The 72,089-nt window shown below is 38.7% G+C and overlaps 1 protein-coding gene and 3 pseudogenes across 1 annotated transcript; 3 read left to right on the forward strand and 1 right to left on the reverse strand.

Moving 5' to 3' along the window:
• Positions 1-19,007: 19,007 nt before the first annotated feature.
• On the forward strand, positions 19,008-26,236 carry LOC110543470 (olfactory receptor 5D13-like; annotated as a pseudogene).
• A 7,597-nt stretch (positions 26,237-33,833) lies between these two features.
• On the forward strand, positions 33,834-34,781 carry LOC110543770 (olfactory receptor 1165-like; annotated as a pseudogene).
• Positions 34,782-44,062: 9,281 nt separating this feature from the next.
• Positions 44,063-44,716, forward strand: LOC110542502 (olfactory receptor 1165-like). The gene has a single exon (XM_021629074.1). The coding sequence runs from the start codon at positions 44,063-44,065 to the stop codon at positions 44,714-44,716; it is 654 nt and encodes a 217-aa protein (XP_021484749.1).
• Positions 44,717-52,113: 7,397 nt separating this feature from the next.
• LOC110542505 (olfactory receptor-like protein OLF2) lies at positions 52,114-53,048 on the reverse strand (annotated as a pseudogene).
• Between the last annotated feature and the right edge of the window lie 19,041 nt (positions 53,049-72,089).

A 72,089-nucleotide genomic window follows, 5' to 3' on the forward strand; every position in this document is an offset into this window, starting at 1 on the left:
TTCCATTCACTCTGCCCAACAGTTGCCCATCAGGCTCAGCATCTGCTTTGATAGTCTTAGGGCAAAGGATTTCAGAGGCCCTCTGTTGTAGGTTTCTAGGTTTTTTCCTGTTTTCTTCTTCTTCTTCTGATGTCCATCCTCTTTGCCTTTCCGGATGGGGATTGGACATTTTAGTTAGGGTCCTCTCTCTTGCTTAGTTTCTTTAGATGCACAGGTTTTAGTGGGTTTGTCCTATGTTATATGTCTATATGAGTGAGTATATACCATGTGTGTCTTTTTGCTTCTGGGACAACTCACTCAGGATTATCCTTTCCAGGTCCCACCATTTACCTGCAAATTTCATGATTTCCTTATTTTTCATTGCTGAGTAATATTCCATTGTGTAGATGTACCACATTTTCTGCATCCATTCTTCAGTTGAGGGGCATCTGGGTTGTTTCCAGCTTCTGGCTATTACAAATAAAGCTGCTAGAAACATGGTTGAGCAAATGTCCTTTTTGTGTACTTGAGCCTCTTTTGGATATATGCCTAGGAGTGGTATGGCTGGATCTTGAGGAAGCACTATTCCTAGTTGTCTGAGAAAGCGCCAGATTGCATTCCAGAGTGGTTGTACAAGTTTCCATTCCCACCAGTAGTGGAGAAGAGTTCCCCTTTTTCCACAACCTCTCCAGCATGTGTTGTCACTTGAGTTTTTGATCTTGGCCATTCTGATGGGTGTAAGGTGAAATCTCAGGGTTGTTTTGATTTGCATTTCCCTAATGGCTAGTGAGGTTAAGCATTTCTTTAAGTGCTTCTCTGCCATTCGGTATTCCTCTACAGAGAGTTCTCTGTTTAGCTCTGTTCCCCATTTTTTAAGTGGATTACTTGGTTTGCTGCTTTCCAGCTTCTTTAGTTCTTTATATATACTGGATATGAGTCCTCTGTCAGACAAAGGGTTGGTGAAGATTCTTTCCCAATCTGTAGGCAGTCGCTTTGTTTTGGTGATGGTCTCCTTTGCTTTGCAGAAGCTTTTCAGTTTCATGAGGTCCCATTTATTGATTGTTGCTCTTAGAGCCTGTGCTGTTGGTGTTCTTTTCAGGAAGTTTTCTCCTGTACCAATGAGTTCTAGGGTATTCCCCACTTTTTTTTCTAGCTGATTTAATGTGTCAGGTTTTATGTTGAGGTCGTTGATCCACTTGGACTTCAGTTTTGTGCAGGGTGATAAGTATGGATCTATTTTTATTTTTCTACATGTAGACATCCAGTTGGACCAGCACCATTCGTTGAAGATGCTATCTTTTTTCCATTGTATGGTTTTGGCATCTTTGTCAAAGATCAGGTGTCCGTAAGTGTGTGGGTTTATTTCTGGGTCCTCTGTTCGGTTCCATTGATCCACTATTCTGTTTCTATGCCAGTACCATGCAGTTTTTAAAACTGTTGCTCTATAGTACAACTTAAGGTCAGGGATGGAGATACCTCCAGAAGATCTTTTGTTGTAGAGGATTGTTTTAGAAATTCTGGGTTTCTTGTTATTCCATAGGAAGTTGAGAATTTTTCTTTCCAGGTCTGTAAAGAATTGTGTTGGTCAAAAAGGAAATTTGCTCAACCATGTTTCTAGCAGCTTTATTTTCTAATAGCCAGAAGCTGGAAACAACCCAGATGCCCCGCAACTGAAGAATGGATGCAGAAAATGTGGTACATCTACACAATGGAATATTACTCAGCAATGAAAAATAAGGAAATCATGAAATTTACAGGTAAATGGTGGAATCTGGAAAGGATCATCCTGAGTGATTTGTCTCAGAAGCAAAAAGACACACATGGTGTATACTCACTCATATAGACATATAACATAGGACAAACCCACTAAAACCTGTGCATCTAAAGAAACTAAGCAAGAGAGAGGACCCTAACTAAAATGTCCAATCCCCATCCGGAAAGGCAAAGAGGATGGACATCAGAAGAAGAAGAAAACAGGAAACAACCTAGGAACCTACCACAGAGGGCCTCTGAAAGCCTCTGCCCTACAGACTATCAAAGCAGATGCTTAGCCTAATGGGCAACTGTTGGGCAGAGTGAATGGAATTTTATGTAAGAACTGGGAAATAGTAAGAACTGGAGAGGACAGAGTCTTCACAAGGAGAGCAACAGAACAAGAAAAACACAGGGAACTTCCCAGAGACTCATACTCCAGCCAAGGACTATTCATGGAGATAACCCAGAACCCCTGCACAGATGTAGCCCAGGGCAGTTCAGAGTCCAATTAGGTTCCATAGGAATGTGAAGAGGGACTGCCTCTGACATGAACTGACTGGCCTGATCTTTAGTTACCGCCTCCTGAGGGGGTGCAGCCTTACCAGGCCTTAGTAGACGACAATGCAGGCACTTTTGATGTGAACTGATGGACTAAGATCAGAAAGGAGAGGAGAACCTCCCCTATCAGTGGACTTGGGGAGTGGCATGCATGCAGAGGGAGGCGGGAGGGTGGGATTGGGAGGGGAGGAGGGAGGGGCTTATGGGGGGATGCAGAATGAATAAAGTGTAATTGATGAAAAATTTTTAAAAAAAAGGGAAAAAATAATTTAAGAACTTAAATGACTTTCAAAAGTGGAGGAAAACATGGAGTTAGTCAATTTACATGGAGCACGTCTCGCCCCTGGGGGCAATGGTCTCCTGAACCTACGCAGACCTCGGACACCACCACTGCTAGTTCTAGAACTGATGCAGGATGTTCCAACGAGGGGGTTAAGGCTTCTTCTAATATGTCCTATAAGCCCACACCTGTTTGTTTATATCCCCCATTTCTATTCATTATTAGCCAGATAGAGTCAAGTAATTCTGGTAATGATACTTGCTTTTTTGCCCAATGCTGGAATGCTAGTGAATTTACTAGCTGGTTACTCTCATGCCTCGAAGGGTGCCTGTGCCCGTTGATGCCCCTCACACTATGACTCTCTTCAGACAGAAAAATGATCTTGGAATTACAATCGCCATTGTTACTGCCATCTCATTGGTGGCTGTTGGAGCTACCACCAGGGCATTAGCCAGGAGTCATACTGTGCAGACTGCTCAGACCTTGAATAACCTTTTAGCCAATGTAGCTCATGCCTTAGATGTACAAAAAGGAATTAATGCTCAACTAAAAGGAAGCTTGATGGTGTTCAATCAGAGGATTGACCCCGTGCAGGAGCAAATTGATACCCTATGGCAAATCGTTCAACTTGGCTGTCAATGAAAGTATGCTGGACTTTGTGTCACTAGCATACAAAATGAGAATTTTTTCTGTGCTGCAAATCTGTCTAAACAATTCTCTAGCTATATTTTAGGTAATTGGACTGGAGAATTCGATACTACGATGGAGCAGCTGAGAGTGGCCATTGTCACGGTAAATTCTACCAGAGTGGACGCAAGACTAGCCACAGGATTATCATCATAGATTGCTGCAGTCATGAATCATCTGAAGGAATGGGCGGGCATGGGAGCGTTAGCAGGCCTTCTGGTGTTGGTCTCCTTGGTTTACCTGTGGTATATATGCAAGATTAGAGTCTCACAACAGCGTAATGCAGCCATGACCATTCAGGCCTTTACAGCCATTGAAGCAGGACAGTCTCCCCAAGCATGGCTGGCTACCATAAAAAGCTAAAATGTTACACTCAGGATGCGAGGCTAAGCACTGCACTCAGGGTCAGCCTTTCGACCCAGAGAAGAGCAAGTCTGATTGCATGCGGGTGGATGCCCCAGGTCCCGCCTCTGAGAAAAAGGTATCGGACTGGTCTGATGCTCTTTGGGTGGATGACACCTAAATGAACATCGGTACAAAGTCCCAATTTATTTCTAATATCAGAGATCAGACCTCTACTCTTGCCTGATGCGACTAAAACAAAAAGGGGGAACTGTAGAGAGCTGCGAAATGCCTTACCTTAAAGATGGAGCTGGTTTCTGCCTTCCACCTTCCCGATGGTGAGTGCTCTCTTTCACAAACAACTCCACATTTGCCTAAGGCTAAGGATCTGGCTTGCTTCCATGTATGTGGACCTATCTGCATTGCCCACGTGGCATGCTGGGGCTGGCTACCCAGAGGCTATTTAAGCTGTGGGCTGGCTTTCTCCAGGCTCAGATGATTGTTCAAGGTTCCTGAATAAACTGCATTGAAAAATGAAATAAAATAAAATAAAACCAGCTTTCCCCACAAAAAAAAAAAAAAAAAAAAAGAATTGTGTTGGTAATTTGATGGGAATTGCATTGAATCTGTAGATTGCTTTTGGTAAAATGGCCATTTTTATTATATTAATCCTGCCAAGCCATGAGCATGGGAGATCTTTCCATCTTCTCATATCTTCTTCCAATTCTTTCTTCAGAGACTTGAAATTTTTTTCATACAATGCTTTGACTTCCTTGGTTAGGGTTACTCTGAGGTACCTTATGTCATTTGTGGCTATTGTGAAGGGTGTTGTTTCCCTAATTTCTTTCTCAGCCCTTTTGTCTTTTGTATACAGGAGTGCTACTGATTTTTTTGAGTTAATTTTGTATCTGGCCACTTTGCTGAAAGTATTTATCATCTGTAGGAGTTCCCTGGTAGAGTTTTTGGGGTCACTCATGTATACTATCATATCATCTGCAAATAGTGATAATTTGACTTCTTCCTTTCCAATCTCTATCTCCTTGATCTCCTTCAACTGTCTTATTGCTCTAGCAAGGACTTCCAGCACTATTTTGAAGAGATATGGGGAGAGTGGGCAGCTTTGTCTTGTCCCTGAATTCAGTGGGATTGCTTTAAGTTTCTCTCCGTTCAGTTTGATGTTGGCTATAGGCTTGCTGTATATCGCCTTTACTATGTTTAGATATGTGCCTTGTATCCCTGATCTCTCCAATACTTTAAACATGAATGGATGTTGGATTTTGTCAAATGCTTTTTCAGCATCTAGGGAGATTATCATGTGGTTTTTTTCTTTCAGTTTGGTAATATATGTTGGCTCACATTGATGGATTTCCGTATATTGAACCACCCGTGCATACCTGTGATGAAGCCTACTTGGTCATAGTGGATAATATTTTTGATGTGTTCTTGTATTCGGTTTGCAAGTATTTTGTTGAGTATTTTTGCATCAATGTTCATAAGGGAGATTGGCCTGAAGTTCTCTTTTTTTGTTGAGTCTTTGTGAGGTTTAGGTACCAAGGTGATTGTGGCTTCTTAAAATGAGTTTGGTAATGTTCCTTCTGTTTCTATTTTGTGGAATAGTTTGACTAGAATTGGAGTTAGCTCTTCTTTGAAGGTCTGGTAGAATTATGTGCTGAAGCCATCTGGTCCTTGGCTTTTTTTGGATGGGAGACTTTTGATGACTGCTTCGATTTCCGTGGGGGATATAGGACTATTTAATTGATTTACCTGGTCCTGATTCAGCTTTGGTAAGTCAAATCGATCAAGAAAATTGTCCATTTCATTTAGATATTCAAATTTTGTGGCATATAGACTTTTGAAGTAAGTCCTAATGATTGTTTGGATTTCCTCAGTGTCTGTAGTTATGTCCCCCTTTTCATTTCTGATTTTCTTGATTTGAGTCGCATCTCTCTGCTTTTTAGTTAGCTTGGCTAAGGGTTTGTCGATCTTGTTGATTTTCCCAAAGAACCAGCTCTTGGTTTCATTGATTCTTTGAATTGTTTTATTTGTTAATTGTTTTATTTGTTTCTAATTGATTGATTTCAGCCCTCAGTTTGATTATTTCCAGCCATCTGCTCCTTCTTGGTGTGTCTGCTTCTTCTCTTTCTAGGGTTTTTTGTCTTTTTTTTTTTTCCAGAGCTGAGGACCGAACCCAGGGCCTTGTGCTTGCTAGGCAAGCACTCTACCACTGAGCTAAATCCCCAACCCCTCTTTCTAGGGTTTTTAAGTGAGCCATTAAGTTGCTTGAATGTGCTGTCACAAATGTCTTCTTGAAGGCACTTAGTGCTATGAACTTTCCTCTTAGCACTGCTTTCATTGTGTCCCACAAGTTTGGGTATGTTGTGTCTTCATTTTCATTGATTTAATTTCTTTCTTTATTTCTTCCCTGACCCAGCTGTCTTTTAGTAGCAAGTTTTTCAGTTTCCATGTATGTGTAGGCTTTTTGCTATTTCTGTTGTTACTGAGGTCCAGCTTTATTCCATGGTGATCAGACAGGATACAAGGGAGTATTTCAATCTTCTTGTATCTGTTGAGGCTTGCTTTGTGACCAACTATGTGGTCTATTTTGGAGAAGGTTCCATGAGGTGCTGAGAAGAAGGTAAATTCTTTTGTGTTTGGGTGTAAGGTTCTGTAAATGTCTGTTAGGTCCATTTGATTCATGACCTCTGTTAGAGATATTGTTTCTTTGTTTAATTTCTGTTTTGTTGACCTGTCCTTTGTTGAGAGTGGGGTGTTGACGTCTCCCATTAGTGTGTGGGGATCTATGTGTGGTTTAAGTTTTATCAATGTTTCTTTCAGAAATGTGGGTGCTCTTGTATTTGGGGCATAGATGTTCAGGATTGTGATGTCTTCTTGGTGGAATTTTCCCTTGATGAGTATGAAGTGTCCTTCCCCATCTCTTTTGATTAATTTTGGTTGAAAGACTATTTTATCAGATATTAGAATGGCTACTCCTGTTTGCTTCTTGTGTCCATTTGTTTTAAAAGCCGTCTTCCATCCCTTTACTCTCAGGTAATGTCTATCTTTGTGACTTAGGTGTGTTTCTTGTGTACAACAGATTGCTGGGTTTTGTTTGTGCATCCATTCTGTTAGTCTGTGTCTTTTTATTGGAGAATTAAGTCCATTGATATTGAGAGAGATTAATGACCAGTGGCTGTTCGATCCTTTGAATTTGATGTTGGCTGTGGTCATACGGTTGTGTGCTTGGTTGCTTTTTGTTTTACTGTAGTAAGGTTATTTATTTCCTGTGTTTTCTTGAATGTAGCTAGCTTTCTTGGGTTGTATTTTCCCTTCCAGTGTCTTCTGTAATGCTGGATTTGTTTGTAGGTATTGTTGAAATTTGTTTTTGTCATTGAATATCTTGTTTTCTCCTTCTATGAGGACTAAGAGTTTTGCTGGGTATAGTAGCCTGGGCTGACATCTGTGTTCTCTTAGGATCTGCATGATATCCGTCCAGGCCCTTCTGGCTTTCATAGTATCTGTTGAAAAGTCAGGTGTGATTCTAATGGGTTTGCCATTATATGTTACTTGGCCTTTTTCTCTTGCAGCTTTTAGTATTTTTTCTTTCTTCTGTATACTTACAGTTTTGATTATTATGTGGCAGAAGGATTTTCTTTTCTGGTCTAATTTATTGGGTGTTCTATAGGCCTCTTGTATTCTTATTGTCTACTCCTTTAAGTTGGGGAAATTTTCTTCAATGATTTTGTTGAAAATATTTTCTGGGCCTTGATGCAGGGAATCTTCTTTTTCCTCTATACCTATTATTCTTAGGTTTTGTCTTTTTATTTTGTCTTGAATTTCTTGGATGGTCTGTGCCAGGATTTTTTAGATTTAACATTTTCTTTGACAGATACATCTATTTCTTCCATTGTATCTTCCACACCTGAGATTCTTTCTTCCATTTCTTGTAGCCTATTGGTTATGCTAACCTCTGTAGTTCCTGCTTTCTTCCCTAAGATCTTTCTCTCCACCATTTCTTCCATTTGTGTTTTTTTTTTAATTTTTCCAATTCTATATTCAGGTCTTGAGCTATTTTGTTGGTTTCCTTCCCCTGTCTGACTGTATTTTCATGTTTTTCCGTCAATTCCTTCAGCTGTTTGTTTGAGCAATCCACTGTTTCTTTTATTTCATTCAGTGATTTAAGCATTTCCTCTCTAAAGGCCACAGACTGTTTGGCTGCAGCTTCCCGTATTTCTTCATAGATGGCCATAATCTCCTTGTCTTTAATTTCCTCCATTTCTTTACGGATAGCCATGATCTGTTTGTTTTTATCTTCCTCTAATTATTTTCGTATTTTATTTGTTTCCTCTGTTATCTTCTTCATGAGCATAGATGTTAGGTCATCTCCTTGAATTTCATTTATGCTGAGGTGTCTAGGGCTATTTGCCCCTGGATAACTGGGTTCTGGAGATGCCATATTGCTCTGGCTTTTGTTGGTTGAACTTTTACGCTGTCCTCTACCCATTGGGCTATCTTAGTTGTTTGAATTTAGTTTCTGGTTGTTCCTGGACTCTTGTAGTGGAGAGAATCCCTATAATTTACTTGAAAATATTTTCTGTACCTTGGAGCCTGGAAAATTCTTTTTTATCTATTCTTAATTTTCTTAGCTTTTGTCTTTTCATAATGTCCTTGATTTCTTGGATGTTTTGTGTTTGAAACTTTACCAATTTTACTTTTTCTTTGAGAGATGTATTGATTTTTTCAATTGTATCTTCAGTACCTGATATTCTCTCTACCATCTCTTGTACTCTGTTGGTGATGCTTACTTTTGTGTTTTCTGATCTTTTCTTTAAGTTCTTCAGTTCCACTGTTTTCTTCATTGATTTTAATTCTATTTGCATGTCTTGAACCATTTCCTTCATCTGATTCAATGTAGATTCAGTGTCTTTCCATGATGGCCTATTTATTTATTTATTTATTTTTATTGTCATTTCTTCTCTATATGCCACTGCTTGTGCCTCTACTTGTGCCTCTGTTTGGTTGCATTTACCTGCATTTCTTTGAGAGCTTTGTCCATTTTCTCTTTATGTGCCTCTAGTAACTGGATAAGCATAGCTTTAGAATCATTTTACTGTGTTTCTGATGAATTAAATTATCCAATGATTTGGGGGTTTGCTGGTAAAGCCGTGATGTCCTGATTTTTGTTGGATGTGTTTTTATACCAGCCTCTAGCCATTTTCTATTTGTTATTGTATCTGTACTTCAGACTGGTCCATCTATCTCTGGTGTCTGGAGTATTCTTCAGGAAGATGAGAGTGATCCACTGGTTTGAAAGTTGACGTCGGTGTTTCAGCTGTAGCTAAGAGAGATAGGCTACAGCCGCATAATTGAAAGTGAGAGCCTATGTTTGGCAGGGAGCCTCAAGGGAAAGGGTGCTAGAGCATGTAGATGCCTGGATGGGTGGAGCTTAAGCACAGGTGCGTATAGCTGCTGGTGCTGTTTGCTGGAGCAATGTGCATGTGAAGGTGCCCTGAATACATCAGTGGCCCACTGGCCTGATGTACTCTCCTCCTGGTATTCAGATCTGTCTGCCTGCAGGAATTGTTTGCCTGGACTCCATTGGGTGACCCACAGAACAGGGACTTCTTCAGTATTCTGTATTTTTAAAGGCCATTCATAACTCGAATTTTTTAAAAGATATGTAGGAATCGTTCTCTCATTCATCTTAGTGATTAACCTGAAAGAACTTTAAAAATTATGAATGTTTTCTCTAGTAGCAGTAAAATACGTTTAGAAACCACTGCTATTTGAGGTGTTTTTGTTTGTTTGTTTGCCTTCAGGGAATCTTTTTTGAGGGATCGCTCCTGTGTATAGTACATTGATGTGTTTTATACTGACATGAAATTTAGCAAGTATAGGCAACTATATCTTTTCTTCTTAAAAGTAGTCATAGTTTTAAGTTACAAGGACTCAAAATATATCTAGTCAAAATATATAAAGGTAGGAAAAAATGATGGATATGAATATTTGAATCCAGTCATGTCTTTTATTACCCTGAAGATTTGTTTATCATCCATTAATTGAGATAGCAGTGGAATGGATAGTCAAGCTATAATGAAAATATAAATGATGCTGTGATCTATATGTCTGTTCTTAAAACAGTACAGCGTGGCTTGCTGATTGAAGGTATGGTGTCATTTCGCCACCTAGTGGACTTTGTTTGTAAGCAATACCAAAGTCCTTGCAGCTATTCTGAAGAGGTTTGTATTAAGATTAGAATACATAAAATGAAATCTATCCATTAGAGAGTAATACCACTCACTGCAAAAATATTAATGTTTTCATTGATTTATAAGTATCTTATAAGTATATATATATTATATATATGATGTAAAGTGTAAAACAAAAGGCATTAGACTTAAAAATTCATGTAAATATTTATGTGTATGTCATGTATACAAAAGTCTCTTAGTTCTAGACTATACTTATCCATTATAGATCCCTTTAACACCCTCTGTCAATCGCAAATTAGTGCAAATTTTAATTCAATTCCTTGAAACATCAGACAAAATGAGTACTATCATCAGCTGTGACTTAGACACTATAGTCCAAAGTCATTTATCTAAGGAACATGAGTTGGGAGGATCCTCTGTCCAGTCAGCTCTCCTTCCTGTAAATGATATCAGTTTTTCAATCAACACATATAACACCAGAGTCATTATGAGTTCAAACAAATGATTAAAATATGTACTAGTTTAGGGCACAATTCTAAGAGTTTGCTCATAAGATTAGCCTCATCCTTGTCAGAAATAGATACTTTAATTATAGCTCCAGATACTTCCAAGTCTTTCTAACTTTCTTTCATAAGATTCCCTGCACTCTGCCCAAAGTTTGACTATGAATTTCAGCATCTGCTTTAATACCATGCTAGGTAGAGTCTTTCAGAGGCCCTCTGTGGTAGGCTCCTGTCTTGTTCCATATTTTCAATTTCCTCTGATATCTATCCCATTTTCCTTTCTGAATACAGATTGAGCATCTTACCCAGGGTCCTCTCCTTCTCCTTGCTTAGCTTCTTTAGGTGTACAGATCTTAGTATGATTATCCTTATTCTAAGGAAAGAGCTGCAGAACAATTGAAAATATAAAATACAAACAATCAAATGGAAATTTTGGACTTTTGTTTTCATGTCTGTGTTTAACATCAAAGTGTTCAACCTGAACAAATGTGCCTTGGCACAATATTAAATAAATAATTTGGTACTGGTGTATTTAGCTAAAGTTATTCAGATTTTTAATTTAAATTTAGAAGAAAATGTTTTTCTATTATTCCATCAAGAGAACAAACATAAAGATCTCTGAAATTAGAACGAAAAAAAAATTGCAATAGAAATGTGTTTTACCAAGGGAAAAGCTATGAGCTCCTGTTCTACCATCTTTCTGTTTCCTCATCAAGATTCTCTTACACACATTGAGATAAAATCTACCACAGTCATTATTTAATATGAATAGATAAGTTTCCAAAAATATATAAAGAGAAAAGAATTTACGGTGAATACTGAGAAGGAGATCATGCTGTCTTCAAAATGACACTTCAAAGAGTTTTTAAGGTTGTGGCAGAACATATCCATGGACAGTAACTCTGAATCAGGTTTATAGCGTCACTAACATATGAACCAGAAATGAGCAATAGAAACACATAGCAGTATAGATGGACAGACTATAGTATGTTCTTTCCGTAAAACACTTTAAGCAGTGATATAGAGATGAACCAATGAATTTAAAATGCAGACTAAATTAAACTTTATATTTCCAAATATGTTGTAGTATAATCCAAAAAATAGAAAGGAGCAGGGAGAAGCTGAGGGAGGGAGGGTGGGATTGGGAAGGAATAAGGGAGCGAGATACAGCTGGGATACAGAGTTAATGTAACTAATAATAATAAACAATAAAAAAATAATAAGACATCATAGTTTTCACCACGTAGTTGTTATGTGCGGACATATTCACTAGAAAAATGCTGATGTTCTATGCACAGGTGAAGAGTTAAGAGATGTATTAATATATAATCTTTTCATTGTTAGACAGAAAAATGGAGAAGAAGAAGACAGAAAGGAGGAAGATCTTAGAGGAGAGCAGAGAGACAAGGGGAAGTACAAAAATCCAGAGGAAAAAAGTGTAAAATATGTGGAAGTACTTTTTAAATTGTTAAATGCATTCATTCCTTAGTCAGGTAATGTAATTTAACACTGTGAATGAGATCCTAAGGGTCAGACCTTGGTCATGACAGCTTGAATGAACCAGTTTAAACCATTCTCCTTTATTGTCAATTAAGCTGGTAATAAGTGAAAAAATGTGATAGTGAGAAATATTGACATGTAATTTATTCAATAAGGTTGCACGAGAAGAGTGAGAAGAGATCCAGTGACTCACCCAAGTGTGTCTTCAGGATTCCAGCATGAGGTGTAGATGGCATGCCAAATTAGGTACTGTACTCACCATGAGTGACTCATTGTTCTCTTGTCTACATCTCCTGGGAACCATTCTGACAAACGCTAAATCCCTTTTTAGAAGATTATGCTTTCCCCAACCCCTGCTGGCCAAAGTGTCAGCTTTTTGCTCTTGTCTGCCTGAGATTCCAATTTCTTGGGGGTGTTTTCATTGAGTAGTTGGAGAAGTGAAAGAAAGAGCATGAGTGTCTCTGTAGAGTATCTCTGTGCTTGTAAGGACCATTAAAACACCACTAAAGAGCAATTGATTCACTTGCTGTACCCACCTTCTATTTGTATGAAGCCTTTCTCTTTTGAACAAAGGTAATTTAACTAAATTATAATTTGTATATTTAATAGCTAATATTAAATATGTTCTCTTCATCAAACTCTGTTCAGTAAAGTAGAAAACACACTTCATACTTTCTATGTCATAAATACACCATGCCATAATTAAAGGCAAATTCAAACATGAACAACACTAATTAAAATCCAAGAGAGAAAAGGGCAAATTTGTTAAAGCAATGCTAATCAAAATAAAATAACCAAATGTTAAATAATTTATTAGTTTCTCAATGCCTTACCTTTAAAAAGGACAAATTCAGCCAGGCACAGTGGCACATGCTTGTAATCCCATCAGTCGGGGAGGCAGAGGCAGGCAGATCTCTTTGAGTTCTAGGCCAGCCTGTTCAACAAAGCAAGTCCAGCCTTCTTCCTTTTCTTCAGCCCCAACCTCTGTCTAGTATATCTTCCCTTCTGAGTGAGATTGTTGCATCCTCCCTTGGAACCTGTATGTTCTTTATCTTCTTTGGGAATGTGCCTCATAGTATGCTTAATGTGTCCTGTAGAGCTAAAATCCACTTTAAAATTTATTTATTTTTTAATAAATTACAGTTTATTCATTTTGTATCCCAACTGTAGTCCCCTCACTCATCCCTTTCCTCATCTCCTACCATACCCACCCCAAGTCCACTGAAAAGGGAGGTCCTCCTCCACTTCCAGCTGACCCTAGCCTATTAGGTCTCATTAGGGTTGTCTGCACTGTCTTCTTGTGTGGCCTGGTAAGGCTGCTCCTCCTTCAGGGGGATGTGATCACAAAGCTAGCCACTGAGTTCATGTCAAAGATAGTCCTTGTTTCCATTACTAGGAAACCCATTTGGAGACTGAGCTGACAAGGGCTACATCTGTGCAGGAGTTCTAGGTTATCTCCATGCATGGTCCTTGGTTAGAGTATCAGTCTCAGAAAAGACACCCGTCCCCATATTTTTTGGATCTATTGCTCTCCTTGTTGAGGTTCTGTCCTCTCCAGGTCATCCTATCTTTCTCTTCTTTCATAAAATTCTCTGCACTCTGCCCAAAGATTGGCTATGAGTCTCAACATCTGCTTTGATACCCTGCTGAGTGGAGTCTTTCAATGGCTCTCTGTGGCAGGCTTCTGTCCTGTTGCCTTTTTTCTCTCACTTCTGATGTGCCCTGACCCATGGGGCTTCAATGTGGGTTCCTAAGGGAGGAGAGTGGAAGGAATGGGAGGGGACGAGAAGCACAAGGAAGGAAGCCAAGTCTGTTTGTCTGATCAAGGCTTCATTTATTAGAAATTTTTACCCAACTTATATAGGGAGAAGGCAGGAAAAGGGGGAAGGTAATTAGCTGCTGCAGGAGACAGGAAGAGTGCTTTCATGTGTTAAATAGGGTACCTGCAATATACCATAGGGATGTTTTCTCATGGATGCTCTAACAAACAGATGTCCACACAGTCTATCACCCATGAGATAGGGTCCTAGATAACTTTCACTAAATAGCTTTAGGTCTCCACTAAATGACCTTTGCTCACTATTTGGCTTTGGCCTAGTAAAGACCTTTTGTCTAGATAGCTTTGACTCACTAATTGACTTACGCTTCAGTAGATAGCTTTGGCTCCACTACATAGCTTTGACTTTGGCTTCAGTAGATAGCTTTGGCTCCCAGCACTGATGTCCCTCCCTTTTGCCTTTCTGAGTGAGGGTTGATCATTTTACCCAGGGTCCTTCTCCTTGTTTAGCTTATTTGGTGTACAAATTTTAGTAGGTTTATCCTATATTATATGTCTAATATCCACTTATAAGTGACTATATATCATGTGTGTGTTTTTGCTTCTGGGATTCCTCACTCAGGATGATCTTTTCTAGTTCCCACCATTTGCTTGCAAATTTCATGATTTCAATGTTTTAATTGCTAAGTAATGTTACATTGTGAAAATGTACCACAATATCTGTATCCATTCCTCCATTGAGGGGCATATGGATTGTTTCCAGATTCTGGCTATTACAAATAAAGATGTTCTCTCCAGATCATACTGTTTCCCACTTCTTACATAAGATTCCCTGTACTCTGCCCAAAGGTTGCCCATAAGTCTCAGCATCTGCATTGATAGTCTGGGGATATCTTTACCTTTTGATAAAGACAAAAGGTCTTTACTAGGCCAAAGCCAAATAGTGAGCAAAGGTCATTTAGTGGAGACCTAAAGCTATTTATTTATTTTTTTATCTTGATTGTTGGTAAAGTAGTTAGATTTAAGTCTTTCATCTGTCTGTCTGTTGTCTAACTACTTTCCTTCCTATCCATAAATGTGTCTCATAAAGGAAAATAAACTTAAAATATTGAGTAATTATGAACTATAAAATATACAAATATTAAGAAAAAAGTTTTGTAGTGACAGACTACCATTTATCATAGTATTGGCATAGTGCTGAAGGATATTACATTAATATATGAAAACACATAAGACATGCTGAGCCTCAGAAATTAATGTAGACTCACAAAAAGTAATAATTCTACCAGATTTAATTTTAACTTTCAGGCTTCATTGAAATCCAAGACAATATTGAATATCAACTGAATACTTAACTCTGTAAATTCTTTAGAGCTAAAGCAATTGTGTAAGAGGGGATATTCCCGAGAACCTTCCTAGACCAGGGCTCTAGGCCCGTAGAAGGCTGGGCCTCATGTGCAAACACCTGCTGCTGTACACCAGAGATGAACAGTTCTCTGTAAATGTCAGAATTTAAATGATTTCAACTGGGAAATGTTACAGATTATGATATATAAAACATGGTTACTACACAGTCTGTAAAAGAACAGTTGAGGTTCATCTTGGGTTTCATTAAAACAGAGGACAGAGTAGAACTTAGCATACCTTCAGCAGGTAACCAGAAGAGAACAGGTGTACCCCAATCTTGATTTCATTTTTATTTTGTTTTGCCTTTTTATGTGCCTTATTTGTTGTTGTTCATGTTGACATTATGGCTATTATTTCATTACTGGTTGTCCAATTCTGGCTTCAAAATACATAGTTTAGGGTCAAATAATAGATTTGCAAAATACACCGCTTCCTGTTTTTGTACTTTACAACAATTCTCTGCTGTGTTCCAATTCATACCAATATGTGGTTGGCCTGCACATTCCCATAAGATACATTAAATGCCTTTGAAGTTATCTTTTACAGTACCAACATGCACACATCTGTAGCATGACTTAACTGAAGAATGGATGCAGAAATTGTGGTACATCTACACAATGGAGTATTACTGTGCAATGAAAAATAAAGAAATCATGAAATTTGCAGGTAAATGGTAGGACCTGGAAAGGATAGTCCTGAGTGAGCTGTCCCAGAAGCAGAGGGCACACACGGTGTATACTCACTCATGTAGACATATAACATAGGATAAATCTACTAAAATCTGTAATCTAAAGAAACTAATCAAGAGAAAGGACCCTGACTGAAACGCTCAATCCCCATCCCAAAAGGCAAAGAGGATGGACATCAGAAGAAGAAGAAAACAGGAAACAACCTAGGAACTTGCCACAGAGGGCCTCTGAAAGGCTCTGCCCTGCAGACTATCAAAGCAGAGTGCATGGAATCTTATGTAAGAAGTGGGAAATAGTAAGATCTGGAGAGGACAGGAACCCCACAAGGAGAGCAACAGAACCAGAAAATTTGAACACAAGGGTCTTCCCAGAGACTCATACTCCAACCAAGTACCAGGCATGGAAATAACCTTGAACCCCTGCACAGATGTAGCCCATGGCAGTTTAGTATACAAGTGGGTTCCATAGTAATGGGAAGAGGGACTGCCTCTGACATGAACTGATTGGCCTGCTCTTTGATCACCTCCCCCTGAGGGGGGAGCAGCCTTACCAGGCCACAGAAGATGACGATGCAGCCACTCCTGATGAGATCTGGTAGACTAAGATCAAAAGGAAGGAGAAGAGGACCTCCCCTATCAGTGGACTTGGGGAGGGGCATGCATGAAGAAGGGGGAGGGAGGGTGGGACAGGGAGGGAAGGTGGGAGGGGCTTATGGGGCTTTATTCACTATAAAGGAAGTGAATAAAGTGTAATTAATTTAAAAAACTAAGAGTATATTATAATGACAAAATGTATCCCTTTCTTCTTCCAAATCCTCCCATGACTTTTAAAACAAAACTCCTGTAATTTAAGGTTTTGTGATTGCTGACTTCAGTTACTGTGTCTGCACATACACACTCTCCTGTTTGTCTTCACAGTGACATAGAATATCAGTCTCCCAGGCAAAACATATTTCTTGCATTCTGTCTTTCTCACACCTATGTTTATATCTTAGTTTTTCTTTCAGATCTCAATACAGTAACTTTTCTGTCCAATCCCAGACCAACCATATAGGAAACATCAGAGACTAATGCAGATCTCAATAGTAAACTGCAATTGGTTGCTTCTAACATATGTCAGACAAAACCAGTTACATAAAGTGAATTAAATTTCCTTATTGTTGTAGACATTAACAAAATGTTTTCCAAACATATTTAAAAATTCAGAATTGAAAAAATATATTCCTAATGTAATATAAAAAATTTAACTAATAATTCACCAGAAGCAGGCAAACTTACTTTACAGGTTTACTTATTGATGGCTGTTTATTCAATTCAATAAATAAATTATTCCTGATATATGACTTTTTCAGTTTGATCCTTTTTTAATTTGTCAGTGAAAGTTTCTTGTAAACTTCTGACCTCTAGGAAGCTAAGAAACATGATTTATTCTCATTATAAAAGCTTTGGGCTGCACAGAGTGTCTCTCAAGGGGAGCTAGACTCAGAGGACAAATTTAACTGCCATGTTCTAAATTTTACAATAACTGTAAATGGTCAGGAGGGAATGAAATTGTGTTTGGGGGTTACATGTGAGCTTGAAAACAAGAAAATTAAAGAAAGCCTCATTATCTTAATTTAATCACTAATTACTTTTAACACATTAAGTCATAGGGGGGAATTGAAACCACAGATAATCTGACCCTATGGAAATAAAAATTGTCTACAAAAGGCCATCCAGGCACAATTAGCATCTTGTTTTCATTAGCAGGAGCATAAAACTTTTTAAAAATAAATTTAAGCAGATGAGGGAGAGAGGGTGGGCTTGAGAGGGAATGAGGGAGAGGAATACAGCTGGGATACAGAGTTAATAAAATGAAACTAATAATAAAAATTTTAAAAATAAAAAAACAAAAAAAATCAATAAATCATAAGCTGTTTTTGTACATAGGGATTTGGGGTTTATCTTTGTTTTATAAATAACATTCTCTTGCTTGTCTTGAATTTGTGTAGTGATTTAATTCTTTAATTATTTTTATTAATTACCGTTTATTCACATTGATTTTCTCTTAAAATATCCTCTTGGAGGGCCCCTGTCTTGGATGATCACTGCTATTTCTCATGAGCTACAAACTGACTCAGGTGCATGAAGGGAGGGAGGAGACACCGCTGCTGTGAAGAGAGGCCACTGTTGTATTTCTTCAACGAGCTTGTTTGTAAAGCTCAGGTTTCTCACTTGAATGCTTTTGAAGCAAATGAGATATATTCAAAACCTTTATATTTTACTAGGTTTTAGAAAACTGGTTTGAAATTTACAGTTTGAGTTTTTATATTCTAATGGGCTTTCTTTCACTCAATGAGATAAGAATTATATGGATTCTTGCAATCTCTTTATACATGACCTTCTTTGATTTCAGTAAATGTTCACATACAGGTGGTTAATCTCACAATTGAGTGCACAGTTCCAGATAAATCTCACATTTTACTTTTGTTTTAAAATGGGAGTGAGGCTTGAAAGATGCTTCAAAAGTTAAGATCATGCACTACTCTTGCAGAGGATTCAAGTTCAGTTTGTTACCCACCCTGGCAGGCACATAGCCTCCTGCAACAGAAACCTCAGGGGCTAAGGCCTGTGCTTACTTACTGGGACAAGGTCACCTGATATTGCTTTGACAAATTAAATCAGGTGGTGCTGGAGGGTCCACAACAAGACTGAAGTTGTGACAATTTTACTGAGGGCAGGCAGAATTTTTTAGGCCTTTATTAGAAACATAATATGATGGCAATTGTTAGGATCAACACAGCTTTTGGTGTCAGGATAAATAACAGTTGCAAGTTAGCAGTATCATGAGGCTAAAGCTAGAGATGGCAATCAAAACCTTCATGTAAAAGCAGATACATGAGAAGGAAATCTAAAGAATGAAACACAGACTGTATCTGGGTTGACCATGTATTAGACACCACCAAATCTCAGAACCTCATCATGGTAAACATCCAGGCCTAGTTTGAGGAGTTGGTCCCTGCTAACTGAATCAGCCAAGGTCAGAGAATCTGAGACTACACTCACAAAGTAGAAATGCACCTTCTGGGTCATGGAAAGTGATCCAGACTGCCTAAGAAAGTCAAGCTTTCAGAACAGCTTAGAGAACAGCCTTAGAGATGTGCTCACTATGCCACACAGATGAAGCGGTTCAATACGTCCTACTGCACCCAGAGTCAGAGCTCGCACATACCCAGGCAGAGTGCCTGTGCCAGACCCAAGATATGATGCCCTGTTGTGTTGAGAACACAAAAGTTCTTGACCTCACAAATAAGTACTTAGAAAACCAGGAATGTTAAACACGATGGTGCCCTTTTCAACAGAGCAGTGGCCCAGCCGTCCCACCCCCTTGGAGAAGGCTGGGTTTGGATGTGTTTAGTAACTTGCTGATTTGTGCTATCTGCAGGGCCAGGCCTTTCCAAGCTCTGACAAGCAGGACTGGAGGTTGTTGAATAGTCTAGATACCCCTGCATTATAAGTATGTCCAGGAGTTCCCTCATGCTGCCACAAACAGGATCAGAAATAGTTGACGGGCCTGGTTACTTTTTTCATATCTTCATGCCAGGGACTCCTCCTCACTCCACAGCTATGACCAGAGGTGGCTAATAGCCCAGATGACCTCTATGCTCCCAGTATGACTGACACTGCACCAGGACTGTTCCCAGGACCTTAAGATACTACATGCTGTGTATATCTAGAACCCAACTTTTTGGAAGAAGTGACGTGCACTTTGCGTTGAGTTTAAACATAATTTTACATCTTGCAAATGAGGGTTTGCATAACACCAGGAAACTTTTTTCCAAGTTGTACTGTACTGTACATATTCTTACAATAAACAGCTCAGGGTTAGACTTTAGAAGTTACAGCAACACAGGCTAAGTCATGTTGAAATAGATTTCCTTCAGCCCATGGGTCTTAACACTCTTGACCATGAAAGTCAAGCTTTAGTTCTGAGGCACTGAGACTGAAAATCAGAGGGCTCTAAGGGATAAAAAGGCCTGTAAATGTTGAGAGGTCAAAAAAGAAAAGTGGAAATGTTAACTGTATAGCTAAATTAATATTTGGTGATAGTAGTTATGACATTAATTAAGGTATCAAGTGATTGTATGGGCTATTTATTTTTATATGCAATGTATATCCTGCTCCTCTTTAGAAGTTGAGGAATCCTTACCTTACATATGAATTTATGGTTTCTCAGCTGTGAAAGAAAATATTTAAGGATTCATTATAATCCACAGAGTTACAACCTTAATGTAATTGGAATGTGTTATTGATTTTTTGGAAAAAAGAAAAACAAACATTCCTCACGTCAGGATAAAGAAAGTTTGTTGAAAAATCAAATTATGCATATACAGAAACAAATAAAGAGATACAATATTACAGATATGATAGACATTCAGTATGCTATTAGTGACTTTTTGGAGTCTATTGTGTTAAATAAATCTCTAAACCTAGAAGAATTGTATACATGCCTTTACACTTACAATTTACTCTCACTGAATCATAAACATAAATATTCATTTAACTTATGATAAGCAACAAAATTAAAGCAGTAATGGAGAGGTTACTATAAAGAAAATCACAGGATCAAATGTTTTCAGTGTTAATTTTATCAAATTTGTACAAATTTAGGAAAAGCCCTGTGGTAATAATTAAAATTCATATGTTTGATATCTATTCCTCCTAACCAATTTTGTGAAAGGGAAAGTGCTTGATATTAAACTCAGAAAGTAGATTAGCAGCTACAATAGCTACAGAGAAGCTAATTATAAATGGTGCAAATTAATGAAGTACCTGCTAATCAAGTTATCATAGGAGACAAATGACATTATAATGACAGTTATTGAATACTTATGGAAACTTTAGAGAGAAGGTCATGGCACAACCATTGCCTTGTGGAATAAGCCACTGTGACTGCCTAAAGAAAACTTTTACCTAATTGAACTTACTAACGTTTAGAGATGCCTTATAGGGCTCATGAAACTAAGCACCTCTCTGTTGTGAGTTAGGCCTATCCAAGACTTTCCAAGAGTCTGTGATGTATGGAAGATCTTAATTCCTCATCTAAAACCAGGAGCATGCTTGTCAAAAGCCAGTAATGGCCAGAGACAAGGACATGAGGCCTGGGCCTCGGGAGAGGGGTTGATTTAAAATCCTTGGGACGTAATTCTTCTCCCCACGGGACTGTGTTATCAGTACCAAGGTCTCTGATAACTAGGCATGTGTAGGACTTAAGATGTGCTGGATGGGTGGCCTTACTAGGCCACAGAGAAAGAAGAGCCAGACAGTCCTGATGAGACCTGGTAGGCTAGGGTCAGATAGTAGAAGAGGAGGACTTCCCCTATCAGTGGAATAGGCAAGGAACATGGGGGGAAGAAGATGGAAGAGTAGGATTGGGAGGGGATAAAAGAGGGGGCTACAGCCAGGATACAAAGTGAATACACTGTAAATAATAATAATAATAATAACAATAACCATATGCAAAAGGATGTACTGTGTTCCCTTTGAGCAACATTGCTTGATTAGTTTCTTACTGACACAATCCTACCGTAAGATTGCATTCTGCTGACTCTGTTTTGTTTTCATATATTAGGTGCTGTGATTTTTAATATACTAGCTTAGCAAAATACATAACATGTGCAAGACTTCCTGTTTTCATTGACCCTCCCACCCAAGAATCTGCCATTAAAGAATGACCTGATTGTTCAGGTCCCCTACCCAAAGATCCAAAAAAAAGAGTATAGAGAAAGCAGATGGGTAGAACTGTGAAATACTCAATTCTGAATATGGCATAGTTGTTGTATACATTGGCTCATAGCAGCTGTGCTTACCTGCACAAGATAAGCACATGATCTAACCAATTAAAATGCCAGCATGGATAGAGATGTCCTCTGAGTCCTTACTCTTTAAGGAACTTAAAATGACAAGCTGCTCATATCCCCAGTGAATGGCCACTCACCCATATGCATATGGGAAGTACTAATGGTACTTGGAGTAATTAATAACTAAAAGAAATAAACAGAGGGATAGACCATAATATTGGGAAGGAATGGGATGGGATACCCTGGGAGAATCTGTAGGGAAAGAGTGGTCAATAGAAATGAACAATAGACACTGTAGAAAGCTATGGTTCTTTACCTTTGAAGAATAAAAACTAATAAAGTTACTTAAGATGCTTAATAGGAGTTGGATTTACACTAGCCATCCTGAAATTTATAGAGGATACATTGTTGCTATGGTGAACATGAGACTGCTCCAGTATTTAGCTGTACTGTACACAGCTAAGTATTGTTGGGGAGAGATTTTTCCTTCAATAGTGCAAACGTCTCTACGTTATTATCAGAGAGAAAATATTCTGTCTCACGGTTGTAAATCTGTATTTTCTAAACAGTCATGACAAAAAACTCAGAAATTTGGATGAAGTATAATGAAAAACCAACAGGAGAGAGAAACAAGACCCTGTATCAATGGATGGAAGACGACTGTCCACATTTCATATTACACACTAATGAGAATTTAGAGTTTATTTTGAAAATTCTGGTAATCCTTATGTATAATTTTTATACTAATTTTTATATGTAATGCAGTATTCTATATTAATAGACTTGATTTCATGAATAGAAAATGTATTTTGCCACATATTTATAAATAACAGAAAAATGAAAATAGAATTATCTTGTGTGAAAATTAATAATAATATAAGTATAATAATATATCTTTAAGAGTTTAATTAATAACATCTCTGGGCTATTGCTAAAATAATTCTTTTCCCTTTGTATTACTATATTTTATATCCTAGAGAGAAAATGTGTATTTACTACGATTATAAATTAGTGAAGTTGATTATGAAAATACTTTAGGGATTTGGAAATGTAAAACACAATCAAGATGTCACACGGGATATTATTGTACCTAAATCCTCAAACTCCAGCCCTCCTGGCAATTTTCGGTGACACTCGATAGCTTTTATGTTTCTGATACCCTGAAGATACTTTTTCTTTGGTGGGGGACACGATTTGGTGCCCCTACTTAATTCTTAGATGCAATATTTTGTTTCATTTTTCTAAACACCAAACATTGCATGGTATGAAACTAAATAAGCACCAATGCTTGATCTTGTATTGATAAATACTAAATATAGTTCATCAATTCCATCCTGGCCTATGAAGGCACCAGCAATCACATGCATATTACTTCTCAGACTCACACATACATACATAACAGTGTGGGGATGAGGCTGGAGAAGCGGCTCAGTTGTTGAGAACACTGGCTGCTCTTCCTGAGGATCCGTGTTCAATTCCCAGTGCACAATGAATGTCTATCTTGAGAAGAGTAGCATTTGATAGAATGATTTAAGAAGTAGTGATGTGCTTGCAAATCAGACAAGAATATAGCACTGGTGTTGAAACTTGATGACTGTTGCAGAAAACTGTAGAAATTTGTTGTTGTTTTTTCTGATGTGGTGTCTTTGGGTTGAACACTGTTGTATTATCTGAAAGGATGATGCAAATATGTAGAAGAAGAGGAAGTTATGTTCATTGATTTAGTTTCTAGATAGTACCCAAAGGCATCTACACCATAGTTCAGGAAGAAAAACAATCAATTTTATTCGTAAGCATACAGACCTGTAGACAATTTTGTCAGGATACCTGATTACCACAAGGTGCTTATCATTTAATCTGTTATCTCCTATATATCATACTTGATTTTACTCACTTCATGTTCTTAGAAAATTTACTTTCTTACTTATTTTATTTTTAAGATTTACCATTTATTTATATTTCACAACATGTATATCTGTGTCTTCATTAATGTGTATGTCAGTTGTATGAGGGTGATTACAAATAATAGCAGATGCTAAAGTTCTGTGGAGCTTTGAGTTTCCAGGCATAAGTGCTGAAAACTGAACTTAATTCCTCTGTAAGAGCGGAAAGATTCTTGACTACCAATGCACCTCTCCAGCCCAATTTTCTTTTACAGTTTGATGTTAGAAAATGTTTTTAGTATTAACTAAATGAAAAATAGCATTTAGGAATGTTAGGCATCACTTTCAGGAGTTTCCATTTTGACAGTCATGTTGGGCAGTGCTTTCAACATTATTCAAAGCTGCTAACATGCTTTTCTGTTCTCGTTCATTTTATGTGTGTTATTCATATCCTAAGCACATTGGACTGAAAAAAGCTTTACCTACACTGTCACTTTTTAAGAATTTCTCAACAGCAGACCCACCATACATTTTTCACTGTTCTTATTATAATATTTAACATAACATTAATCTAAGAATAAAACATCACTATTCAATTCAGTCCATCATGAATAAAAATATATTAAATACTGCCATAGAATGGTTCCCTTAGACATTATGTTACTTGAACTGAAAAAATACATTGAAAAGTTAAATAAACAGAAAAAAAGAGAAGAAAAAATTTAGTACATTATGAAAAAAGGCAAACATTTACTTTTCCATGTTTTTTTTTTCTTTTTCTTTTGATGAGAGACACAGTGTCGTGTAACCAAGGCTGGACAGTCACATCAGATACAGCAGCTTTTAGTAGCTCTTGTACTGAATTTTAAGCAAAAGTCTTAGTTTTAATTAAACTTTATAATAAGAACAATTTTTCTTACTTTCATAATCATTCAAGTCATTGATTAAAGGGACCATTCTCTGAAAGTCCACTGTCTATGATAGTAGAGGCAATTTTTTATTAAAATATAGCTGGGAATATTTGGGGTTCTTTTACACAATTATATTTTCAATACTTTAAGCTGAAAATTTGTTCCATTGTATACAAGTTATCTAGTTAAATTTTGAAATGATTAAAAAAACCTGTTTTATCCCTACACAGATGTAACCCATGGCAGTTCAGTGTCCAAGTGGGTTCCATAGTAATAGGAACAGGGAGTGTCTCTGACATGAACTGATTGGCCTGCTCTTTAATCACCTCCCTCTAAGGGCAGAGCAGCCTTACCAGGCCACAGAAGAAGACAATGCAGCCACTCCTGATGAGATCTGATAGACTAGGATCAGAAGGAAGAAAAAGAAGACCTCCCTTATCAGTGGACTCAGGAGGAGCATTCGTGCAGAGAGGGGAGGAAGGGAGGGATTGGGATTGGAGGAGGGAGGGAACCACAGGGGTGATACAAAGTGAATAAAGTGTAATTAATAAAGAATTTTTAAAAATTAAAAAAATAAAAATTAACAAAAAGTGAAAAAAAGTCATTTTATAAACCCATTATTTCATAAAATACATCAAACTGCCTAATATTTTTATTGCTCTTCTCTATAAAAATAATATTTCTATGAGCTATGTCTAAGCAAGGGTTCTAGGTTATATCCATGAATGGAACAGCCTTGCCAGGCCACAGAGGAGGACAATGCAGCCAGTCCTGATGATACCTCATAAGCCAGGGTCAGATGGAAGGGGCTATCAGTGGACTTGGAGAGGGCCATGGGAGGAGATGAGGGAGCCAGAGTGGGATTGGGAGAGAATGAAGGAAGGGGCTACAGCTGGGATACAAAATGAACAAACAGTAATTAATATAAAAACTTAACTAAAAATAATACTTCTAAAATTAATAGATTGCCATTTCTTCTATTTTCCATAGTATCCATGAAAACCTGACTTCTGTGGTGACCTTCATCGTGGGCTTCTCAGAGTACCCACACCTCCAAGTGCCCCTCTTCCTCCTGTTCCTCATCATATATACAGTCACTGTGCTGGGAAACCTGGGCATGATGCCATCATCAGGCTCAACCCCAAGCTCCACACACCCATGTACTTCTTTCTTAGTCATCTGTCCTTTGTGGATTTGTTACTCTACTGTCGTCACACCAAAGCTCTTAGAAAACTTGATTGTGGAAGACAGATGGATCTCCTTCACAGGCTGTGTCATGCAATTCTTCTTCGCATGCATATTTGTTGTGACAGAAACCTTCATGTTGGCAGTGATGGCCTATGACAGGTTTGTGGCAGTGTGCAATCCCCTCATCTACACTATGTCGCTATGTCTCAGAAGCTCTGCTGCTCCCTGGTAGCTGCATCATACTCCTGGAGTATAATATGTTCATTTGTATTCATACACTTTATGTTGACTTTGTTCTTCTGTGGAACCAAGTTTATAAATAATTTTGTGTGTGAGCATGAAGCCATTGTGGCTGTAGCCTGCTCTGATCCCTATATAAGTCAGAAGGTCATGTTCATCTTTGCTACTTTGAATGAGCTAAGCAGTCTGATGATTATTCTCAGCTCTTATGTTTTCATTGTCATCACAGTCATGAAAATGCCTACTACTGCGGGGTGCTACAAAGTCTTCTCCACCTGTGCCTCTCATCTCACTACCATCACCATTTTCCATAGCATTATCATCTGTCTCTACTGTGTTCCCACTACCAAAAGTTCTTGGCTTCTTGTCAAGGTGGCCTCTGTCTTCTATGCAACAATCATCCCCATGCTGAACTCAATGATATATAGCCTCAGGAACAAGGATGTGAAGGATGCAGTTAGAAAGCTTTTAAGCTCTCATCTGTCCTAATAAATTGTAGTTCCTGAACAGTTAGGTATATATTTCAGAGTACCCATTTTCTCTCTGAAAGACAAAAAGACCCATTTTTTATTTTTTTTTGTTTTTTTTTATTTTTTTATCAATTACACTTTATTCACTTCGTATTCCCCCATAAGCCCCTCCCTCCTCCCCTCCAGATCCCACCCTCCCTCCCCCTTCTTCACGCATGACCCTCCCCAAGTCCACTGATAGGGGAGGTCCTCCTCTCCTTCCTTTGATCTTAGTCTATCAGATCACATCAGGAGTGGCTGCATTGTCTTCCTCTGTGGCCTGATAAGGCTGCTCCCCCCTCAGGGGGAGGTGATCAAAGAGCAGGCCAATCAGATTATGTCAGAGGCAGTCCCTCTTCCCATTACTATGGAACCCACTTGGATACTGAACTGTAATGTGGTACATCTGTGCAGAGGTTCTAAGTTATCTCCATGAATAGTCCTTGGTTGGAGTATTTTCTTTTTATAAAGCATTTTAGAAACATCTCATTCCAATATTTATTTTATTTTCATGCTAGTAAGTTGTAAATATTATAAATTAATATTCATACTATTTGAATTAAATATTTCATATGCTCATTTTCATGAAATAATACTGAGAAAGATTTTTATTGTAGTTGATATTTTAAATTTTTTGTGGGTTTTTCATGATTTGTATAAGTTCATAAAGGAAATTCATTTGATATTATATCTTGAGAGCTATTAAATAGGAAATACTGATTATGGACAAGTTTGCATATTTAATTTACAAAGTCTATTTTTTCATTGGACATTTTTATTTGAATATACACCAAAGTATATTTCCCAACTTTCTCTCTATTTTTTCTATTTGGGATAGCATCTTACACCAAGCTATCTTTGTAGATTAGGATGTCCTTTTGTCTATCTCTTCCTTGCTGCTATAGGGTTACAAGCATCCAGTACAACACCCAGCTTCTTTCCCTCTTATGGAAGAGGCAATACAGCACAGGTAACTTATATTTCACAGTACCATTTATGTTTATCTGATTATTTGCTAACAGTCTTTTTATAAATATGTATGTAAGGTGTTTGCCAATCTTTCAATGTAACTTTACCTCTGTAGTTGCTTATTGAAATTTTTATTTGGACAGTTCATAATACGTATGTATGATATAGATCATTTCGACCCCAGTAGAATATACCAGTCACAATGCTGAGTTAACACACACATGCATCTCTTAGTCACTTATGAGAAGGAATACTCATTAACTCTATAGAACATTAACAGAATAGTAATCCATAGGCAGTAAGATTGATGAGGTTTCTTTGATGTTCTTTGATCTACTTGCACTTTATAATGATGGATTTTTGTCAAATATACTTTAGTTTTGTGTCTTCCTTCAACCACCTGTCTACTGCTCTTTGTTGAATGCAGAATCACTTTAACTAGATTTATTTTAAAAGCATTTTCAGTGAAAGCCTAGTAAGGGGAGAAGGGGCTGTCTCTGATATGAACTCAGTGGCTGGCTCTTTGATCACCTCCCCCCTGTGAAGTGGCCTAAGTAGGGCACAGAGAAAGAGGATCCAGACAGTTCTCATGAGACCTGATAGGCTAGATTCAGATAGTAGGGGGGAAGGACTTTCTCTATCAGTGGGCTAGGGGAGGAATATAGGAGGGAAAGAGGGTCAGAGGGTGGGACCTGGTGGAGATGAGGGGGTGGCTATGGCCAGGATACAAAGCAAATAAATTGTAATAAATAATAATAATAAAGAAAAAAATTAAAAAGAAAGTTTTCTAAGAAATTATGAGAGATGGAAGCAGAAGGACTGAAAGCCTAGACAACAGCCACAACCTTAAGAATGCAAGAGCCCACCTTTAGGATCAATAGCAAATAAATTCAGCAAACTTGGGTTGATATGAAATTTTAAAACTAGTTTTTAAAAATTTTAACTAATAACATAATTCATGTTTTTTCTCTAGAGGATATAATTGAATTTACCTTTGTTTGCCTCCAGAATGGCTATGAAAAAATTCAGGTGTGCTTATGAATTCTTTATATGTGTTTCTAGGTTGTGTGCAGGGCAGGAACCAAATCAAAGAAATTCAGTAACAACACTTTCTCAAGAGCTCATTGAGCATAGGTTTGTCTCGGATTTTGAGAACTTAAACTGTGGTTATCTTTGTGGTAGTAGGGTGATCTTTTATTTCTAATGTTTCTCATCTCATTTTTGTTTGAAGGAGTGTGTGGATGTTAGTTGAGGGATGGTCTCAGGTGTATGTGGCAAAACAGGGGGTAAGCATGTGTTTTAGAGATCTTCAAATGTTGATATTCAATACTAAGCACATCTTTTGTTTGTTTGTTTGTTTTCAGTAAGTACCACCAAATGAAGATTTTGGGATTTCCCTCCCTCCCTTCTCTCACTTCCAGAGAAAATAGCCTTTGTTCCATAATTACATACAACTTATATACATATTAAATGATATTAACTTCAAAATGAAGAAGTAAAACTTGATTAAAATAATTTTGTATACTTATCCTTGTATTACATTTTTATTAAAGTGATGATTTAATAGCAATAAAAGTTATTTAAAATAAACATTTTATTGTTTCTAGTACCATAAAAAATTAATGTTAAAGCTTCTAATAGGATCTTCTGAATTATTTTGCTATTGATATTAAACTTACTAACTGATTCTATAGAAATTTTCAAATATTGTATATCATTTAAATCTATTAAATATCATCTGTATATCCCCAGATTAAGGTCTATTTTGACAAAAAAGAACAAAATTTAAATGGAGTTCGGACCGTATCATAGGTTATGGTTTTATATAGTTAAGTTCCTCACTGCCTACTGTACTCTCATGAGAGAGTCCCCTGGAATTAAATTAACAATAGTCTTTAATTAACATATATTTGGCAGAGGATTAATATCTAGGAAAAATAATGTAGTAAAAAGTTTTTAATGGAGAGTTTTCAAAAAGACATACATACAAGTTACTGATAAATACTTTTTAACATGTTCATCACCCTTAGACAGCAGGAAAAATGGTAACTAAAAAGCTTTTTGATTCTTAGTTTATCCAGAATAATTAATACTATAAAAATAAATGTCAATCGGTGCTGGTTTACAGAAAAATTGAAATGTTTATTCAGTGTTTCAGAGCATATAAACTGTCACATACACTTCAGTGTGGAATTTTTAATAATGCTAAAAATAGAACTTTCTTATGACTGAGAAATGCCCCTCATGAATATTTGCTATATACTCTATTTCTTGTTATGGAGAGCCTTTAGTCATCTGTTCTTATTGACCTCTAGTCCAAAGACACAGCGTATGAAGTAACTCAGGATGCTCAACAATGGGTTTATAATTAAAGAACTTGTGATATATACATATATATGCATAGACATATACATATATATGCATGAAAATTAATTTAATTCATCTGTAAAGAAAAATAAAATTTTGAAACTCACTGAAAAGTTAAGTTGACAAAAGCCTACTAAGAGAATTGGCTCAAATTCAGATAAACAATTGCTGTGTGTCCTCAGTGTAGGCAGACCCATTCTTTCTTCCCATGCTTAGACTATTAGGAAATGAAGAAGAGGTCACTAGAAGAGGACAGGTGAGACAGGCCTAACGGGAGTGAAGACAGAACATCTGTGACACGAAAATAGTGAACAGGAATCTCAGATCTGGAAGGCTTAGGACGGAATGGTCCAGGGAAGTAAGGTATAAAGCTAGGGTTTAGTGAACTAGGAATGTAGGAAAATTTTCATAATATTAATGTTTTATTAGCACATATTTTACATAGAAATGGGTTATTTTGTATATTCATGCATGTACATAATATATTTTGATCACATTCACAATGGATTTCCTTCTCCTGTTGGTTTTAAAATCCCACTTCTTGCCTCCTCTTTTCAAAATAATTTATCATTCCCATCTTGTCTACTTGAAGAATCCTCTCAATGTTTTACTTTTAAACAATAAAAATTAGATTCATTGTAAATGTTTTGAGATTAACCTTGGAGACTGATCAGTCATAAAATATATTTTCAAAAATATGTTATTATTTGTCAACATTATTATCTCTTTTTTCTCTATGTATTTGTAGTAGTACACCATAAATTCCATAAAAAGATCTATTTTTTCTATTGGCAGTATTTGATACCTTTCTTTAAAACAAATTTTAATTGTTTTTGTTGAATTTATTGAACAAATATACTTGACTAAAGGTGACATGCCATCAAGAATTATGATCTCTCTTATTTAAAATTTTCTTTATAATTGAGAATTTCATAAATGTATTCTGTGAAAATAAGATCAAATCTTCCTCCCCTTACACCCAAAAACATACTCCTTGCCAGATTCAAATCTTTTGTCATAACCTACTCAGCTCAGTTAGTGTGTTCCCATACGTAGCTATATGGGCAATCCCCTGAGCATAAGAACCGTCACTACTAAAACTGGTCTCAGTGTATTGCACTAGATGTGTCCATATGTTTGTACAGTTTTCATAAATATAAACATTTTGAGATGAATTGTGCCTGAAACATGAAGAGGAACACATTAATTATCAGGAATAGTATGTATTCTAAAAACAAAAGGTGAAGTTTCTTCTGATTCCATGTTTATAGTCCAAGGCAATCATCAGTGAGGAATCTCTAGGGTATGTGTCACCAAAGTCAATGAGTTGGTTTATAATAAATAATGCTATCATGAATACAGATTTAAAATTTGTGTCTTCTTCAAGATATTTATATGATTTTTTCAAAATAGTATGATGGCTGCCTCCTTTACTTAATTTCACTTTACAAGGGTTATTAATGCCTTTATTTGAGAAACTTAAAACATTTTAATTTTGGAGGCTATTATTCATGTTTATTAATAAGAACATGACATAATCTCATACAGACATCAAAAAAATCTTTCTTTTACTGCGTTGTTTGCTACATTTTGAATCTTCAAGAAGGTACATGAAAACTCTTACAAATTGAGGGGTGGTAGATGTAATGTGATTGAAACAATGGTATCGACTCATTTGAGTACATAACATATATTAAGGAGTTAAATTCTATATCCTTTGTTCCTAACAACACTAGCAAAACTGTATTTTTGTTTGAGCCATTTCTTTTATTTATGTTACTAATACAAAAAATTAAAATTAAATGTTAACTGTAAGCTCTAACAACATAAAATTTGATTAATTCAGGTACAGAAAGATCAACATACATGTGAATATACATATAACAGTAAAATGTAAAATACATATTAGATATTAAGAAACTGTAAGTGCAAGGAAAGTAGGGGGAAATAGTGATATTTGTTAGCAAACAGCATTTTTCTTGAGAAGCCACATTAAAGACTAGAATTGAAAGATAGCATTAAAAATTAAGAGGAAAATTAAATCATTTGACAACATTAGAAAAAATAAATCTTGAGAATAAAAATATTTTGATCATATACTTCTGGGAGTTTTTAGAAATCCATTTAGAATATTTAATTTCATGAATCTTATATCACATCTAAATAACAGTTTGATTATAATTTGACAAAGTTAAAAAGAGCTTTCTTTTAAAATGATTTCAGGAATGTAAGGGATGGCGATGGAGAGGCATTTCTGTGTAGTTTATATAATCCTGATTGATGTCACAGTAGGCAGAAACTGAGATCCTGGCAAGAGCAGCACAGTTCTTGCTGATAGTGACTGATAACCCTGGAGAACTTCAAGTGATAGTGACTTAGCCGAGAGTCTTGCATAAGAAATCAGTCGATATCAGAGTTCAAAAATGAATCTCAGTCATAAAATGAGAAAGACTTAGCATACACATATATATGAAGGCTCCCCTTTTTATTCCTATTTTTATTATTACAGATAACTGACTTAGTTGATGTATTACATGAAGTCATGCCAGCTTTAGTTAAGGTATTTAACTTAAATAGTTACAAATTATACTTCGATTATTTTCATAAAATTATGTCATTAACATATTTCAATTACCATATTCATGCAGATTGAGAAAAAGGGTTACAATGTAACTTAGCCAATCATATGACTCATTATTCATTATTTCCTTACTTAATGTTCCTGAATACTGGGCTCATGAATATGCAGGACTGTGTTCATCATCATCTGAAATTTTGTTTTAAGCAAGCAGAGGATGGTTGTGTGTGTATGTGTGTGTGTGTGTGTGTGTGTGTGTATGTGTGTGTGTGTGTCCCTACAGTGAGGTGACAAAATATTTTTAAAATAAAATTTGAAATTTTGTATGTAGAAAAATAAGATGATCACAAATGTTTAGGATAATTTGAAATTTAGTGAAGGATTCTTTGTATTTAGAGAGTTCTAAATTAAAGCAAATATTTGACAAAAATTCAACAAAATAGGATACAAGTTGATAATATGCAGATTAGGAATTAAAAGCAGAATAAATCTGGATTTACAGTTTAACAATAAACTGATAATCTCCAATTTTTCTAAAAATTCTTAGTGTGAGATAATGAAACATTTGTCTCATGAGTCATATATTAATGGATTTTTCAGACCAGTCAAATGAATAAGTTCAAACAACTATACATTCTTATGTAGTATTTACATGACAAGTCACAAATTCATACCAGGTCCCGTAAATCATGGTTTTGTAGGCTATGGTAGATTTTTGCTAATGAAGTGGTTCCATATTTTAATATTTATTTTAACCCATTACAGGTAATATTATAAGAGTTAAAAAATCTTGAAGAAGGGTAAAATGATGGCTAGGGTATGTGAAGAATTGGAGGAGGAAAGTAAAGGATTCAATTAACACATACATATGTAGGGAATTCTCAGACAGTGAAAATAATATTCTATAGTGGATCAGCCACTATCAGATATGTATTTAACTAGTCTAATAAAACAGCTAAAACTACATCTACTACTGCTGCTGCTGCTGTTACTATTGTTACAAGTCAGTATTAAAGTCATTCTTATGTTACAAAATTGAATATGAAATTAATTTTCATGATCAATGTAATGATGACTTTCAAAGACAAACTGAAGGAGTGATAGGTGTTAGCAGAAGCACTTCATATTAAAAATGGGGAAAATAGTTTTAGTGAAAATGATAGAAATCCTTAACAATCATTTGGTTTGAAATTGTGTCAGTGTGCTTTGATATTGGTGTAAATTGAGAGCTCAACAAGATCAAGGCCAGTCAGTTTGTAAGACTCTGTCTCAAAAGTTTTTATAAAGTAAAAGGAAGGTTGTGTAGCTACATTTTTACATTCTTGTCTAGCATTCCCATGGCCCTAGTTTGAGTAAGTATGTAAACAAAAAAAAAAGAAAGAAAAAAAAAAAACGCCTTTACTATACAGAATCATTTTTTTTAATTTGAATCATCTTCATTATCAGTTTTATTATTTTATTTTATTTAGATTTAAGTTTCAGAGTCATACAGAGTTTGAAGTTAAGAATCTAAACTGAAGCAAAACACTACTGAATACAAGATCATCATCACTGCCTTTGCTGTTTGTGTAAAGTTTCATCTAGGCTTTTACGATTCCACGCTGTCAAGTTCTACTGATTGAATTTCTTCCTTTCTTTATCTGTTCTTTACAACTGGTAACTCATGGTACATGCGACCATAAACCACAGTTCCGTTACCACATTTATTCTTGTGCTTCTCAGAATACCCACATCTCCAGCCACCACTCTTTCTTATGGTCATGGCCATTTACTCAGTCACTTTAGTAGGCAATATAGATATAATTGTGGTCAGAAGAATCAATCCTAAGCTTCATACACCCATGTACTTTTTTCTGAGCCATCTTTCGTTTTTGGATATATGCTATTCTAGTGTATTTACACTAAAATTAATGAAGATCTTGGTCGCAGAACATAGAACTATCTCTTTAAAAGGTTGCATGGCACAGTTTTTCTTTGGCTGCGCATGTGTGATTACAGAGATGTTCATGTTAGCAGTAATGGCTTATGACAGGTTTGTAGCTGTTTATAACCCCCTGCTCTACACTGTAGCCATGTCTCATCAACTGTGTGTTCTTCTAGTAGTTGGAAGTTATGTGTGGGGTGGTTTGTGTGCTGTGATACTCACGCACACTCTCTTAGAACTCTCTTATTGTGGACCTGGCATCATCAATCACTTTGGCTGTGAGTACTCTGCCATCGTCTCTGTATCCTGTTCTGAATCCTCCTTCAGCCAGATGGCATGCTTAGTCATTTCCATATTAAGTGAGGGTTGTAGCCTTCTTATCACCATGGCTTCCTATGTCTTCATAGTCATCACAATCATCAAGATGCCTTCTAAGGGTGGACTCCAAAAAGCCTTCTCCACTGCACTTCCCACCTGATTGCCATCAGCATCTTCCATGGAATTATTCTCCTGCTCTACTGTGTACCCAATGCAAACAGCTCAAGGCTCCTTGTCAAAGTAGCAACTGTGCTCTATACAGTCTTGATCCCCATGTTAAACCCCCTTATCTACAGCCTAAGGAACAAAGATTTAAAAGAGACAGTCAAGAGGCTGATTTGCACAAAACTGCACTCTCGGTCAATATAATACCATTAAAACACATTTTAATTTAATATACATTTATTCATATTCTAAATAAATATCTTTTTTATATACACTATCAATGACATATTAGTTTTTAGGAAATACGTGGTTATGTTTTTAATCCAATATTGAGTTGTGAATTACAGCATTCAGATTGCCTTTTCTAAAGTTTCATACAGATATTTTGTACTCAGATATTTCACTTCCATTGATACGCTAAAGAAAATATAACATTTCAAAATCCCTACAATTAGTACTAAATAAGAATGAAGAAGAAAAAATATCTCTATTCTGCAGTCTAGATCCATGCTACCCCTAAAGTTGACTTTAGGCTTTTTTAGGGCATCCACATTCAAGTCCTCACAATTGGACCTGACATTTTACTTGGAAAGCTTTATTAAACAGGTATTTAGTACTATATTTGATGTAACAAAAACACTGTCTATATAAATGCTTTCTATCACCCATGTACACTATTCATTTCATTCTGTTTTATTAATTTTTATTAATTTATTAATTTTATTAATTTTGAGATTATAACTCCATTTTCCCTTCCCATTCCTACCCCCAAACCCTTCCGTATGCCTCTGCCCACTCTCCTTTAAATCCATGGCTTTTTTTTTCCACTAAATGTCTTTGAATACATACATAGAGGTACGTATATGCTCATGAATAATAATATTTCACTTTTATAGTGTACTTGAATATACATTTCAGGGAGATTATTTAGTATTTGTCAACAAACTATTGCTGTGGTCTTCCTTGCAGAAAATCCTCTATCCTTCGTTCAGCTTTCTAACTATTAAAAGATTCTATTTGATTCTAGCTTCTCTTATACCAGTCATAGACAAGAGTTTGTAATTTTCAAATGTCCCATTGATCATTTACTTTTTCAAGTTTTTTTTAATTAACAGTGAACAACAAAAGTACGTACTTAGTTGTTCAATCAATGAGAAAATATTATTAATTGTTGTCTAAATCTCATGAATTTGTTTCAATAAATCATATTGTTTACATTTGTGAGCTTATTTGTACTAAAATTTTCTTTTTTTAATTTTTTATTTAACTTTTATTAATTACACTTTATTCCTTTTGTATCCCCCCATAAGCATGCATTGTCTAGCATGCTTCCCCTCCCGGTCCCACTCTCCCCCCCTTTCTGCATGCATGCCTCTCCCCAAGTCCACTGATAGGGGAGGTCCTCCTCTCCTTCTTTCTGATTTTTTGTTGTTGTTGTTCTTCTCAATGCAGTTTATTCAGGAACTTTGAACAATCTTCTGACCCTGGGGAAAGCCATCCCACAGCTTAAAATAGCCTCTGGGTAGCCAACCCCAGCGTGCCTCGTGGGCAATGCAGATAGGTCCACATACATGGAAGCAAGCCAGATCCTCAGCCTTAGCCACATATGGAGTTGTTTGTGACAGAGAGCACTCACCATCGGGAAGGTGGAAGGCAGAAACCAGCTCCATCTTTAAGGCGCAGCATTACGCAGCTCTCTACAGTTCCCCCTTTTTGTTTTAGACGCATCAGGCAAGAGGAGAGGTCTGATCTCTGATATTAGAAATAAATTGGGACTTTGTACCAATGTTCATTTAGGTGTCATCCACCCAAAGAGCATCAGACCCATCTGATACCTTTTTCTCAGAGGCGGGACCTGGGGCATCCACCCGCATGCAATCAGACATGCTCTTCTCTGGGTCAAAAGCAGCTGACCCTGAGTGCAGTGCTTAGCCTCGCATCCTGAGCGTAACATTTTAGCTTTTTATGGTAGCCAGCCATGCTTGGGGCGAAGGTCCTGCTTCAATGGCTGTAAAGGCCTGAATGGTCATGGATGCATTACACTGTTGTGAGACTCTAATCTTGCATATATACCACAGGCAAACCAAGGAGACCAACACCAGAAGGCCTGCTAACGCTCCCATGCCCGCCCATTCCTTCAGATGATTCATGGCTGCAGCAATCCATGATGATAATCCTGTGGCTAGTCCTGCGTCCACTCTGGTAGAATTTACTGTGACAATGGCCACTCTCAGCTGCTCCATCGTAGTATCGAATTCTCCAGTCCAATTACCTAAAATATAGCTAGAGAATTGTTTAGACAGATTTGCAGCACAGAAAAAATTCTCATTTTGTATGCTAGTGACACAAAGTCCAGCATACTTTCATTGACAGCCAAGTTGAACGATTTGCCATAGGGTATCAGTTTGCTCCTGCACAGGGTCAATCCTCTGATTGAACACCATCAAGCCTCCTTTTAGTTGAGCATTAATTCCTTTTTGTACATCTAAAGCATGAGCTACATTGGCTAAAAGATTATTTAGGGTCTGAGCAGTCTGCACAGTATGACTCCTGGCTAATGCCGTGGTGGTAGCTCCAACAGCCACCAATGAGATGGCAGTAACAATGGTGACTGTAATTCCAAGATCCCTTTTCTGTCTGAAGAGAGTCATAGCATGAGGGGCATCAACAGGCACAGGCACCCAGCGAGGCATGCGAGTAACCAGGGCATACCTAAAATCACTAGCATTCCGGCATTGGGCAAAAAAGCAAGTATCATTACCACAATTACTTGTCTCTATCTGGCTAACAATGAATAAAAATGGGGGTTATAAACAAATGGGTGTGGACTTATAGGAAATATTATGAGAAGCCTTAACCCCCTCGTTGGAACATCCTGCATCAGTTCTAGAACTAGCAGTGGTGGTGTCCAAGGTCTGAGTAGGTTCAGGAGACCATTGCCCCCAGGGGTGAGTCGTGCTCAATGTAAATTGACTAATTCCATGTTTTCCTCCACTTTTAAAAGTCATTTAAGGTTCTTAAATTATCTTTTCTTTTTTTTTTAATTTTTCATCAATTACACTTTATTCATTCTGCATTCCCCATAAGCCCCTCCCTCCTCCCCTCCCGATCCCACCCTCCCTCTCCTTTCTGCATGCATGCCACTCCCCAAGTCCACTGATAGGGGAGGTTCTCCTCTCCTTTCTGATCTTAGTCCATCAGTTCACATCAAAAGTGGCTGCATTGTCCTCTACTATGGCCTGGTAAGGCTGCTTCCCCCTCAGGGGGAGGTGATCAAAGAGCAGGCCAATCAGATTATGTCAGAGGCAGTCCCTCTTCACATTACTATGTAATCCAATTGGAGACTAAGCTGCCATGGGCTACATCTGTGCAGGGGTTCTGGGTTATCTCCATGAATAGTCCTTGGTTGGAGTATGAGTCTCTGGGAAGACCGCTGTGTTCAAATTTTCTTGTTCTGTTGCTCTCCTTGTGGAGACCCTATCCTCTCCAGCTCTTACTATTTCCCAGTTCTTACATAAAATTCCATTCACTCTGCCCAACAGTTGCCCATCAGGCTCAGCATCTGCTTTGATAGTCTGTAGGGCAGAGGCTTTCAGAGGCCCTTTGTGGTAGGTTCCCAGGTTGTTTCCTGTTTTCTTCTTTTTCTGATGTCCATCCTCTTTGCCTTTCAGGATGAGGCTTGACCGTTTTAGGTAGGGTCCTCTCTCTTGCTTAGTTTCTTTAGATGCACAGATTTTAGTGGGTTTGCCCTATGTTGTATGTCTATATGAGTGAGTATATACCATGTGTGTCTTTTTGCTTCTGGGACAATTCACTCAGGATGATCCTTTCCAGGTCCCACCATTTACCTGCAAATTTCATGATTTCCTTATTTTTCATTGCTGAGTAATATTCCATTGTATAGATGAACCACAATTTCTGCTTGAAATTGAGAGGCATCTGGGTTGTTTCCAGCTTCTGGCTATTACAAATAAAGCTGCTACAAACATGGTTAAGCAAATGTCTTTTTTGTGTACTTGAGCCTTTTAAACCTCTTTAATTTTTTTCCTCAACCTTATTTACTGTCATTAATACAAATTATCAACTTTGTTTTCTTGGAAGTAAGACATGATGTTGCTTCATTTTTGAAGACTAATTTTATTCATTATCATTGCACTTTTGATGTGAACTAATTTCCTTGAAAAGCCATTCCATTTGCCTTAGTCTTCTATATTATTATTTTTTTAAATTGCAAAGTGCCCATGTTCTGGGAGATAGAGAGATTCACTTTTTAAGCTTGCAGTGCTTGGTTGACTGGCCATGCTCCAGTGAAGGCCGTATATCCAAGAATATATAGGCAGCAAAACCTCCACTTGTTTCTAGGGGGAACATGAAAGTCTCACACTCTGTGTGAGGGTCATTATGTGGTTTAAGTTGTACTATTGTTTCTTTTATAAGCCTGTGAGCCTTTGTGTTTGGTGCATATGTGTTAATAATTGTCATGTCCTCTGCATGCTACCGAAAGAGAAGCATAAACACCAAACCAGCCACAAATCTTTTGATCTGCAATGGTGTCTAACTTGCAATACACGCAAGCACAGTGGTGTGGCACCAGGCTTTCGGGAGTAACCAACCAATATCTAATTAGAACGGGTGACCAAGAGCCTGAGACTATATGGACTGGCAACCAAGGGTGAAACCAAATACTGCTGTTCTAAACAACATGAAAAGTATCAATAAAACAACCCCTAATGAGATTCTGCTATAGTCATTCATCAGTGCTTCACAAAGCCACCATCAGAAAAGCCTCCTCCTGCAGCAGATGGAAACAAATAGAGACCCATAGCCAGACATTAGGCAGAGAGTGAAAGACCTTAGAACACTCAGCCCTAAATGGGATGTCCCCATCAAATCCCTCTGGGCTCAGCGAACTCTGTAAAAAAGCAAAAAATGAGTGTAAGAGCCGGTGTCTTCACCAAGAAAATAAGAACTTCTTTTTTTATTTAAATATTTATTTATTACAATTTATTCACTTTGTATCCCACTGCATCCCCTTCCCTCATCTCCCAGTCCCATCCACCCTTCCTCTTCTCCCCAAATATCCTTTCCCTAGTCCCCTGAGAAGAGAGAGCCTCCTCCCCTTCTATCTGACTCTAGGTTACCAGGTCTCATCAAGATTGGCTGCATTATGTCCCTCTGTGGCCTAGCAAGGCTGCACCCCACAGGGGGAGATGATTAAAGAGGCAGCCACTGAGTTCATATCAGAGACAGTCCCTCTACTCCTTAATAGGGTGCCCACTTGGAAACAGAGCAACCAATGGGCTGATACTCCTTAGTTGGAGTATCTGTGTCTGCAGGCCCTCCTGGGCCCAGGTGTTTGGGCTCTGTTGTTCTTGTGGAGTTCCTGTCCCCTCCAAGTCTTTCTATCTCCCTCTTCTTCCATAAGGTTTCCTGAACTCTGCTCAAAGTTTGGCCATGAGTCTCAATATCTCCTTCGATACCCTGGTGGGTAGGTCTTTCAGAGGTCCTCTCTGGAAGGCTCCTCTCTTGTTTCTTGACTTCTCTCGCTTCTTATGTCTATCCTGTTTGCCTTTCTGACTGAGGATTAAGAGTCTTCTCTAGGGTCCTCCTTGTCTTTTACCTTCTTTTGGGCTATAGATTTTATCCTATATGTATCCTATATTATATGACTAAAACCCATTTATAAGTGAGTATATATTATATGTGTCTTTCTACTTCTGAGTTACCTTACTCAGGATGATATTTTCTAGTTTCCACCATTTGCCTGCAAATTTCATGATTTCCTTGTTTGTAATTGCTGAGTAGTATTCCATTGTGTAAATGTACCACAATTTCTGTATCCATTCTTCTGTTGAGGGACATCTAGGCTATTTCCAGATTTTGGCTATTAGGAATAAAGGTGCCAATACCATGGTTGATCAAATGTCCTTATTGAATGGAGGGACATCTTTTGAGTATATGCTTAGGAGTGGTATAGCTGGATCTTGCACAAGTCTGTCCTAGGTCCTTTGTGCTCTCTCTCTCTCTCTCTCTCTCTCTCTCTCTCTCTCTCTCTCTCTCTCATTTCTCTGCTATTTCATATTCCTCTTTTGAGGATTCTCTGTTTAGCTCTGTACTCCATTTTTTAATTGGATTACTTGATTTGTTGCTTTTTAAATTCTTGAATTCTTTATATATTCTAGATATTAACCCTCTCTCAGATGTAGGGTTAGTGAAGACCCTTTCCCAGTCTGTAGGCTGTTGTTTTGTTCTGATGAGAGTGCTCTTTGCTTTACAGAAGCTTTTCAGTTTCATGAGGTCCCATTTATTGATTGTTGATTTTAGAGCCTGTACTGTTGTATTTTGTTCAGGAAGTTGTCTCCTGTGCCAATGATGTCAAGGCTCTTCACTTTTTCTTCTAACAGGTTTAGTGTGTCTGGTTTTCTGTTAACGTCTTTGATCTTTAGACTTTGGACTTTAGTTTTATGCAGGGTGATAAATATGGATCCTTTAGCATTTTTCTACATGTAGACATCCAATTAGACCAGTGCTGTTTGTTGAAGATGCTGTCTTTTTTCCATTGTATGGTTTTGGTTTCTTTGTCAAAAATCCAGTATCCATATGTACATGGGGTTATTTCTGGGTCTTCTATTAGATTCCATTGATCCACCATTCTGTTTCTATGCCAGTACTGTGCAGGTTTTATTACTGTTGCTCTTCTGGAAACAACCCAGGTGTCCTCTAAAAGACTCTACCCAGTTATGTTTCTAAGCAGATGCTGAGACACATAGCCAAACTTTGGTTAGAGTTCAAAGAATCTAATGTAAGAAGGAGATATAGAAAGACTTGGAGAGGAAAGGAGTTCCACAAGGAGACCAGCAGAACCAAAACATTGGTCTTTGCAGAGACTGATATTCCAGTCTAAGGATTATGCATGGAGAGAACCTAGAACTCCCGCTCAGATGTAGCCCATGTAAGGGGAACAAGGACTGTCTCTGATATGAACTCAGTGTCTGGGTCTTTGATCACTTCCCCATGTGGGAAGCAACCTTCCCAGGCTACAGAGGACTACAATGCAACCAGTCCTGATGAGACCTGATATGCTAGGGTCAGATAGAAAAGGAGGAGGACCTCCCTTGTCTGTGGACTAGGGGAGGGCCATAGGAGGAGAAGAGGGAGGGAGGGTGGAACTAGGAGGAGATGGGGGAGGGAGCTATAGTAGGATACAAAGAGAATAAATTGTAATTAATAAAAAAAGGAAAAAATCAGAAGAAATATGAAGGAGGAGTAGGCATTTTGAATTGAAATACATTTAAGTATATGGGGATTCTAATTATTCTGGGACCTTCAAAATAATAAAACTCTTAGAGTACAAGTATAAAAATAATATAAATAATATTTCTTATAAATAATAATAGGAAGAATTGAAAATTCTGTATTATAAATTCAAATGTATAATTAATTATTATAGTCATTGTTTGGGATTATGTAGTCACAATATTTAAAACATGTTGTTTAAGTACAAGGAGTGAATCTACTGATAGAATAGTGGAAAATGTGTTAATGATGAGAGAATATGGGGTATATGAAATTGTGAGGAATCTATTGATTTTAAATCTTTCAAGACTTGTTTTGAGATTAGAAAACTTAATTAGTTCAATTAAGCAACATATGTTGTAATTATTCCTGATGGCCTTTCTGCAGTGACTGTTGTAGGATTTATTATTGGGTATAATGTTTATATCAAAATTATCTGTAGTGGTAGCAGGTTGTTTAGATAGGCTTTTCAAAATGTGTAGTTTTAGGAAAATAGAAGAAGTCTAAGTTCATAGGTAACATTTTCTCATCAACACTTGTGACTGACTGAGGGAAGTTCACAGAAGCCAAATAAGACTGCAGTGTCATGGCAGGTTGACATCACAGATGATGGTCTAATCTTGAGAACAGTAATGACTGGAATTAAGGAAAACTATCTGGAGTTATGGACAAGATCAAAAGTTGTTTCAGTGCTATACATACCCAACACAAGCAATTGAGGTTTTTGTTTTGTTTTGTTTTGTTTTGTTTTTTGAGACAGGATGTCTTAGTGTAGCCTTGGCTGTCCTGGACTCCCTTTGTAGAACAATTATTTTCTAACATATTTGGAGAATACAAAAATAAGAGTTATATCATTTAACCTTACTTACGATTCATTTTTTTTTTCTCATGGCATGCTCTTAAGATGAGTAAAGGATTTTATTTTTTAACTTTTATTAATTACACTTTATTCACTTTGTACCCCCCATAACCCCTCTTTCCTCACCTCCTAATCCCACCTTTCCTCCCCCTTCTTCACACATGCCCCTCCCCAAGTCCACTGATAGGGTAGGGGATGTCCCCCTCTCCTTTCTTCTGATCCTAGTCTATCAGATCACATCAGGAGTGGCTGCCTTGTCATCTTCTGTGGCCTGGTAAGGCTGCCTTCCCCTCAGGGGGGAGGTGATCAAAGAGCAGGCCAATTAGTTTATATCAGAAGCTATCCCTCTTCCCATTACTATGGAACCCACTTAGACACTGAACTACCATGGGCTACATCTGTGCAGGGGTTCTAGGTTATCTCCATGCATGGTACTTGGATGGAGTATGAGTCTCTAGAAAGACCCCTGTATTCAAATTTTTTTTTTCGGTTCTGTTGCTCTCCTTGTGGAGCTTCTGCCCTCTCCAGATCTTACTATTTCCCAATTTTTTCACAAGATTCCATGCACTCTGCCCAAGGCTCTGCCTTGCAGACTATCAAAGCAGATGCTGAGACTTATGGCCAACTGTTGAGTAAAAGATTTTAAATTGTTTCAAGTTGAATAATATGTATTTTTTTAAATATATTCTTACATGTTTAATGCTAAAGTTGTTCTTTTTTGTTTCCAGCTGCTAACAAATAGTTGGTTATGTCCTCTTTTAATATAATGTGCTATGAATACAAAGAATGAATAATGAACTGAATGTAAGAAGTGTAAAAATTTGAAGACTATTCTAATATCCGTCCACTTAGTGTCACACATCTGTATTTGTAGCCATATGCGAGGCATTTAGTTTTCACAGACCTCTTTTAATTTGAATTTAACACCACTGTAATCTTCTCTATGCTTGTATAACTTTTTATATGTCTCTGATATCATATAATGATAGTTTATCATGAAGTATGCTAGCATCAAATCAATATGAATATAATTTACATATGTATATAAACATCAAGCAACTTTTTACATAGATTGATACTGATGAGTACTATATTTTAATTTCAGATGAGAAAAATGCAATAGTGGAGAACAAAAGAGATTTCCCCAAATTGGCAATCACTGATTGACCACATTTAAACTAAAAATGAGGTAAACATTGATGAATTGAATATGCTTATTTCTAACATCATGTTTTATGATGAGCTTCACCTTAGATTCTACTGCTCAACTTTCTCAAGTTCTGTTCAATTTCATTTTTAGTCTTCTTCCTGGTTTATAATCTGAAAGGTGATGGCATATGAAGTAATAAACCAGAGTTCTGTGACCACATTCATCTTGGTGGGCTTCTCAGAGTATCCAAAGCTCCAAATACCCCTCTTCCTCCTATTCTTGACCATCTACTCAGTGACATTGATGGGGAACCTGGGCATACTTGTGGTTGTAAGGATCAATCCCACACTTCTCACACCCATGTACTTTTTCTTCAGCCATCTTTCATTTTTGGATATATGTTATTCTAGTGTTTTTACACCCAAACTGTTGCAGATCTTGGTTACGGAAGACAGAACCATTTCTTTCAAAGGATGCATGACACAATTTTTCTTTATTTGTACATTTGTGATTACAGAAATGTTCATGTTAGCAGTGATGGCCTATGACAGGTTTGTGGCTGTTTGTAATCCCTTACTCTACACAGTTGTGATGCCTCATAAGTTCTGTGCTCTTTTAGTAGCTGTGACTTACATGTTGGGTGGACTGTGTGCTGTGATACTCATATATACTCTTTTGCAGCTATCATACTATGAATATGGCATCATCAATCACTTTGGTTGTGAGTACTCTGCCGTCATCTCTGTATCTTGCTCTGACTCCTCCTTTAGGCAGATGACATGCTTAATCATTTCTATATTTAGTGAGTCTTCGAGTGTTCTGATTTTTTTTTGAGTTAATTTTGTATCCAACCACTTTGCAGAAGTTGTTTATCTGCTGTAGGAATTCCCTGGTAGAATTTTTGGGGACACTCATGTACATTATCATATCATCTGCAAATAGCGATACTTTGACTTTTTCCTTCTGAACTGAATCCCCTTGATCTCCTTTAATTTCTTATCCTCTAGCAAGGCCTTCAATCACTATGTTGATGAGATATGGAAAGAATGGGCAGCCTTGCCTTATCCCTGATTTCAGTAGGATTGATTTAAGTTTCTCTCCATTGAGTTTGATGTTAGCTATAGGCTTGCTGTATATTGCCTTTACCATATTTAGGTAAGTGCCTTGTATCCCTGATCTCTCCAGGACTTTAAACATAAATGAATGTTAGATTTTATCAAATGCTTTTTTGGGCATTTAAGATTATCTAAGATTATCATGTGGTTTTTTTTCTTTCAGTTTCTTTATTTGGTGGATTGTGTTGATGGATTTCCATATATTGAATCATTCCTGCATACCTGGGATGAAACCTACCTGGTCATAGTGGATGATATTGTTGATGTGTTCTTGGATTCACTTTGCGAGTATTTTGTTGACTACTTTCGCATGAATGTTCATAAGGGAGACTGGCCTGAAATTCTATTTCTTTGTTCCATCTTTGTGAGATTGGCTTCATATTATGAGTTCAGCAATGTTCCTTCTGTTTCTATTTTGTTGAATAGTTTGAATACTATTGGTATTAGCTCTTCTTTTAAGGTCTGGTAGGATTCTGTGCTGAAACCATTTGGTCCTGGGCTCTTTTAGGATTGGAGACTTTTGATGACAGCTTCTATATCGTTGGGGATATAGGACTATATAATTTATTTATCTCATCTCAATTCAGCTTTGGTAAGTGGACTCTATCAAGAAAATGGTCCATTTCATTTAGATTTTCAAACTTTGTTGCATATAGGCTTTTGAAGTAATACTCCCCACTCTTCCCCTTTCAACTCCTCCCAGATCCTCACTGCAACCTCCTACCTACCCAGTGTTTCTCTAAATATCACCCTGTTTCCACACAGGAGCTTCCAAACCCCCATCACTGAGCCTGACTATGTTCTTGAAGCCTAGGTTATAAAACATGACCTTCTTTCTTTCCCTTACCCCCATGTCTGTCTTCTCATCAGCTGCCAAGAGTTGCAGCTTGCCTGCCATGTAGCTTTTCTCTCAAATTCTACTAGAATTTTCCTTACTTCTAAGTCTATTTTTAGATTATTTTTTAATTAAATTTTTATTTTTTATTAATTACAGTTTATTCACTTTATATCCCAACTGTAGCCCCCTCCTTCATTCCCTCAGAATCCCACTCTCCCTCCCTCATCTCCACTCCTCTCTCCAAGTCCATTGATAGGGGAGGTACTCTTCCTCTTCCATTTGACCTTAGCTTATCAGGTCTCATCTGGACTGGCTGTATTGTCCTCCTCTGTGGCCAGGCAAGGCTGCTCTCCCCTTGGGGGATGTGGTCAAAGAGCCAGCCACTGAATTTATGCCAGAGAAAGAGTCCCTGTTCCCCTTACTAGGGTAATCACTTACTGAGCTCCCATGGTATATATTCAGGTATAAGCAGACACTACACATATAATATAGGATAAACCTACAAAAATATCTGTATACCTAAAGGAGGTGAGCTAGAAGGAGGATCCTGGGTAAGATGCTCTATTCTCAGTCAGAAAGGCAAACAGGATGGACATTGGAAGAAGAAGAAAAGAGGATAGGAACCTACCACAAAGGCCCTCTGAAAGATTCCACTCAGCATTGTATGAAAGCAGAGGCTGAGACTCATGACCAAACTTTGGGCAGAGTGTAGGCAATCTTAGGAAAGAAGGGGGAAAAAGTAAGACCTGGAGAGTACAGGAGCTATCCAGGATAGCAACAGAACCAAAAAATCTGGGTCCAGGGGTCTTTTCTGAAACTGATAGAGAAACTTTTTAAATCTGCAATTGTCTTAGAATGCTCTACACATCAATTTTCAAAGAGAAGAAAACCCTACTGCTCCTGAGTAGGCATACCTGATATAGAGGGCTATCCCTAGAAGAAAGGGAGTTCTCATCCACATGTCACCAGGAGTTCACCATGTCCTCATTCTGACAGTGGTTATTGTTTAAGAAGGATACGTTTTCTTTTTTTGAAAATACATTTTTCACCTAATATATCCTATTTTGGGTTGCCCCTCTCCGTAGTTTTCCTAGTTCCTGCCCACCTACCAGCTCATCTGAATCTACTCCATTTCTGTCTCTATCCTGGAGCCTAGCATAATCCTCATCAGAAGGTTTCTTTCAACAGCTGATAGGACCAGATGAAGAAACCCACAGCCAAACTTTAGGTGGAATTGGGGAATCCCTAGAAGTAGATGAGGAAGGAATGAAGGAGCCAAAGGCTTCAAGGACACCATAAGACTGTATCACCCAGAATCAACTAGCCAGGCCTTATCTGGACTCACAGAGACTGAATTGACAATTAAGGAGCCAGTATGGGTTTGCCTTAGGTTGTCTGCATATAAGTTATGTTTGTGTTGCTTGGGACTCCCAACAGTGGGGGCTGGGGACTGTCTCTGACTCTTTTGCCTGTTTTGGGACCCTTTTCCTCCTACTGGGTTGCCTCATCCAGCCTTGATATGAGGGTATGCTCCTGGTCTTATTATAAATTGTCATGCTATGTTTGATTGATGTTCCTGGAAGGCCTGCTCATTTCTGAATAGAAACACAGAAAGAGTGGATCTGGGTAGAGGGACAGGTCATTATATATTTGGGTTTTTGAGACATAGTTTCTCTGTGTAGTCTTAAAGATTGTTGCCTATAAAAAGACTGCAAAATCCTCCAGCTCATGGTATTTTCACAACAGTGTTTGAACTGAAATACTACTAACTAAGAAAACTAATGAAGGTGCTTATTTCATTAAGTAAGGGAAAGAAAATTTGTTTGGTCAATGCATCAGGACACAGAAACAATGACATCATGGTAGTAGCAATTATTTATGAGCATAATCCCCCAAAAGAAAAAGTATGTGGCCATTATCACATGTATATCACAGCTATGTGACATATCCAGTAAGAAAAATCATCGCATGGCACTTCATGCATTGACCAGTCTACCTCTAGTGTGTATGTATATATAAGTGTGTGTGTGTGTGTGTGTCCTTTGAGTGTTATGTGAAGGACTAATGTTCTTTTCAGTTTCAATGAATTTAGTAGTTTGAAACACTGTCTCTCATTCATCAGGCTAGAGCTTATAGATTGGATAAACTGGATGGACTTCCCATGATCCTCTTGTTTCTACTCCAGTTCTGACATGTACTCAGTGGCTGGAGGGGCATAAGGGGGAAGGAAAGAGGGAGGGAGTTACAGCAGAGATAAAAAATGAATAAATTATAATAAATAATAACAATAAAGAAAAATTTAAACTTAAAAGATAACAAAAACAATAGGTTTTTGAGAGTGACATATTCTGTTAATCAAAATATGTCATTAGCAATTATAGAGATTTTTATTTAATATAAAATTATTAAAATGAAAAACTTTATAAAAGCATTTTCCTTTCATTAATTATACAGTTCTAAAATGAGATGAATTCTCTATCATCTGTCACACTCTTCATAACTATGAATCCTAAGAAGGACAGGGTCTCAAATTTGCTTTTCTTTTTGCAAAACAAGAAGTACAATGGGGTATACCAAGAGAAGAGAGCATCTTAATCTGTATGTGTGCAGTGGGAATGAGCCAAACTATTATGACCAAAAAAAAAAAAGGACCAAAAAGCAAAAAGGACATATCATTTCTAATACATTCTTTCCTAACTGCATGCACTGTGAAAGAGAAAACTTATCATTGTTTATTTTATATTATATGACTAATATCCACTTATCAGTGAGTATATACCATATGTGTCTTTCTGCTTCTGGGTTACCTCACTCAGGATAATCTTTTATAGGATAAACATACTAAAATCTGTAGCTCTAAAGAAGCTAAAATCAACGTGGACCCTAGGGAAGATACTTTAGTCTCATTCAGAAGAGCAAACAGGATAGACATCGGAAATAGGAGAAGACAAGGAACTGGACAGGAGCCTTTCCACAGAGGAACCCTGAAAGACTCTGTCTACCAGGGTATCAAAGAAGTTACTGAGACTCATAACCAAACTTCAGCCAGAGTGCTGGAATTCTTATGGAAGAAGAGGGAGATAGAAAGACTCAGAGGAGTCAGGATCTCCAAAAGGAGAACAATAGAGCAAAAATACCTGGGTCCAGGAGGCTGCAAGGACTGATACTCCAACCAAAGATCATGCATGGAAAGGATCTAGACCCCTGTTCAAAGGAAGCCCAATAGCTGCTCATTTTCCAAGTGAGTTCCCTAGTAAGGGATGCAGGGACTGTCTCTGGCATGAACCCAGGGGTACAGCCTTTCCAGGGCACAGAGGAAGATGATGCAGCCAGCCTTGATGATACCTGATAAGCTAGGGTCAGATAGAAGTTGAGGTCCTCCCCTATCAGAGGATTAGGAAAAGGGCATAGGGGAAGAAGAGGGAGGTTGGATGGGACTGGGAGGAGAGGAGGGAGGGTGCTGCGGGGGGGTGATACTAAATGAATAAATTGTAATAAATAAGCATATAAATAAAATTAAATTTAAAAGCTTATTATTGACCAAAAAAAAAACACACAGTGGGAATAATAAATAACAATAGTCCTTTCTCATGCCATTTTAGTTTTTACTTTATTTGTAAGGTCGTTTGCAACAGAGTCTTCCACATGGCCCTTCTCTGGCCACTATTTGCACTTTGTAACTTCTAAAAAGCACCACTGTCTCTTTGCATGTCCCATCTAGGTTCTTCTTGTTATTTTGTTTATCTTCTGAGTTGGCATTCCTGTAACTTTCAATTAACCTTTTATTTCCTGTGTCACCTCTGGGAATCTATTGGGTCCTTTCAAAATACCCTCACTATGCTATTGCAGTTGTGCTATAGACTTGGTTAACTAATAATGAGAGCCACCCAGGCAGTTAAGTAAATTGAATATTAGAGTATACTATAGCTTTAGTTAATATCCAACCAGTCAGGTAGGGGTCACCATTTATATTTTGTGTATAGACTAATTGGTTATAATCAAGTTATTTCCTTTATGCTTAAAACCGATATGCTTTACTATAAATGAAATACTAATGTATTATTTTTCTTTTTTATGAAAAAATATATGCTACAAAAGCCTTGCTTTACTATTTAAAATACGTTGACTGGACATTTGTTGTATTTATGTATACTATTCAATAATAGCACACTATAATGCTATCAATCTCTGAACAGAGATGAAAACCCCATTCACGTTTACTGGGTTTTTAAATTAATTAATTAAATTTACCTCTTGGTCAGAGTCCCCTCCTTACTCCCATGCCAACCCTCCCTCCTGCATAATCAGACATCCCAGCACATCTCTCCACGTGAGGGCTGAGTTCATCTTTTTCCCTGTGATTTGGTAGGGAAGTCCCACCAGCAGGCAAGATAGTCCATGTCAGAGATATCCCCCACTCTCTGACTAGTGGGCCCACATGAAGCCTAATATGCCCACTGGGCTTATGTTCTTGGGTCTGTGCATCATAGAATGTCTATCCTGTACTGTATTACTAAAATCCACTTATAAGTAAGTGTATACCAAGTGTGTCTTTCTGGGTCTGTGTTACCTCACTCAGGATGATCTTTTCAAGTTCCATCCATTTGCCTGCAAGTTTCATGATTGCCTTGTTTTTATTGGACAAATAGTATTCCATTGTATAAATGTACCACAATTTCTTTACCCATTCTTTGGTTGAGGGACATCTAGGTTATTACCAGCTTCTGGCTATTATGAATAAAGCTGCTATGAACATGGTTGAGCAAATGTCCTTGTTGTATGGTGGAGAATCTTTTGGGTGCATGCCCAGGAGTGGTATAGCTGTATCTTGAGATAGCAGCACTATTTCTAATTATCTGAGAAAGCACTGGATTGATTTCCACAGTGGCTGCACATGTTTGCAATCCCACCAGTAATAGAGGTGTTTTCCCCTTTCTCCACATCCTTGCCAACATGTACTGTCACTTTTTTTTTGTCTTAGCCATTCTGACAGGTATAAGATGAAATATCAGAGTCCTTTTGATTTACATTTCCCTGATGACTAAATCTGCTAGAGGAGAAAGTAAGAGACTTGAACTCATTGGCATAAAAGACAACTTCCTGAATAGAACACCAACAGCTCAGGCTCTAAGATCTACAATTAATACATGGGACCTCTTGAAATTGAAAAGCTTTTGTAAAGCAATGGACACTATCAATAGAACAAAATGGCAGTCTACAGATTGGAAAAGGATATTCACCTACCCTATATATGACAGTGGGCTAATACCCAGAATATATAAAGAACTCCAAAAATTAAACACCAACAAACCAAATAATCCAATTAAAATATGAGATGTAGAACTAAGCAGAGAATTCTCAGCAGAGGAATTTCAAATGGTGGAGAAGCACTTAAAGCTCACTGTTTTTGATTACCAGAACCGTAGTCATAACTGCTACAGAGATGCTAATAGTATCAGGTCTTCAGTGTGAGAGAAAAAAGAGAAGTCAGGGATGAAAGTTAGAACTTTACGTGCAAAATAACTACCTATCATGGGGAATTTGCTGATCCAAGTAAGACAACTGAAGAGAAACTGATAACAAATTACCCTTTGTCCAGTATGTAATTTCAAACACAAGAGAAATATTTAATCCAAGGTAAAATATACTATGATTAAATAGAAAGAAAATTTTGTTAACATTTATAATTAAGCAAGATACGTTACTTTTGCAAGGTATATAGCTTTATTTATTCGATATCTGTTTTTTAATGGGAACTGTTTATTCAAAATGAAAAGACAAGTAAAAATTTCATAAACTAAATGCGTCAATGATAATAGTAACACAGGCTGGGTGTCTGAAGCAGGTATCTTTTGTTTCTGTTAATTCACTTAGTTACTAATTACTGACTGGAATGTTATGGATATAAGTAGGGTAATACACCTGAAGGCTGCAAAAAAATTAACAAAACTCATTTTCACTCTCAAACATTCACTTTGAGGTCATCAATTTTATTTATTGGATATATTGAAACTAGAAGAAACATTGAGGGATCTTAGGTGTAAAAACGTTGCTGAGCCCAATTGTATCACATTTATCAAGAAAGGTGCTAAAGGACCCTCTCTGCAAAATTAAAATGATTAATTACTTAATGTTTGTTTGTTTAGAGTGAAGACTAAGACCAGTGATTGCTTTCATTACACCCAATTCTCAGTAGTAAATATTTCAAAACCCAAGGGAATCTATATTGATATATTTTAATAGAATAGTCTACCCATTTTGAGATGTGAAACAGAATTTCATCCAGGCCACTTGCTAATACTGATTGCCTTCTTCAGAGCCCCCATCACATCCTTATTTCCTAAACTGTAGATGAGTGGGTTTAACATAGGAATCACAACTGTATAGAAAAGAGACGCTATTTTGGCCGTGTCCATGGAGTAACTTGAGCTGGGTCTGAAATACATGAAAAGCAGTGTTCCATGAAAGATGGCCACAGCTATGAGGTGGGAGGCACATGTGGAAAATGCTTTGCATCTGCCCTCAGCAGATTTCATTCTGCAGATGGTAACTATGATGTAGCATTAGGAGAGAAGTACAGTGACAATGCTGCACCCTACCACACAACCAATGAACATGAACATCACTATTTCATTGATGAATGTGTCTGAGCAGGAGAGGGCCAGCAAGGGTGGAATGTCACAGAAAAAGTGGTTGATGACATTTGAATTGCAGAAAGACAGTCGGAATGTGCAACATGTGTGGATTGCTGAATCCACCAAGCCTACCATATAGGCAACAGCCACATACTGCATACAGACTTTCTTGGACATTGCAGTTGTATAGAGCAATGGATTGCAGATGGCAACATAATGGTCATAGGCCATGATAGCCAGCATGAGACATTCTACATCTACAAAGACCCCAAAAAATACATTTGTACAGCACATAAATTATAAGCAATCCTCTTCTGTTCAGACAAGAAATCAGCCAGAAGCTTGGGAGAGACCGTGGAAGAGTAGATGTCACAGATGGACAGATTACTCAGGAAATAGTACATGGGTGTGTGCAGATTGGGGTCCTGCTGTATCAGCAAGACCATCCCTAGATTAGCAATGAGAGTTAGACCATAAATGAGGAAGAAGAACACAAAGAGCCCCTGTTTTACATCCTGCCTGCCAGAAAGTCCTAAGAAGACAAAGTCAGTAAATACAGTGAAGTTCTCAAGTGTCATTGTTCTCATCTGGAAACCCTAGGATTTCAATAAAGAAAGGGAAATTGACAGTTTTAGTTTCTTACATTCATAGTCAAACTCAGTCCTTTCTTCTTAATAAAATTAAAAATTGACAAAATCACTAGTGCCATAAGAAATGTTTCTGACTCAGGGTCAAACTATGAGGGTATTTATTGTATCTATATATCTATATGGCTCTATTTAGAAAATGTAGCACATATTTATTCAAATGTATTCATGTCATTTCTAAGCAAACAATATGGCACTATGAGAAGTTGTGCCCTTTCTTTTTCATTGGTTAGAATGTGGATATTTTCAGAAACACTGGCAGTGTTTTTGCTGTCAACTTCTGATAAAAACGGATACTTCAGATAGGAATTATTATTTTTTATTCATAAAAAACATTGCTATGTCTTCTGAAGTGAATAAGTATAACCAAGTAGGGGTACTGAAAGTAGCCCATTCTTACCCTTCATCCTCGAAACTTATCAAGCATAAATCAATATGACAGAGGTATTAGTAGGCATAACATACACAGAGTTTACTGAAAACCCTCAAGTTCATGTCTATTTTCAATAAGAAGATTATGTTTGCTATGCTGTTGACCTAAGAGCTGAGATAACGTTGCTGGAAAGTAGACAGAGAGATCTGCAGGAGCAGAAATCCTGAGCACAAACACTGCACAGTATGAGAGGTAAAACCCTCCCTAATCTCAGAGATGCTGCTAACTGAGGTGGTAAAAACTCTAGGAAAACAGATCATCAACTAGCTGAGTCCTAATCAAGCAGAACCGTGGTACCCTGCACACCCTCACAGCACATGTGGACAGCTGTTGAGAAAGCAATCCCATGCTCGTTGCCTCATCATTTCAGATTTGTGTCTGAGCAGTGCGCCTTCCTAAGTATCCAAAAGTTGTTACAATGCTGTATTATTTTTTCTTTATTTCCATTTATACATATACGTACACATGTATATAGCCAGTGTTTCTGATAATATCCACATTCTAACCTACACAAAAGAAGGGTCCAACCTTCTTAGAGTGCTATGTTGTTTGCTTAGAAATCATGTGAATAAATTTGGATATATAACATACATGCATACAAATTTAAAAATATCATGTAAATCACAGATTTCTAAAACTTGGATAAATTGTTTTAAGTATCCTTCCCAATATAAAGATCTTTAAAAATAATGATTTTATATAATGTATTTCGAATACTTAACATACATAAAATTACATGTTTGCTATTAAAATAAGTGATATTTGCCCCCTTCCCAAATCCATCTTAATACTTTTGGTTCCGATGTTATTTTGTATAAACATTAAAATGCTTATTATTTTAAGCAGACATTTGCCTTGTTTTATTTCTACTTCCATACAGGTATTCAGTGCAAATGAAAACAGAGTGGTTAAAAGAAATCTGTAATGTGTATGAGAAAGAGCAAAGGTGTCTGTACCTGGCCCAGGACTAGAGATGCTAGCGAATGTAGCTCTGTCAGCACCTAGACTCAGCACTCTCTCTGGAGTCACCTGAGTTATAAGTCTCTTCCTGGTCCCTAAGTGCTTAAGACTCGGTCTCTTAGGAATAAGAGGAATTTACAATATCAAGGTTTAACATCGTGTATTCCATACAATCAGGGTTATTGAAATGCATTCCTATTATCAATTTAAAAAAATTCCTATTTGTTAATTCCCCAAATTAGCATTAGCAAAATGACTCCAAGTGATTTCGCATTCATCACAGCCTGTTCTTTCTCAGAGTTCTTCCACACTCTCTGGGCTCTGGCATTTATTCTCTCTCTAGAGGCCTAAGATTGAAATTATCTGCAGCTGGCAAAGAGCTCCCCTCAGAACCGACATGAAGCACATAGTTTGTGGCTATGGAGTATCTGAGTCAATCCCACATCCAGTACCTGGGATAAAAACTAAAACATGGTTATATCCACAACAATGAGATACTTTAACTTTGGAAAAAGTAAAGCATTCTAACATTTTTAAAACCTTTTATTTCAATTAATTTTTTTTTTATTTTGGATATAGGGTCTTCCTTACTAAGTAAGCTAGTTTGGATGAAAGTTATTAGGTAATTCAAGCTGACCTTGAATTTTTGGCATTCCTTTTGACTCTGACTGCCCAGTAATAAGTGTCATTCTCACCATGATGTGCCCAACATTAAACTGCCAAAACACTTTGATTGGAATATTTTGAAAATACTACATCCTGAATAGTTGTTGATGTCTTTCCACAGGGTATACATACATCAAAGAGCTTTTATTGAAATACTGAAAGGCTATTCACTAATCCTACATGTATTTTTACATGTATTTATGCTTTTTACATGTATTTGTGTATGTGTGTGTGTTGCAAGTCATTGCATATGTGTCTATGAGTAAACATGATCATGTAGATACCAGAATGGCATTCTTCAATCACCGCCTGTTTATCTTGGTATGAACTGTCAAACCCACCAAGCTACATGACCAAAGGCATGCTACCTTATAAAATAGCTACATGAAGAAAAGCCCACTACCTCATATTGTTTGTTCTCTTCCTAGCCAATCTAAGACAGTCACTCCAAGCCCTCTCTCAGATAGTAATATTTACCCCCTCACACACACACCTTGCCACCTTTTTTTTTTCTTTTCATTGCTAGAGCCCTTAAAACTTCCATGTATCAGGAGGGCATCAGCCCTTGTTGACTCTGCCTGATTCAGAGGAAGCCCTCCCACTTTTTTCTCAGAATAATAATTTTTGTGTGTATGTGTGCTGAGAATTTTGGGTCACTTCATTATTATGGACTCAAATTTGTTTAAAAGACCCCTGACACAATTCCTGTACTTCTTTGACGATCCAGCTCCTGCTTTTTTCACCCAACAATGGCTAATTGTTGAGTTTTTCTCTTATTAGTCATCCCAAACACTCCCAGTGACTACCTTTGTTGTAAGTGTTGTAGGGCCTCACCTTGGAAGCTCTGCTCCAGCTGCTGGGAAAGTTTCCCCAAGGCAAGTGTAACAACTCAACTCTGCCAGGCGGGTATTTGCCACAGCTAAAGTTTTATATTCCTAATCTGTCAGGAGGAGTTATCCCCAGTGAAAACTCTGCTTTGGCAAAAGGATTATAGCTCTGTTCTAAAGGTGTCTTGGCAATTGTCAGTAGGAATACCTGCCAACTGCTGGGAAAGCCTACCCTGCCACTTGAGTTGACATGAACAGTCAATGTTTGATATTCTGGCAACCCTGCTCTGTTTTGTGGGATCTAAAAAATGGACCCAAACATGGTGTTCACCTGCCACAGTGGAGTTCTCTGAGCAACCTTTTAAGCTCATTCTTCTTGGTTTTGAGGCAGGCAATTCTCTCCAGAACCTGGCAGTTAATCACGGAAATCTAGATTAACTACATTTTGCATCCTTAATATCCTGCCAACAGGTATCTGAATTTTCATAGACATTCTTTCCTACTTCTGTTGAAAGAATCATGGAGAGCCCCTGCAGAAGAACTGTAATCCAGAGCATGGCTACTCTGGCTAGTTGTTTTTAGTACACAACTCTAATTCCAAACAATGTAATCTATATAAGCAGCCATGTTTGAAAATGACTTCTAATTGAGGGGCAGACAAAGCGATGAGTCAGAGAAATATTTGACAGAAAGAGTTGGAGATTCTTATGAATGGCAAAGAGAAGAGAGAGGAAGAAGAGGTGACTTAAGAAGGCAGTACAGAGAAAGAGAGGAATAAAGCAGTTTTACGGAGACAGTTTTACAGAGACAGGTTGCAGAGAGAACAAGCTGGACACAGGTGAAGATAGATTGAGCCAGAGAAAGAGAATGAGCCAGAAGATTAGAACAGAATACCAGAGTTAGTTTGAAGCCAAGCAAAGCAATTCAGTCAAAAGCTAAGTTTGAATCAGAGAGCATGGAAGAGTTTTGATCCATAATAGCTGAGTTGAGCCAGCCGGCCAGAGTTCAGAAAAGAACTAGAAAGGGTGAGCTTATTCAGCAGTAAGTCTTTGAGATGACAATTACATCAGGCCAGTAAATGTTAGTTTTACAATGCATCCTCTTTCTACGACTTCCTCCTCAAAGTTCAAGACTGCCCTTTCAGCAATGTCTTTGAAATTCACCTCAGACTGATTGCCTCTTTCAGTGGGGACTTCCACCTCCATCCCTACTGCTTCCCTTCCCTTCTCTTCCCTTGACAACATCAAGTGACTCAAACTCACATTTTACATTAATTCCTCTAGATTTGTGCATCTCACTCAAGATTAGCCGTTATACCCCTTAGCTAATCAAATAGATAGACACCTAACAACTTCTTTAATACCAATGCCATTAATGGAGACTTGTACAATTTCTGTGAATGCATATGCAGCTGGAGAGAGATCCTTATGTGGAACATGGAATTAATAAAGAAACATTTTTGTTTTCTTTAACTAGGTTAGCTCCCAATAGAAGTGACATAGAAGGACTATGATTTATTTTATAAACCTAAAACACTGGCATTGAGTAGGTACCAACCCTTTAAGCTATTTTGTTATCTCCCAGCTACACATCCCAAGTTACTTGCCAATAAGTTGTCCTGTCTGGGTTGCTTCTGTTGCATCAGTCCTCATGGCCATGTGCTCATTGTCCATCATGCACCATGGCAACTCCTTTCTCTCCTGCTTCCAAAGCCCCGGAACCTAAGCCCAACCTACCTCTCCTCTGCCCAGTCACAGCTTCAGCATCTTTATTAACCAATCAGAAATAATTGGGGAGCATTTCTTTTCAGAGCACTGAAATCAGCATCTGAAAACATAGTGCACAAGGTCCTCCTCCAACACCTATGTCTCCACCTTCTCCTACATTCACTCGAAGCCTTTCTTTTATACTTCCTATTTTCCATCTCACATCCTATTACTCATCAAAACTTCTGCCAGTTGCCTCTGCTCTCTCTAGCCCTGAATCCAAATACCCTGCCTTTGACCCTGCTGATATACCCCCTCCTTTGCCTTCTGTTAGCATTTCTCTTTAAATCCTGGCACAGTGGGAAGGAATCAGTGCTCATATGCAGCTCACAAAAGCCCCATCCTGGCTTCTCCAACTTACTTTCCTAAATCCAGATACTTTTCCTGGCCTGTGCTTTCAACAGCCTTATCTTCTCCCAGTTGTTCCTCCTTATCTCCTTGTGTCCAGTTCCCTTCCTTGGCCAAGACTCCAAATCAGGCACAACTTTTACTTTATACCCTAGGAATTTTGCCATAGACACCTCTGTACCTCTACTGTCTCCTGCTACCAAAGAGACTACAACAGCCAGCTCTTAACCTGCCTCATTCTCTCACACACCTTTTCTGTTACCCCCCTTTCATTATCAAAACCAAGGTGTGGAACACCACCTCCCCCATTTTGATCTCATACCATAAAACCATTACTATCAGAATTCACCTTCTGTTTATCTGTATTTCCAGACCACAATGTTCTCTGCCACTATCTATTTTCTGCATAATGAACCCAATCATTAAGACCTTCCTATCAAAAGACCTTCTCAGGGCCATCTCCTCTCCCTTCAATACCCTCATATTGGCTGAAAATTTTATCTTAGTTTGGGTTTTATTCCTATGAAAAAACATTCATGCCACAGCAGTTCTTATAAAGAAAAACGTTTAATTCAAGCTGGCTTACAGTTTCTGTTATCATGGTAGAAAACATGGCATCCTTTGCCATGGCTTCTCTGCTCATCACTGAATCTAACAAACTAATCTTGGGAATTCCACTGACTATGTACTCCCATAACCCTCTTCTCACCTATAAAAGACTCTATTCTCTGCTTTCCTACACCCTGTTTCTGCAAAACTCTCTCATTGAAAACACTTTTCTCTCCTTTCAGATCTGTCCACCACTAAACCTTTCCACTCTACTCTTTCCCAACACCTTTCACTTATGCACTGAAACCCTAGATGTCTTATGCCTCACCCTACACACATACAGAAGGTTATTTGACTACTTCTGAACTTATGTTCTACACAGATGGAAGCTCTTTCCTTCAGAAAGGCCACCATATTGTTGGCTAGGCCTTAGTGTCTGATGTCTCCTGACCCACCAAGCCTGATTTTTTTTTATAACCAGATGTGACCAGAAGTCAATTTTTCACAAATGTCTACTGTCAAATGTTTCAAATATCACCTGATTTGCATTAATAACTTTTCTGGCTGCATTGAAGCATTCCCTACAACCAACAAGATGCCAACAATCATAATAAATATTTTAATAATTAATATTATCTCCTAATTTAGAATCCCCCCCATTCTAATCTGATAACAGCCTTGAATTCACCTAACAAAATACCTAAGTTCTTACCTGAGCCCCATAGATTCCCTGGTAATTCTATATCTCTTACCACCCTCAATCTTTTAGAAAGGCAGAACACACTAATAGAATACTTAAAGAAACCCTGACTAAACTTTGTCTCCGACTCCATTTATTTAAGCACACTCTTCCTCCTCCTAGCATCCTTCACTTCTAAAATATGCCACCAAACCACATGGTCTCCCCACTTTCGAACCCATGCTTAGGCATCCCTTCTCACTCATGTCTTGCCCTCCTATAACTGAAGAACTCTTATTTCCTCTCTTACAAACTATTCAGTCATTTATCTGGACATATTCTAACACCTTCTCTCCATACCACTTCCTGCTTGCCCACTACAACCTGGAGATAGCATTCTTTTGGCCCCTCCCAATCAGTCAAATCCAAGTGGCAGGGTCCCTATACCATGGTGCTTACTACTGCAACCACAGTTAGACTCAGAAATCCCATATTGGGTTCACATGTCCTGTCAAACCCTTTATTTTGCTTTCTTCCCACACCATTTATCTGTCACACTCCACATTCTCACCCTCACTTACAGGGCCTCAGGAAAACCTGTCTTTCATTGCTCCCTATTCCCAAGCAAGATCTTTCTCTTTCCATTTCTATTTCTCCTCCACTTACATAATAGCCAGTATACCTGGCAGTTCCAAGTAAAAGAAGCCCTCACTGGCCAAAAGGATTCTAGTTCTGTCCCACTACTGGATGCAGTATCCCAGTAACAATCCCCATCTAGCTCTGCTCTATTTCAAAATCCCCAAGCATCATGCCTCCTTGACCTTTGATCAAACTTACATACCCTGAATGGAGGGGAGGTCCCTACCATTCCTGTAGAGTTCATTGGACATGCAGTATTGGACTCTATTTAGGCTCCTTTAAGCTATTTAAGAAAATCAATAAATAACTTCTAATATACAACAGATCCATGGGAGAGCAGATGGGCCACTGCGGTCTTGGGTAAACTTTACAGCATTTAGTCCACACCTGCAGGCACAATTAAGATCTACTCCTAACTGGTCCCTAGACTCTGCTATTTGTACAGACATCTACACTCCGAACAGGTGCTGCACCCACAAAGATCTCTGATACAATCAAATTACACCGACCTCACCACCTACCTCTGTACTCTCCCATTTCCCCAGTTTGCCCCTTGGGTCCAGATCATCCAAGAAGCTCAACTTCACCAATTCCTCTCATGACAGATGCTCCTGTTTTCTTTGTTCTTCCTTACAATGCCTCCTCTTAGCTGCAAGCCCAATTGAGAACAATGCTGCTACCTCTTCTCCCTTAGGGACAAATGCCTATCTCCTCTCAGCCATCCAGGTCCCTGTGTAGGAACTAGAATCTGTGAACTTATCTATGTCTACCAAGAAAACTTGGCTATTTTCCTTCTCTTTCTCCTACTGCTTAGTATCATCCCTGCTCTCAAGAGGTCTGCTTTTCAGCTCTCAGGAAGACTTCTCATGGAAGGCCGATCTGGTATAATGGGAGTCGGAGTCTCTCTAACTGTATAACTCCAAACATGAACAGACATTGCTTTCTTGCAATGGTCATCCCTAACTAATTCTACATGGACTGACCAGAGTTCTGCTGGCTTTTCTCAAGAACTTTCTACCTGTCATGCTGGATCTCATCTTAACCATCATTTTGATAGGCACATTCTGTGGTGCCCTTGGACCCTTGGTTCCCACTGCCCATAATTTTGAAACCAAGATATAGTTTGCTCTAGACTCCACCACTGGGTCTTTTGCTCCCTTCAATGATAATTTAATTTCCTAGGTCAGGTCTCCTTGTAGCACTACTGAGCCTTAGATCTGTGACATAGAAAAATGAGGTACCTGCTTATTTTCCCAGGGAAGAATGCTGCTGTCATATCAATGAATCTGATTTGTTTGAAAAAAAAAAAATGTTAACAAGTTAACCAAACTATTGAACAAGCTTTTCTTTTTAAATTTTTCATCAATTACACTTTATTCATTCTGCATCCCCCCATAGGCCCCTCCCTCCTCCCCTCCCAATCCCACCCTCCTTCCTCCCTCTGCTTGCATGCCACTCCCCAAGTCCACTAATAGGGGAGGTTCTCCTCTCCTTTCTGATCTTAGTCTGTCAGTTCTCATCAGGAGTGGCTGCATTGTCCTCTACTATGGCCTGATAAGGCTGCTCCCCCTCAGAGGGAGGTGATCAAAGAGCAGGCCAATCAGATTATGTCAGAGGCAGTCCCTCTTCACATTACTATGTAACCCAATTGGACTCTGAACTGCCCTGGGCTACGTCTGTGCAGGGGTTCTGGGTTATCTCCATGGTTATCTCCATAGTCCTTGGTTGGAGTATGAGTCTCTGGGAAGTTCCCTGTGTTCAAATTTTCTTGTTCTGTTGCTCTCCTTGTGGAGACCCTGTCCTCTCCAGCTCTTACTATTTCCCAGTTCTTACATAAAATTCCATTCACTCTGCCCAACAGTTGCCCATCAGGCTCAACATCTGCTTTGATAGTCTGAAGGGCAGAGGCTTTCAGAGGCCCTCTGTGGTAGGCTCCTAGGTTGTTTCCTGTTTTCTTCTTCTTCTGATGTCCATCCCCTTTGCCTTTCCGGATGGGGATTGGACATTTTAGTTAGGGACCTCTCCCTTGCTTAGTTTCTTTAGATGCACAGGTTTTAGTGGGTTTGTCCTATGTTGTATGTCTATATGAGTGAGTATATACCATGTGTGTCTTTTTGCTTCTGGGACAACTCACTCAGGATGATCCTTTCCAGATCGCACCATTTACCTGCGAATTTCATGATTTCCTTATTTTTCATTGCTGAGTAACATTCCATTGTGTAGATGTACCACAATTTCTGCATCCATTCTTCAGTTGAGGGGCATCTGGGTTGTTTCCAGCTTCTGGCTATTACAAATAAAGCTGCTACAAACATGGTTGAGCAAATGTCCTTTTTGTGTACTTGAGCCTCTTTTGGATATATGCCCAGTAGTGGTATGGCTGGATCTTGAGGAAGCGCTATTCCTAGTTGTCTGAGAAAGCGCCAGATTGATTTCCAGAGTGGTTGTACAAGTTTACATTCCCACCAGCAGTCGAGAAGGGTTCCCTTTTCTCCACAACCTCTCCAGCACGTGTTGTCACTTGAGTTTTTGATCTTGGCCATTCTCATGGGTGTAAGATGAAATCTCAGGGTTGTTTTGATTTGCATTTCCCTAATGGCTAGTGAGGTTGAGCGTTTCTTTAAGTGCTTCTCTGCCATTCGGTATTCTTCTCCAGAGAATTCTCTGTTTAGCTCTGTTCCCCATTTTTTAAGTGGATTACTTGGTTTGCTGCTTTTCAGCTTCTTTAGTTCTTTATATATACTGGATATGAGTCCTCTGTCAGATAAAGGGTTGGTGAAGATTCTTTCCCAATCTGTAGGCAGTCGCTTTGTTTTGATGACAGTGTCCTTTGCTTTGCAGAAGCTTTTCAGTTTCATGAGGTCCCATTTATTGGTTGTTGCTCTTAAAGCCTGTGCTGTTGGTGTTCTGTTCAGGAAGTTTTCCCTGTACCAATGAGTTCTAGGGTATTTCCCACTTTTTTTTCAAGCCGATTTAATGTGTCTGGTTTTATGTTGAGGTCTTTGATCCACTTGGACTTCAGTTTTGTGCAGGGTGATAAGTATAGATCTATTTTCATTTTCTACATGTAGACATCCAGTTGGACCAGCACCATTTGTTGAAGATGCTATCTTTTTTCCATTGTATGGTTTTGGCGTCTTTGTCAAAGATCAGGTGACCATAAGTGTGTGGGTTTATTTCTGGGTCCTCTGTTCGGTTCCATTGATCCACCATTCTGTTTCTATGCCAGTACCATGCAGTTTTTAAAACTGTTGCTCTATAGTACAACTTAAGATCAGGGATGGAGATACCTCCAGAAGATCTTTTATTGTAGAGGATTGTTTTAGCAATTCTGGGTTTCTTGTTATTCCATATGAAGTTGAGAATTTTTCTTTCCAGGTCTGTAAAGAATTGTGTTGGTAATTTGATGGGCATTGCATTGAATCTGTAGATTGCTTTTGGTAAGATGGCCATTTTTACTATGTTAATCCTACCAAGCCATGAGCACGGGAGATCTTTCCATCTTCTCATATCTTCTTCTAATTCTTTCTTCAGAGATTTGAAATTTTTTTCATACAAGTCTTTGACTTCCTTGGTTAGAGTTACTCCGAGGTACCTTATGTCATTTGTGGCTATTGTGAAGGGTGTTGTTTCCTTAATTTCTTTCTCAGCCCTTTTGTCTTTTGTATACAGGAGGGCTACTGATTTTTTTGAGTTAATTTTGTATCCTGCCACTTTGCTGAAGGTGTTTATCAGCTGTAGGAGTTCCCTGGTAGAGTTTTTGGGGTCACTCACATATACTATCATATCATCTGCAAATAGTGATAATTTGACTTCTTCCTTTCCAATGTGTATCCCCTTGATCTCCTTGAACTTTCTTATTGCTCTAGCAAGGACTTCCAGCACTATGTTGAAGAGATATGGAGAGAGTGGGCAGCCTTGTCTTGTCCCTGATTTCAGTGGGATCGCTTTAAGTTTCTCTCCGTTCAGTTTGATGTTGGCTATAGGTTTGCTGTATATTGCCTTTACTATGTTGAGATATGTGCCTTGTATCCCTGATCTCTCCAATACTTTGAACATGAATGGATGTTGGATTTTTCGAAGGCTTTTTCAGCATCTAGGGAGATTATCATGTGGTTTTTTTTCTTTTAGTTTGTTAATATGGTGGATCACATTGATGGATTTCCATATATTGAACCACCCCTGCATACCTGGGATGAAGCCTACTTGGTCATAGTGGATAATATCTTTGATGTGTTCTTGGATTCAGTTTGCAAGTATTTTATTAAGTATTTTTGCATCAATGTTCATAAGGGAGATTGGCCAAAAATTCTCTTTCTTTGTTGAGTCTTTGTGAGGTTTAGGTACCAAGGTGACTGTGGCTTCATAGAATGAATTTGGTAATATTCCTTCTGTTTCTATTTTGTGGAATAGTTTGAAAAGAATTGGTGTTAGCTCTTCTTTGAAGGTCTGGTAGAATTCTGAGCTGAAGCCATCTGGTCCTGGGCTTTTTTTGGATGGGAGACTTTTGATGACCACTTCTATTTCTTTGGGGGATATAGGTCTATTTATTTGATTTACCTGGTCCTGGTTCAGCTTTGGTAAGTCAAATCGATCATGAAAATTGTCCATTTCATTTAGATTTTCAAATTTTGTGGCATATAGACTTTTGAAGTAAGTCCTAATGATTGTTTGGATTTCCTCAGTGTCTGTAGTTATATCCCCCTTTTCATTTCTGATTTTGTTGATTTGGGTGGTGTCTCTCTGCCTTTTAGTTAGCCTGGCTAAAGGTTTGTCGATCTTGTTGATTTTCTCAAAGAACCAGCTCTTGGTTTCATTGATTCTTTGAATTGTTTTATTTGTTTCCAATTGATTGATTTCAGCCCTGAGTTTGATTATTTCCAGCCGTCTACTCCTTCTTGGTGTGTCTGCTTCTTCTTTTTCTAGGGTTTTTAAGTGAGCCATTAGGGTGCTTGAATGAGCTGTCTCGAATTTCTTCTTGAAGGCACTTAGTGCTATGAACTTTCCTCTTAGCACTGCTTTCATTGTGTTCCACAAGTTCGGGTATGTTGTGTCTTCATTTTCATTGGTTTCTAGAAAGACTTTAATTTCTTTCTTTATTTCTTCCCTGACCCAGCTGTCATTTAGTAACAAGTTGTTCAGTTTCCATGTGTGTGTAGGCTTTTTGTTATTTCTGTTATTGTTGAGGTCCAGCTTTATTCCATGGTGATCAGATAAGATACATGGGATTATTTCAATCTTCTTGTATCTGTTGAGGCTTGCTTTGTGACCCACTATATGGTCTATTTTGGAGAAGGTTCCATGAGGTGCTGAGAAGAAGGTAAATTCTTTTGTGTTTGGGTGTAAAGTTCTGTAAATGTCTGTGAGGTCCATTTGATTCATGACCTCTGTCAGAGACAATGTTTTTTTGTTTAATTTCTGTTTTGTTGACCTGTCCTTTGTTGAGAGTGGGGTGTTGAAGTCTCCCACTATTAAGGTGTGGGGATCTATATGTGCTTTAAATTTTATCAATGTTTCTTTCACAAATGTGGGTGCCCTTGTATTTGGGGCATAGATGTTCAGGATTGTGATGTCTTCCTGGTGGAATTTTCCCTTGATGAGTATGAAGTGTCCTTCCCCATCTCTTTTGATTAATTTTGGTTGAAAGTCTATTTTATCAGATATTAGAATGGCTACTCCTGCTTGCTTCTTGGGTCCGTTTGCTTGGAAAGTTGTCTTCCAACCCTTTACCCTCAGGTAATGTCTATCTTTGTGACTTAGGTGTGTTTCATGTATGCAACAGATTGCTGGGTTTTGTTTACGTATCCATTCTGTTAATCTGTTTCTTTTTATTGGAGAGTTGAGTCCATTGATGTTGAGAGAGATTAATGACCAGTGGCTGTTAGATCTCTTGATTTTGATTTTGGCTGTGGTCATACTGTTGTGTGCTTGGTTGCTTTTTGTTTTACTGAAGTGAGGTTATTTATTTCCTGTGTTTTCTTGAATGTAGCTAGCTTTCTTGGGTTGTATTTTGCCTTCCAGTGTCTTCTGTAATGCTGGATTTGTTTGTAGGTATTGTTGAAATTTGTTTTTGTCATTGAATATCTTGTTTTCTCCATCTATGAGGACTGAGAGTTTTGCTGGGTATAGTAGCCTTGGCTGACATCTGTGTTCTCTTAGGGTCTGCATGATATCCGTCCAGGCCCTTCTGGCTTTCATAGTATCTGTTGAAAAGTCAGGTGTGATTCTAATGGGTTTGCCATTATATGTTACTTGGCCTTTTTCCCTTGCAGCTTTTAGTATTTTTTGTTTGTTCTGTATACTTACTGTTTTGATTATTATGTGGCAGGAGGATTTTCTTTTCTGGTCAAATTTGTTGGGTGTTCTGTAGGCCTCATGTATTCTAATTGGCCTCTCCTTTAGCTTGGGGAAATTTTCTTCAATGATTTTGTTGAAAATATTTTCTGGGCCTTGGAGAAGGGAGTCTTCTTTTTCCTCTATACCTATAGGAGGAGGGGAGGAGGGGCAAGATGGCGGAGCCGGGAGGACTCTCATTCTGAGCAGCAGCACAGCAGGATCAGCACAGTGACCAGCAATCAGAACTCTCGGCCATAAAACACAGTCATTGTGTTTCCCAGGTGAGAGGATACCCCACGGTGGGGGATTCAATCAGCTTTTAACTCACCCGGCTAAACCGCGGAAGAGAGCCTGGTTCCACCAGACGCTTGGCTGCCGGCCGCCAGCCCCAGCCCCAGCCCCAGCCCAGAGCCACAAGCCATTGTCTCTGGTCATGGTCCCAGACTGAACCGTGTGCACCACACTATCAGAGACTGGAATTTTCAATCGAGAGATAACCCCAGGGTACAGGAAACGATTGGGACCGGCCTTAGGTCACCCAGACATCCCCTGGAAAAGACTTGGGTGGGTTCAACAGGCACCCCAGGAGCCAGCCCAGAGCCAGAGCCAGGGACCCAGGTTCCGGCACAGAGCCCTGCCTGCCTGCGTGCCTGATTCGCCGCCGGACATAGAAACGGCGGGTCTGATCTCAGAGCACTCAGCTCACCCCCAACCTGAAAAGGTCCCCAGAAAATTACCCAGCTTAGGGAGGCACTCAGGCTCCCAAAAGCCGCAAAGGCAGACACAGGCAGTTTCTGCGCACCAGACAGCTGGCAGAAACTGAGCCGCCATCACACAGCTGTGCTCCAGGCACAGGCAGTTTCTGTGGCCAGCCAGCTGGTGGACACTGAGCAGTGTGCACCAGGACAAAAAAAAGACACTGGGAGTCCGTGTCTCCAGAGAATCCACGGGGAAGGAAGGAAACTACTGACCTAAATCACCCAATCCTTCTCTAGAAAAAGTCTAGCAGTCTAGTGGGGCCGAGGCACCAGCACTCAGCTGTGCTCCAGACACAGGCACAAACAGTTGAGGCACGCCTGATGTCCAACTGGGTCACAGCAGCTGATCATTAAATTTGCAACAAGAAACCCAGAAACAGGGCAGCTGCCCTCAGGACTTCCCTGGGTGAGAGGAGAACCCTCTCGACTAACAAAGACCACAGTTACCACTCTGGTCTATATCCCTGAGGTGAGCAACTCCTGAAAAAACACCAGCCATACAGGGACTATACCCAAAAAGCTGAGAAGACATCCTTCAGGAAAAACCAGCTTTCTGCAAAGGGGATTCTCTCCACCACAGGATCCCCAGGAACCACCAGAAAATAACCCCAAACACCTAAGATAACACAATGGGTAGAGGCCAGCGTAAAAGCTCAAGCAACAAAAGACAGAGCAATATGGCATCTCCAGAACCCAGTTACCCAGGGGCAAGTAGCCCTGGACACCCCACCATAACTGAAATCCAAGAAGATGACCTAACAAGTATGCTCATGAAGATGATAACAGAGGAAACAAATAAGATTCGTAAAGACATAGAGGAAGATAAACTCAAACAGAATATTGCCATCCGTAAAGAAATAGAGGAAGCTGCAGCCAAACAGTTTATGGTCTATAGAAAGGAAATGCTTAAAACACTGAATGAAATGATAGAAACAGAGTTGAAGGAACTAAAAGAAAAACAGGAAAGTACAATCAGACAGGTGAAGGAAGTAAACAAAACAACTCAAGACCTGAAGATAGAATTGGAAAAATTAAAGAAAACACAAATGGAAGAAATAATGGAAAGGAAGAATCTAGGGAAGAAAACAGGAACTACAGAGATAAGCATAACCAACAGACTACAAGAGATGGAAGAAAGAATCTCAGGTGTAGAAGATACAATGGAAGAAATCGATGTATCTGTCAAAGAAAATGTTAAATCCGAAAAATTACTGACACAGACCGTCCAAGAAATGCAAGACAATATGAAAAGACAAAACCTTGAACAAGCTTTTTAAACAGACAACACTTAACTCTGATTCCCTGAGTGGTTTAGTCACTCCTTGTTATCACCACCCTCTTACTCTTCTTTGCTCCTATCTTCCTTAACTTCCTCACCTACTTTCTCACCAGACTAATCTGCCAGATAAATAACCAAACATTTAAGCAACTCCTCTTCAGAAACCACCAACCCTTAGCCTCCAGGGATGTCGGGAGCTGGTGCCTCTGGCAGCTGCTTTGATATTTAAATCTCAGTGGAGAGACTGCTTTTACGGGACCTAAAGGGAGGGTAGAATTTGCAAGTCCATCTCCTTTTGTTTGTGATAGCAGGTGGGATAGCTTGTGAGGATCACACCTCTTCCTTAGGCTCCTCGTGGAAATTTAACCATTGTTCTGAGATGTTTCTACTCTGGCTTAAAAACTCTACAATAAAAAGACAGGCCGACAGTTAGTGCTGAAGGGGCTGAGAGTTGCTGCTAGAGGCTAGAGGCTTTTTGCTGTGGCTGTTGAGTCTGAACTTTCTTAAAAAAGCCTCCTGTGTGCTGTGTGTTATTTTATTAATTTTAATCCTCACTCCTGACTCAAGAACCGTTGACTCTGCTGGCTGGCTCCGGCACAGGGGTGACTTTATGTCTGTACCTGCAGCATAAATACTTTACCTGGGCCTGCAACATAGTCCCAGAAGAACTCTGAGAAGACCAATGGCTCTTACCTTCCACTTTTGAGAATTCAAGTGACCTTTAAATGGCCATTGAAACACTATGACCCAGGAATCTTTCCAACTCCTGGACCCAGACTTCATACTATTATCATCTTTGTTTTTGACCTCTTGATTTTTTTTTCACCAAAATAGCAGCACTTTTTTCTTAAAAATAAATAAATAAATAAATAATAAATAAAATCTATGACCTCTGTCAGTAGGAATCATCAGCAATAACAACTTTTATTGTTATTGCCTCAACTACTTTTTTTTTATAAACAAGAGGTGGAACTGTTGGATAAGGTCTTTCAAATTCACCAGGCTACATGACCAAGGCATGCTACCTCATAAAACCACACAGGACAACAAAAGCCCCCACCAGTTCTGCTTTGTTTTCCCAATCAGAGACAACCACTACAAACCTCTCTGAAGGAGAGAGATACTCTTTTCCTTCTTTCCTGTGCTATAGCCCTTAAAACAGCCATGGGCCAGTCATACGTCCCTGTCTCTGACCGTTTCCTTCCAAAGAATAAAATTTCATTTGTGTGTTGAGACTCTGGTATCCCGATGTGCTCTGTGTGATATCTGGCATCACTTCCTGCCCAAATTTATTAATTACAGGTTATTCACTTTTTATCCCCCTGTAGCTCCCTCCCTCCTCCCCTTCAAACTCCACCCTCCCTCCCTCAAACTTCACCCTCCCTCCCTCTGTTCCCCCCATACCCTTCACCCAGTCCACTGATAACGGAGGTCCTCTCCTTCCCTCTGATCCTAATCTATCAGGTCTCATTAGGGCTGGTTGCATTGTCTTCCTCTGTGGCCTGGTAAGGCTGCTCCCCGCTCAGGGGTCGGTGATCAAAGAGCAGGCCAATCAGTTCATGTCAGAGACAGTCCCTGTTCCCATTACTATGGAGGCCACTTGGACACTAAACTACCATGGGCTACATGTGTGCAGGGATTCTAGGTTATCTCCATGAATAGTCGTTGGTTGGAGTATCAGTCACAGAAAACACCCCTGTGTCCAGAATTTTTGGTTGTGTTGCTCTCCTTGTGGAGCTCCTGTCTTCTCCAGGTATTTCTATCTCCCCCTCCTTTCATAAGATTCCCTGCACTCTGCCCAAAGTTTGGCTATGGGTCTTAGCATCTGCTTTGATGCCCTGCAAGGTAGAGTCTTTCAGAGGCCCTCTGTGGTAGGCTCCTGTCCTGTTCCTTGTTTTCTCCCTCTTCTGATGTCCATCCTCTTTGTCTTTCTGAAGAAGGATAGAGGATCTTACCCAGTGAAGGAGTCTGATAATTGGAATTCTGCCTCCTGGCCTTGGCAGATATGGGCCTTATCTAAAGTTCCATTTCTCAGAAACTGTCCTTGGCATTCTCTGCAAGGAGGGTGTTCTGAGCCTGAGGAGTAGATACCAAGCTCCCTGCAACCTTGGTAACCAGGTAGCAAACTTTGTGTAACCTTGAGTGAATTCTTGGATGCCTTGCCAGGTAGCATAGATGTGTTCCTTCCGTGAATAAATTTTGCTTGCACCCTTTGCTTTATAAGTGTTGTTTGAACATTCAGTTAACTGAGACTTAATCAGATACCTTTCTTGTCTCCACTTTTCACGTCTCCTGTCCCCCTATTCCCACTCCCTCTTTCAGATGGATCCTGTTGGACTAGCCCGCAGTACGGGTCACCCAGAGTCCTCCTTCTTGATTAGCTCCTTCAGGTGTACAGATTTTAGTATGTTTATCCTATATTATTGAAAGACCAAAGATAAGCAGCGATTGTTATGTAGAGTAGGCGCAGTATAGCGGTAAGTTCCCTGAGGGGATAGCTACCTCCGCTGCATTCTTTCCCGCCTTCCGGTTCCGGGTGGGTACGTGACCCTGCTCACAATCTGCCTTCCCGCCTTCCCTGTTCTGGGTACGTGACTTAACTACGGCTTTGTTCAAACCACCCAATCAGAGCCCTGTAACTGCTTCTCGCTTCTGTAACCGCGCCTCCTGCTCCCGAGCCCTATAAAAACCCGTCACCCTAACCGAGAGGCGCGCAAGTCCTCCGATAGGCTTGGTCGCCCCGGGTACCCGTGTATCAAAATAAACCTCTTGCGGCTTGCATCCGAAGGCTGGTCTCGCTGTTCCTTGGGAAGCGGGGTCTCCCCGTCTAGATAGGCTCCTGGCAGTCTTTCATTTGGAGGTCCCACCGAGATCTGAGACCCCCGCCCAGGGACCACCGACCCAGCATCGGGAGGTAAGACCTGCCGGCTTTTTGTTCTGTGAGTCTTGTGTATCGTTGTGTTAAACGGTCTGTCTTTGTGTGAGTTCGTTTCCAGGGGGTTCGAGTCCCCCTGTGGTCTGGACTTGGCCAGGTCATCTGTATCAGACAGAAACTAGAAGGAGCCGACGGGCTCGTACTTCTATTCCGTGCCTCCTGGGAGACGTCTCAGGAGTGCCTGGTAAGGGTAACCCTTCTTGGGTTCCCTTCTGTCTGGAAACACGAGCCGAGTGGGACTCTTTGGGGCGACGCCCCTGAGAGAAGGCTACGTGCTTCATCTGGGAGACGGAGGAACCGGACCTCCGACAAGGTCTCCATCTGAATGTTTGTGTTCGCTTTGGCGCCGATCTCGTACCGCGCGGTTTGTGTTGTCTGCTGTCTGCTTGATTTTTGTCATAAGTGTAGTGAGTGTTGTTTGTCTGTCTACCTTTTGTTTTCTGTTCTGAAAGGCCTTACGAAATTTGTTTAAAATGTGTGCCTATGCGTCTTATTAGATCCATAAGTGCATATTGTATAGGCTGCCACGTGGTCTAAAGTGTCTCAGTGTCTCGCCGCCATCTTGACTTCACCATGTGATTTTATAATGTAACCGCCATCTTGGTATGGGTAAAAAAGAAAAAGAAAAACCTTGGTCAAATAATTCTCATTTCCTTCTAGGTTAAAAGGATAGCTTATTTTAAATTGGTATTGGTTTTAAAAATTAAATTGCTTGCACTGGTAAATTCTGGTTTTAAAATCTGGTTTTAATTTTAAAGATTATGTTTATGCCTTGTGACTTCTACAAAAGGGGTACT

This window comes from Meriones unguiculatus, chromosome 21, assembly GCF_030254825.1.
Source record: "Meriones unguiculatus strain TT.TT164.6M chromosome 21, Bangor_MerUng_6.1, whole genome shotgun sequence".
Taxonomy (NCBI): Eukaryota; Metazoa; Chordata; class Mammalia; order Rodentia; family Muridae; genus Meriones; species Meriones unguiculatus.

Coding starts and splice junctions, on each gene's coding strand:
- LOC110542502 (XM_021629074.1), top strand. CDS start 44,063: ATGGCATATGAAGTAATAAACCAGAGTTCTGTGACCACATTCATCTTG.